This window comes from Thrips palmi, unplaced genomic scaffold, assembly GCF_012932325.1.
Source record: "Thrips palmi isolate BJ-2018 unplaced genomic scaffold, TpBJ-2018v1 HiC_scaffold_17, whole genome shotgun sequence".
Lineage (NCBI taxonomy): Eukaryota > Metazoa > Arthropoda > Insecta > Thysanoptera > Thripidae > Thrips > Thrips palmi.
The window spans coordinates 12,339,190-12,409,779 of NW_023144626.1; the positions used below are offsets into that span (position 1 = coordinate 12,339,190).

The 70,590-nt window shown below is 43.5% G+C and overlaps 5 protein-coding genes across 10 annotated transcripts; all 5 read right to left on the reverse strand.

Moving 5' to 3' along the window:
- Positions 1 to 429: 429 nt before the first annotated feature.
- LOC117643328 lies at positions 430 to 2,672 on the reverse strand. The gene is made up of 2 exons (XM_034382174.1): positions 1,448 to 2,672; positions 430 to 1,361 (listed from the first exon to the last, which is right to left on the reverse strand). Exons 1-2 carry the CDS (start codon positions 2,670 to 2,672, stop codon positions 430 to 432), a joined length of 2,157 nt encoding a protein of 718 aa, XP_034238065.1.
- A 1,213-nt stretch (positions 2,673 to 3,885) lies between these two features.
- Positions 3,886 to 11,674, reverse strand: LOC117643698. Of its 4 annotated transcripts, none has more exons than XM_034382748.1 (9): positions 11,611 to 11,674; positions 7,243 to 7,382; positions 7,100 to 7,164; positions 6,369 to 6,440; positions 6,023 to 6,250; positions 5,613 to 5,891; positions 4,688 to 4,817; positions 4,513 to 4,616; positions 3,886 to 4,409 (listed from the first exon to the last, which is right to left on the reverse strand). In XM_034382748.1, the coding sequence occupies exons 1-9, from the start codon at positions 11,655 to 11,657 to the stop codon at positions 4,092 to 4,094; spliced, it is 1,383 nt and encodes a 460-aa protein (XP_034238639.1). In that variant the 5' UTR covers positions 11,658 to 11,674; the 3' UTR covers positions 3,886 to 4,091. The 4 variants fall into 4 exon arrangements, with proteins under 4 accessions (XP_034238639.1, XP_034238638.1, XP_034238640.1 ...); XM_034382747.1 differs by lacking the exon at positions 11,611 to 11,674 and adding an exon at positions 10,699 to 10,858; XM_034382749.1 differs by lacking the exon at positions 11,611 to 11,674 and adding an exon at positions 7,463 to 7,616.
- A 65-nt stretch (positions 11,675 to 11,739) lies between these two features.
- Positions 11,740 to 14,220, reverse strand: LOC117643330 (the record flags this gene model as incomplete). The annotated part of the gene is made up of 10 exons (XM_034382175.1): positions 14,096 to 14,220; positions 13,657 to 13,775; positions 13,436 to 13,579; positions 13,201 to 13,337; positions 13,056 to 13,122; positions 12,814 to 12,976; positions 12,512 to 12,690; positions 12,266 to 12,431; positions 12,005 to 12,168; positions 11,740 to 11,919 (listed from the first exon to the last, which is right to left on the reverse strand). Coding segments are annotated over exons 1-10 (1,389 nt in total), but the record flags the coding sequence as incomplete, so codon positions are not given.
- Positions 14,221 to 17,327: 3,107 nt separating this feature from the next.
- LOC117643706 (lipase 1-like) lies at positions 17,328 to 28,921 on the reverse strand. 3 transcript variants are annotated; one of them, XM_034382758.1, is made up of 9 exons: positions 28,791 to 28,921; positions 27,096 to 27,237; positions 25,960 to 26,149; positions 24,721 to 24,835; positions 22,864 to 23,128; positions 21,280 to 21,438; positions 19,314 to 19,398; positions 18,167 to 18,312; positions 17,328 to 17,572 (listed from the first exon to the last, which is right to left on the reverse strand). In XM_034382758.1, the coding sequence occupies exons 2-9, from the start codon at positions 27,180 to 27,182 to the stop codon at positions 17,426 to 17,428; spliced, it is 1,194 nt and encodes a 397-aa protein (XP_034238649.1). In that variant the 5' UTR covers positions 27,183 to 27,237; positions 28,791 to 28,921; the 3' UTR covers positions 17,328 to 17,425. The 3 variants fall into 3 exon arrangements, with proteins under 3 accessions (XP_034238649.1, XP_034238650.1, XP_034238651.1); XM_034382759.1 differs by having other exon boundaries at positions 28,807 to 28,871; XM_034382760.1 differs by lacking the exon at positions 17,328 to 17,572 and adding an exon at positions 17,968 to 18,051.
- Positions 28,922 to 67,511: 38,590 nt separating this feature from the next.
- Positions 67,512 to 68,133, reverse strand: LOC117643331. Its single transcript, XM_034382176.1, has 3 exons — positions 68,012 to 68,133; positions 67,682 to 67,852; positions 67,512 to 67,587 (listed from the first exon to the last, which is right to left on the reverse strand). The coding sequence occupies exons 1-3, from the start codon at positions 68,119 to 68,121 to the stop codon at positions 67,512 to 67,514; spliced, it is 357 nt and encodes a 118-aa protein (XP_034238067.1). The 5' UTR covers positions 68,122 to 68,133.
- Positions 68,134 to 70,590: the final 2,457 nt, after the last annotated feature.

Sequence of the window (70,590 nt, forward strand, 5' to 3'; positions counted from 1 at the left end):
CTAATTTAACAAGCTCTACAGGCCCTGCAACTTTTTCAGCTGTATACCTAAATTAAATTAGCTGAAAGCTTTTATCACCAATTCTAATAGACTTTGCTGAGGTGAAGGCTATTTTCAGGTGTGCATCCATATATTTTCTAGCAACATTTCATTTGCAGTTATCTGCTTTTCTATATTTATATAGGTCAGCAGGCAAAAAAATGAAACAGCACAAGTAAAAATTTAGCTTCTTTGCTCATTGATTCCTGATGTATGGCTAGAGCAGTGACCTGCCCTGCTTTTGAATTTCCCTACTTCAGAATATTAGCTTGGGCTTATGCTGTGGTTTGTTTGATTTACCATGCAGATCAGAGGAAAACAAATAAACAGGGTTTGAAGTCATAACTTTTATTTATTTAACACTTGTAAGTCACAGTTATAGTGTATAAATCAAACAAAGTGCTTTGCAGTCAAGTACAAAGAGCCTTCGCTAAAGGTATCATTAAATACCTGAGGCTGTATTAACTCCTCCACTTTTACACACTTTAAGTCATATCTTGACTGATCAATAACAAATGCATGAAAATGATGACAAAAATATTTTGTATCAAAAGAACTAACAAGAAGTCTGAAATCTTCATGCTCATTGACAATAATGTAGCATATTTTTCCAAACAGTGGAAGGCCACCGTTATCTTTCATGTCAATATAAACATATGAGTTGAGCTTATACTCAGTACCCTTACATCTAACATATGAAGCACACATCCACTTAGTCAAACCATCAGGCAGATAAGGAACAAATTTCAAAAATTCTGAATCAGTACCTAACACATCGAGATGTTTTAATGGGCTGAATTCAACATCACAAATAGAAAGAGGATTTTTCTTAGTAGCTTGAGTGATTTGTTCCCGTATAGACAATGTCTTTGTTACATTTTTGCGAGAACGAGTAGCTTGCGCTGCAACAGTCTGTGCTCTGTTTTTAGATTCAAACCGCATGCACCAAGTGTGCACCAACGGTCCAACCATGGACATGATTCTTGAAAAATGCACCAGATTATGGTGCTTCGGTTTCAGTGTGTCTTTGAACAAGAAATAATACAGATGATTATGTTCTGCAACCACACTGTCCAAAAGATCACAAAGAAAGGGAGTAACATAGGGGCACAAAACAATATCCAAAATTTGTCGAAGCAGAGTGTAGAAGTACCATACAGGATCTCCTTTAGGAACTAAGTGACCTACCATCATAGAAAAATTCATTACAAAACTGAGCATTTCACTTGCAGACATTTTAAAGTGACCTTCTTTTAAGTTTTCATCACGAATATTTGAGGACGGCCTATTTTCACCTTTAGCACAGCCATAATTATGAGATCCTAAATGGAAATTAAGATCATTTAGTGAGAAAACCCTTTGCGAATGAAATAGGAGATAATATGCGCCATATCATAATGGCAGACACCCTGAAATAAGTCATGCATTATGTCAACACTTAGATTCTGGGTGACATGAAAATTAGGAAGGCTATTCCAAACTGAGTTTTCGATTACCCCTGTTAAAGAGGGGTCATTAGTTATAACGTCAGCAGAATAATTATCTTCATTTCTGAGCAACATAGGATCTTCCGTTGAGGCAAAGTGTAGTGCATCTCTGTGGATTTTACAAAATCTGCAGCAATGATTGGCAGTAAAGCTGGAGACAAAATCGAACATAGAGTTGACACCAAGGTTGTCCCCAATAATTAGACCTAAATGAAAATGTACAACATGAACAAGACCATCTATGTTAAGCACTATACCATTCACTTCAAGTTCCTTCAGTTCCTCGATCAGTTTACAAAATACAGGAGTATTAGAAAACATCTCTCGGTCACTAGACTTGAAGAGCAAAATAACAAAAATATTATCTACCAAAGATCTTATTTTGGGGGGTAGAACAGGTATACTACAATAAACTCCACCTAATTTACCAGTGTCTGAATGAGGGCCCAAGCTGTTGTTCACACAAAAGTCATCGTAGAAATAAAACAAGGGAATATGAATTCCCAATAAATCCTTAATTTTGGATTTCCACAATTTACTTTGGATAAAATTTGATACACTATTATCTATTTGAGAATTTAATTCATTCATATAATTCATAATATAGGCAAACATGCCCGGTAATTCCAAAAAACCCTTTAAAGACTTGGCAATTGGGATGTATGACATCTTAACTCCAATGGGGATAACTTTGCAAGCAGTCAAATCTTCACCATCACCAATAACAAGATCTTCAGGATCTACCCAGGTTGGTGCCTGTTTGAAATTCTTAAGTCTTAAATAGTCAGAGTCCAAACCTCGAAAGGGATTTTGAAGTACATCTAAATATTTGTTGACATTTGAAAGAGTCACAGGGGAAACACCAGTTCCATGCAGTTCCAACTGAATTGCTTTTTTCACAGAAGACACACTATTACCTATTAGTTCAGTAACTTCTGAGACTATAGTTTGAACAAAATTTCTAGGAATCCCTTTGTACGAGTAGAGCTTATTTAAAAACTGGTTTGAGGCTCCTTTCAAACTTTCTGTTACATTGGGAATTGCAGGACTAGAATTATTTGTTGCACTACTTTCTAATTCAATAAATTGATCTGCACCTTGACTAGACGTACTTGCATTTGAAATATCAATGCTATGATCATTCATACATTTTGACTTTGTACTTAACTTACTCAATTCACATTTCTTTGGTGGTTCTTTAGCAACGCTGTCATTGTGAATACACAGTAAATCCCAAACTCAGTTTCCGGGGCCCTTTGCCCCAGAAAGCAAGAAAAATCAAAACCGTTTCAGGGCCTTTCAATTACAGGGGCGCGCCCTGCCGCTCCGATTCACAGTCCGCCGGATTCGGGGTCCCGGCACCGATTTCTGGTAAAGGTGACCCGCTTGCTGGGAACCAGCATCCGCAATGCGTTGCTGTCGCCAGTTTCGCGTTCTGCCGTCGGGTCGTATTGTTTTTTTGCAGCACAAGTCAAGCGCTCATCACCGATTTATCGGGGTGAGTTAATTTTGTTTTGACAAAACTAACTGCATCTTGTTTTTTTAACTCTTACGTCACTATGTCTAACAAAGCATTTAGCTTGTCGATATCCCATCGCCGTCTTCATTCCGTTCTGCCTTATGTTTTATACTTCATAATGCTTATCACATAATGCTAATCACACTAATTTTGTTAGGCCAATTGAAGTGTACAGATGTTGTCTCTGTGCCTGACTTGACTTCTTGCCGCATCAATCCCTTCGTTTGAGGGATTCACAAGTGATTTTGTTCCCTTACCTTTGGTTACCATATTTTCAATTGTTGGGTTGTACAAATTGAAAATAGTGATCACTAGTTTTATCGAGACCTGAATGATCAAGTTCGCATCACTGGGCAAGAGTCAAATGTCGAACAAATTGACCTTGAAAAGTCTCAGGCGATTCCCCAATAATGGGATCACTTTTGTTCAATCGTTAAGATTCAGATTTAACGGAACACTTTGAATCAAATTATGGTGTTTGAACTAGTATATCTTTAACACGTTTACCATTGCTACTGCCTCTTTGTAATTTTTACGAAACCTGGTATCAAGCCTTTTATACCTATTATCAGATCAAATTTGATCACGTGTTCATTGTGCTTCAAGCTGTAAAAGACTGCACTTCTTAGAAACTTCCCTTTAAAGATACTAATGTTTTTTATGTTTTTTCAGGTACCATGGATTTTTCGAGTTGTCCGAGGCATCCAGGAGTCCACATTGTACTTTGAAAATTATTTGGTTTTGGGAAGAAAATAAAGTTGAATTGAATTCAAAATACATAATTATTATTAAATTTCAATCCTTGAAGACACAAGATTAATTATACATAATGTTCATTGACAAGTCCAGACAAAAGAAGTAGCATAATACTTGAAGAAAACTTGTTATAATTGAATAAAACTTGAGACATGAAATGCTTTCCACAATGGGATTCTTAGGTCTAAAAGCAGCTCTGCATCTATGTTCAAATAGATTCAGGTACTATTCCTACTGAACAACAGAAAGAATAAAAACAAAATTTCAATCAAAATGAATACAGGCATTGATCACTTCAATTTTAATACTTTTAACAAGTCAAGCAACTTGTTATTCTTGGCTATGTCTGAATTCAGATTGGCGGCTGATGCCCCCACTGTAGCACAGCACAGTACAATAAGTTGGAGCCTAGTATGAGGTGGGAACTTTATTCCCAGAACATAATAAGTAGCCAAAAGCAAGAGGAGGCCTTGCACTGAATCCTCAACACAAAAAATGGGCTCCGTGTCCAAGAAACAATGGAGAGAGCAATTTTCTTCTCGCCCTGCTGCTAAAAGACGAGGGGGATCTTTGGCTCTTGGAGTCATTTCTGCCGTTGGAGTTGTGACCTGCAGAAGATAGTTTTTCAAATTAGCTATTTAAATTAAAATGAAAAATAATTGAATTAGCCTTATTGCTGCACTCAGCAGTCATAAATAGGTTTAAATATACCTCAAATACTTCCATGACTTTTGCAGCACGGTTATCATCAAAGCTCTTCTTATACCATAACGGAATTTTATGGAAATATTCCAAAATTACTCGGGTCTTTTCATCTGAAACAAAGAACAAAATACCTGATTAAACCGTCACAGGAAATGTAGAGAGGTGAAAATATTTTTATTACCAAGAGTGCCTGACTGCACACAGATGTTCTTTTCTCTCATATAAGTCATGATCTGCAACGCTGACTTGGTCCAGTTAGCTTCCATCTGGTCTCTTGTTAACTTCATTTCAAACTCAAACTCTCCCAAGAGCTGCAATGAAAATAAAAACAATAAATTGTTTGTTTTCCTTACAATTCATTCTTGGCTACAGTCTTTGTGTAAAATTAAAGGTACTCCTACAATGGACACATGAAACTCATCGCTCACGAGCTTTTCACTCCTCTTGTAAGTGTTCCATTGGAGAGACCTGGTTGGCCAAACGGTTGCTCTCTGTGGTCAAAATGTGATGCAGTCTTGTAGAGAACAATGTAGCACGTGCCCTTATAGTAGTTTTAGTCTGCTCATTACTACACTCATAATTATGTAGCAAAAATAAAATTGCCTCATTCAAATAATTGATTCTAAAAATTTCACTTTTGCTATATAATCATGAGTGTGGCAATAAAAAGACTAAAACTGCTATTAGGGCATGTGCTTTATGGTTCTCTACGAGACTGCATCACATTTTATACACAGAGAGCAACCGTTTGGCCAACCAGGTCTCGCCAATGGAACACTTACAAGAGAAGTGAAAAGCTGGTGAGGAGCACCCTAAGAAAGGAACAACTCTGCTGCAGTTTTCCCGTAGTTTGTTTTCACAAACAATAAAAAGGCAATTGTTTATGGATTCTCCCCATTTATCTATTTTAGTTAAATACTAAAAAAGATGAAATATTTCTAGTCAATGCCTATAGATCACAAAAAGCAATAAGATTTCACCAAAGATCATTCTATGAGTAACATAATTTTTAAAGCTTTAAAGTGAACTGCAGAGGTATGTCTAGAGGGGGAACGTTCATCAACTTAGGTTTTCATCAATAGAATTAAATGATCACAGAAACTTACAATGTCAGGTAGATTTAATGCTGGGAACTCACGAAGTAGCTGAAGACCAGGAAGCTTTTTGGAAGAATCTTTTCTTAGCTCTCTACATACAGCCATTTTAGAGCGATAAATAGAAACATCTCTTTTTCCAAGAGACCAGTCTCCTTTCATTTCTTGTTTTACTGACTCAGGAGTCTGATCACCTGGCTCATCGCTTGATGTAGCAGCTTCTTTGCTGCGTTTCTTTGCTGACTCATTGAGTCGGTCTCTTCGCCTTCTGCACTTTTCATAAAGACCCAACTATCAGAGAAAGAAAAAGGAACAAATATTAAGATCAGTAAAGTAAAGAAAACACCCTTACAAACAATTATTGTTGCAAGGGACAAAACACTTAATGCAACACATGCTGTTAGGATCAGTTTTTTTCTTACATGTTTGGGATCTCCATCAACTTTCAAGGGAGACCATCGCTGTGCCATTTTCCGAGCTGCTTTCTCCAGACACTTGTTTGAAGCCAAATTTTTCCCGTACAGGTTGTCCACAACTTTCTGCACGATCACACTCTTGTGGTTGGCTTCAACCTTCCTTGACATCAGAGCATTAGAAACTTTTGTAGGCAGTCTCAGTGGAAACTCTTTTTCAATGTCCTCAGAAGTTGGCTACAACAAACAAACATATTTTATGGCTTTTATATTATGGATCAGGAAAGAGAAGTAGATTTAGATTAGGAGTAATTTGTATTATTCTAAACAGCAAAATAAATTTGAAGTTACTGACCTCATTGGAAGTTGACGAATCGAGAAGAACTTCCAAGAAATTTGAACCAGAAGCAGTTTCAATAATTATGGGCTGAAAATTAAATAAGAAGATAAGACCAAGGTGTGTCTGCAACCATCTCTCTTGAACTTCTCACTACTGCATAAGTTGCGGTTTTTTGTGTCTCTGAGTAATATTATTTGTAGGGACTTGTTTGCTCTGAAGGTGCGACTAAAACTAACTTATCATTCATCACCGATCATTTTTCAGTTTGACTTTCAAATATATTTGAATTAATTCTACTATGGAATGGTAAAATGAACTCTTCATTTCACACATATCTTGTCTTTTGAGTGATATCATTTGTAAGGACTTGTAAGCCATATGGCTTCTCTCTGTGATCAAAATAAGTTTTAGTCTTGTAGTAAACATTATTTCTTATGCTCTAGAACTATTTTTGGTCTTCTTATAAACATGCATATGAATATATCACACAAATAAAATGGTCTGATTTAATAAAATCAAATCAACAAAATTATATTTGCTTATTTTTGCTACATTATTCAATATATGATGAAAGAAAAGATTGAAATTAGTCTTAAAGCATAAGGAATAATGTTCTCTACAACACTGTATCACATTTTGATCACAGAGAGAAGCCATATGGCTCACAAGTCTTTACCAATGAAATCACCTAAAATACATGGTGAGTGGGAAGGAATGCTCAATTATAAAAAGAAAAAGAAACTCACAGAACCAAGACTACTGTTGGATGAAGAGAGCGATAAAGTTGAGTTGCTGCCAGACTCATCAAGATCTGTAAAATTGACAGTTGGATGAACTGGTACTCTTTCTTAAAATGTGATTTATAAAAGTAATATTTAGGAGAACTTACTTGTTATTTCCTCGTGCGCGGGAGCCGCGCACTCACAGTAGGAGCAGGTCGCCCTCGTAGCATTTGCCTCCAGTTCGTAAGCAGTGCAGGAGCACTTGGTGCACTTGCCTCTTTCTACCCCTCTGGGGTCTTTCATCGTGCTGTAAACAAAAACAAACAAAAGATGTTAATAGGGTACAATACAAACCAAAATTTAATGTTTGAGACAAATAGTTCTTACCAAAACAAGACTGGATACTAAAATAAAAATACCCCACAGAATAACTACACAAATGACACTTTTGTCCTACATTAAACATGGTTAACAATAAACATACCTAAAAATGAGACCAAAATTCTCTCCCTACATGACTTATACATACAGACACCCACAACAATATACTCTTACAGGATTGAACCACCAACACATTGCTTCATAGGGATATACAAAGCCCCCTTCACCAAATGGGCATGCAAAACATGATGGAGAGCTATGGTTTCAGGTTTGACAATCAATAAATTATCAGGAGACACCTTAATTTCATACGATGCCAAATAGATGCTCCGCCTTATGGTGGAAACCTTTTCACACACATACTGGACTGTTGGGTGGATGAGTACTTTGAACACTCGAACAAAGACTGGTAAATCATCTCGCACACCAACACACAAGTAACATGTCTGTGGTTTCAATGTAATTCCATCATATGTCAACCAGTTGGTCTCAACAAAGTTCCCAGCATACTGTGGGAACAATCTTCTATATGAACAGTCATTTACATTCACTAAGTGACAGGGCCCACACTTGCATGGTTTACGAAGAGATTTTGACAAAACTGAAGCGAAATGAAGTTGATGCTTGTAGCTTAAAGATGCTGGAATGTTTTTGAAGCATCCAATGACATACACTAATCTCTTAAAAAACTTATGTTTGGCTTCACACCTCATACACATGTAGTTCACAAGACTGCCATAGAGTCTCAAATACAAAGGGAAGTGGATCATGAAATGCTGCTTCGGAATCAAATTTGCCTTGTACAACAATTTGTAATCGGAAAGATAAATTTCAATCAGATCTCCCAGGTAAGGCACCATCCATTGCAAAATATCAGTTGAGAACACAATGCGGCAAATTTCAAGAAGGTCCAAATAATTCTCAAAATACTTGTCATCTTTATCAAGAAGGGGCCCTATGATCAAGGGCAGAATAGTTGCCAAAAGCCAGAATTGACTGGCTGATTGATGCAGTGATCCGTCATCCTTCAAGTGAGCCGCCTTTATTTCTGATGGTTTGCTGGAAGTCTCTGCGTAGCCATAATCAAACTCACGCACAGCTGAGTTGAGCCAATCTAAAGTGAATTTCTTCGCATGACCTGTTTCACCAAGGTAATGATTAAGAAGTCTCTTTATAGCCAACGGCACACATCCCTCTAGAAGATCATGCATGATATCTGGTGGAAGTCCCTCAACAACATGGTAACTTGCAAGAGAATTTAAAGCAGAGTCCCGATTCACTCCATATTCTGTACTAAGAGCTTCATTCTTTCCTCTTGCTGTTTGAATTTGAGCACATTGCTCGGCATGGGATTCTTTAGTCCTTAACAGCTCTGGTTTTTCTCTCACCATCTTCTTCATATCCTCATATGTTGCCATGCAGTGCCGACAGCATCGATGGGCTGTAAAACCTTCCTTGAAGCCACCCATACCATGGGAACCCAAGTTATCACCAATAGTTGCAATGAGAGTTCCGTGTACTTTTTTACCACATGGAAGTACAACACCCCGCTCAAACTTTTGCAGCTCAGCCACAATAATCTCTAAAGCAGAATCAATGCCATATTTCTTGTCCTTGATAAAGTTAGCATTCACCAAAGCAACCAAAAAAATGAGAGACACATTTGAACGATGATGAAGGGCAATATTATCCAGTTGTAAATAAAAAGCCCCTAACTTATGGGCACCTGCTTTGCTTTTCAATGGTGCACACACCTCTACATCATCATAGTAGAGTATAAAGCGATATGCACCTTTATCTATAGTAAGCACTGGATTACTTTTACACTTCTCACCTTTCAGATAAGTATCTAGAAATTCTGAGTTAATATCTTTTTGAGTGAGATGTTCAAAGTCAGGATGATTGATGAGTTTGTCCAATATTTCAGTTATTGGAATAAACATGACATCTTCTGACCTCAGCACAGTTTTATGCATACTTTTACCTTTTACTCGAACTTTTTTTAGCACCTTCCCTAAAGGTATAGCACGAGGCTCAATGACACCAAGAGATTTTTTAAAATACTTCTCCTGCTGTTTCACAGTTCTGAGATTGTCAAATATTTTAGATGATGAGTCAGCAACTGCCTTGACATCTACCAATTTATCTAATGACACATCACTTCCCGCCAACTTTTCATCTAGTTTGGAAACAAACGCCATCACAGAATCCTTTATAATTTTTTCAGTTTCTGCGATAACAAACTTGATGGAACTTGATGGAATGTTACACACTGAATTTAAATGAAGGAGGTAAGAGGCAGCACTTTCATTAACGGGAGACGTTTCCTGAGGGAGAACACACTTAACTGCATCTTCAAGCGGCATTCCTTTTTCAGCTTCATCATCAGCGTCACTCTCCAATCCTGAAAATTCACCATCGCTAGTGTTGTTTCCAAAACAAGAGTCAGCACCTAATCCTGAATCCTCCTCATCAGAGCTTTCTTCCTCCTCAGTGCTTTCATGTCCTTGTGCATCAACACTGCCCCAAGGAGAATCAAAAGCGACGTCAGCATTTTGGGAAACACTATCATGAAGAACGTCCACAGCTGGCACACTAATTTGAGATTCACTTTCAGGAAAAATTGGCACACTAATTTGAGATTCACTTTCTGGAACAATTCTTGCAACTGACTCATCATTTTGGGGGTCACAAACAGAGGCACTTTCTGAAGGCAGCACAACACTTTGTTCCTTGGTCTCTGCGCAAAGTACAACATCTTGAACCACTTCAACAGACACAGTCTCACGGCTGGGACCTTCTACAATTAACTTTTTTATCACAGAAGCACTGGTGACAGCAGGGTCGGATGATTTCCTCTTCGATGCATGATGTTTTGAGTACCAATGTGTACGGAGTGAAGCAAAGGTAGAATAAATGTGCTCACAACCTGGGCACTTAACCTGCAAATCCTTCTCCTGCTCGTGGTAGTCCTTGAGATGTTTTAAAAGAGCCGAGTCCTGCACCTCTTCTCCGCACTTGGTGCAAATCATAGTTGAATATCAACTGAAATAATGAGATGATGGTGGATGTTAGTATGAAACTACAAAGCTAGTGTGAGGGAGGCTACACATAAACTACACCAATTAGTTGCAACCATACTACAACTGGACGACACAAAACAAACCACACAAAGTATTTGGGCGAATCTCAAAATCCATTCGAACATTAAGAGGTTCTCTTGGCCATGATAAGTTACGTACAGACACCAGTTGCACGCACGCTCAACAGACCGCAAACAAAGGGAACATGAACAAGAAAGGACTTGAAACTCGAACGTTCTCGACCTCGACTCGCGCATCGAGACGCGCTGCGCTCTTTTTCTTCTTCTCTATTGATGGCTATGAAATGTGTGTGTGTAAATCCAGGGTATTTGAGGTGATCATATGATAATCTGACGTAAAATTAGTCCTAGAAATAGCCAAAAAGAACGGTTTTTATCCAAATAGGCATGAGAAGGTCGACTGCGGCTCCGCTGCCCCGAAAACCGGCGAGAGCGGCGCGGAAGACGAGGTGCGGCGCTCGTCGATCGGAGCGCACTGCCCGACAGTGTTCTGGCCCACCGGAAGACGGCCGGTAGCGGCCATTAATGGAGGGAAACCTGTTTGAATTCGATTCAAAAGTGCCCCAGAAATTTTCACTTCTCGATTTCAGGGGAAAATGGTACTTTTGCAGCCCCGGAAACTGAGTTTGGGATTTACTGTGTACTTTGAGGAATGTTATGATCTCGCACTAGATGATTTCTATACACTTTCCAAGTAGGAAAGTCTCTAGTGCAATTATTTTCAGCACACTGATAAACATGAAAACCTTGAGAGACCACAGTTAAATGATTCCATTCCAAATGATACACTAGTTGGTGGATGGACTGTGTCTCAGTTTTACACTCCGGACACAGAACCATTTTACACAAGAAAAAAATTATAAACAAAACAAATTTTAGAGAGTAACAATACATTATAAATTGTAAACCAAAAACACCTAATATCAATTAAATCATAAACCACAACCCACAAAAAGATTGATACTAATATCAAAAAATCAATGTGAAATAAATCACCTTCCTTAACTTAAATTTACTGCAAAGTTATGTCAAACATAGCAAGTAGACTGACAGCTGAATGAGTAGCACTGGCTTTGTCATTAGGGGTGAAAATTTCATACACAAGAGTTTGTAATAGCAACCATAATGGTCTGCTTTCAATAGAATATTTCATAGCAAGGGAAAACACAGTCTTGAAGCAAATGTCTAAGGCTTCCAAAGGTGAATTAAGAAGATAGAAAAAATCATTGATGCATACATAGCAGGCTGTTATTGAGTCAAGGTCTCTTCCCACAATCACAACAAACGGTTGTCTCGTTTGCTTTACCTCGAGCAACCTTTTGTCTCTTCTGTTGACAGTTTCCTGAAGCTTGGAAACATCCTATTGAAAAGAAATAGAGGATTTCAAATAAAGCAATGGTGCAACTGCCTTAACATAGAATAGCAAATAATGAGTGAGTACTTACATCTATGTGTGTGATAAATCCATTTTGAACTTCTATTCTGGTTGGCCTCCAGCCTCTAATTTCTTCAACAACACCATCAGTTTTCTTTTGTTTCTTCTTGGTGACTGTATAAACAGGCACTAGGTAGCACAAGTTCATCAGAATTGCATTAGTGGAAAGTTTACCTGGAAAAGAAATGAGATGAGTGCAAGTGTTCACAGACAATAACAAGTTTACAAAAAACAAGAAAGCTGAACAAAAGTAAAATCTGTAGAAACTTACCAGTCGCTTTCAATGTCACTTCCTGCTGTCTCAAAACTGATTTTAGTTCTCTAGGGCAAGGACGCACATTCTTTAGTTCTAAGTAAGCTTTCTCTATAAAAGACTCAATGTTATCGAATAATTTGTTGGCCTTGTCCTCAAACAATAGATCAAAGTCAGATTGGACCTGAAATTGTGAAAATAACAATTAACAAACTTGTCCATTTTAATAATATAATTGAAGGGAGAAAAGTCAAGGTGACCTACCAGCAGGTGACCAAGAGGCTGTCGAAGTACTTTATATTGTTCCAAGTATGCAGTAGGACAGTACCGCTTGTTACCTCTGGTTGCTTTTCTAGCTTCTGCGGTATTCCTCCACTTATCCTGCACTGTAGTCCAGGGCTCGAGATGTGAAGACAACCAATCGACATCTGTCAATACTGAGTCTGTAACATAAACAACAATTAAAATATTGAAGGGAAGACTGATCAGTGCAATATAAATACCTCAAAAGAAAATAGAGCATCAAATTAATGTACATCCAAAATAAAATGAAAGAAGAAACATACCTGGTAAAGGTTCGGTGACATCATCTTCATCACTATTATCGGAAGCAGACTCATCGTTAACTTCACCAACATCTCTCCTTGCACTATAATATGCTTGTAATATAGCACCATTTGCAACAACCTTCTTGTTTCCTACAGTCGTCCTTGGTTGGAACCAAAGGTGCTGAAACCAATAAATTTCATGGTTAGAATAAACTGCAGACAAAATGTAATGTCTACAGACAATAAAAAAGATAACTAACCTTTGGATCTTTAGGAAAAATTGCAGAAAGTAGCTCAGCCCATTCAGCAAACTGAGTGTGTGGAATCCTGCAAAACAAACAATTATAGAAGAGTACAAAACCACTAGAATTGGTAAAATTAAATCTAAAAAGCTGCAATGCATACTTTTGGTGAACGTCGTCCCTTGTGTGGTAAAGGACTATGTGTCTACAGAGTTCTCGCCTCTCTTTAGTGCGCAGTCTGCGCTTCAATAAGAGTAATGCACTTGCGTAGCCACTCAGCTTGATTATGCTGAGAAGTGCCTGTATAATCAGAGAACAGAATCATAATAAAAACAACAACAATTGGCATCAGTGCCGTGAACCAGTTCTAGATTTAAATGGAATAAAAAAATACTCACATCAACATCAACTTGAGAAGGTCTCGAAGAAGTACTAGGAGTAACAGTTTCTATTTCCAGAGGGACCGATGCCACAACAACACTGTTTCCATCCAGAACTATATCCTCACTTACCATGAGGCTATCAGCAATGATACTATTGTTCTGGAACAAAACCTTATAATAAGCACAGTGGATGACCACATAAAGAAAAACTGAAAAGAATATTTTTAAAAACTTACATTTGACTGGAACTGATGAAGGTAGTGTTTGAAAACAACTTGGTCACCAAACGCCGGCACTAACTGTTCGACATACTTGTCATTGAGGAAAGACAAAGCCGCTTGTCCGATTCCCTTTGCTGGAAACAAAGTAAAGAACAATTAATCCAAAGTAGAGTTCGTCCCCACGTACAAGCAGCATGGTCGATCAGAGGTTATGTTACGACATAGGCATAGGAGACAGGTTATTGACAAAACGAGGAGATAAATCAATGTACGTCCACATTATTTTCAATGGATTTTGAAATGTGGTAAATGGCCCAGTTCACACTGACACACTAAATTTCACCGTACATGCCGTCCGTGAGAACGCAGACTAGCCGCTGGGACGCAAGCACGAACGAATGATAAGAGAAACGGCAACTTGAACAAACAGGTTACAATCGAGAAATAAACTCACCTCTAAACTCTTCCGTATACTTCTCAAGGCCCCATTCCTTGAGTTTAGACACAACGAAGTCATCAGACATTGTGAAGCACTTCGCAGCACGAAGTAATGACGTGAAAGAACCGCATTTTGAAAACCTGTAGCTACACTGACATTTACTGAACTGAGACTGCAAATAACACTCCACGCACTGCAGCCAACAATTGAAAATGGGTATAAAGTATATTGTTCTTTCAGTAGTGACAACACTTGGACTTTCTCACACACGTTCCAATACGTGATGGCGTCTGACACTGACAGCACAGCCGAAGAGATACGGCCATAAAAATGAAATGGAGGAAAAGGCTCTATCTCGGCTCACGAATTATTTGCAGCATAACCAAACAATATTGGCAGCCGCTGATTAGGACTGGCAAAAGCGGAAGTTAGCTGAATCTGGGAAAATTTCAAGGTTTCAAGAAGCGGAAGTCGATCAGAGAATCAGTTAAACTCTTACCCCAACTCCGCAGATGTCGCCACCAGCGAAACTAGATTTTTAGCTGTGGTGCTAAATCCGCTGTACTAAAAAAAATTGCTGTGGTCTGATTTTGTTTTTTTTGCGTGCAGTTTGATATGTTTTCTCCCTTCACGACTTAACTGCCGAGATTAGTCGGAGTTCGAGCTACCACGTTGTGCACGACCGGTCGTGCCCTTCGTTGGGTATAAGAGGGCTTCCTTGGTGCGAGAGAGCAGACGAATAGACATGTCGCCGTAAACGATGGCCGCCTTTCTGGCCCTGGCCTTCCTCGTAAGTTTGAGAGACAATTGACTTTCGCAGTTTCGTTTTGCCGCGCCCACAATTTGGTTCAGCAAAGGAAGGGGTCAGCCTCGGTGGCCACAGAGTACTTTAAAATATCCGTGATTTGATGCAAATCTCCTTCTGCGGGGAACTGCTAAAACAGACGTCTGTTATAGCAGTTCCCCGCAGAAGGAGATTTACATCAAATCACGGATATTTACATGTAATCTGTGCCTCGCCGAATGAGCTTTCAAAAATGGGGAAACCTCCTTTTGATTTCACTTAAGGCTATAGCAGATAGTTTGTGAGAGGTTTGGTTTGGTTCGACATTAAGCAATTGAATTGGCTTTTTGACCCACGCCTTGCGCGTCTTTCTAAGGTGCAGCAGTTTTAAGACGCCTCTCACTGTGTTCCAGGTGGCCGTGGCACTGCCCTGCGCACACGCCGCCTACGCCAAGTCGTGCATGGCGTCGCCCCAGGCAGCGTACGACTGCACTGCGAAGGTGCGAGCCGCGGCCCTGGCCGTGAAGACCGTAGACGCTGCTAGGGCAGCCCAGCCCACATGCTACGCCGTCATGTGACCAGTGGCGCTCTCTCCACTCGAAGAGTGGAGAGTGTTCCTTCGGCAAATGATGGACGTTCCCTGCGCCATTGATTTAAAAGTCAACTATTTGAAAAAAAAAATAACTAACGAAATCCCGCACAGTAAAAAAAGATTCGCCGATTCGGTGACGTCTGGGCGCCAAAACGAGAATATTACAAGAACAGCAACACCCTCAAACTGTTCTGGCGGCCCTCTGTTCGTTCCGGCGACGCTCGGTCTAGTTTCGGTGGCGCTCGGTCCGTTCCGGAGCGGCCACCTCACCAGAACGGCACTGCAGTCACCCTCCCGCCAGCGACTTTTAATCGTCGTATTAATATGAAATAGGACACAAAACAAGTCAGGGGCTGTCAGTAATCATTCGCGTGACTCATCAAAGCGTAACGTTGCCGGCGGGCACGCACAAATATGCACAAACAGCTCAAAAACAGTTGTTGTGGTCATCCTAACCTCTCTGGCGGAACACCACCTGGTGACGCAGGTCACCGTTTTGGTGACAGACCGTCGCCGGGTTTGTAGGGGTACCCGTTTCGGTGAGATTGGATATAGAACGACCACCAAAACAGCGAATCTTTTTTTACTGTGCGGTATTTCACTGCAAGAAAAAGTGTGGATAGTACAACAAAAGTACAACAAAAACTGTTCAATAAAAGTACAACAGGGATTGTAGAGAGTACAACGAGAATTATAAAAAAAACACAACGAGCCCTGGACTGCACAGCACTCGTCATGCCGGTTCCGTTGTACTTTGTACAACAATTGTTGTACTTGAAAAGTTCACTAGATTCCTGATAAAAAAAATTGCCAGAAATTTGTGTACTTTTGTTGTGGTTATTTCCTGCAGTGTTGTGAAGTAAATAAATTTCTTTATTGTACTCTGGTTGTCTTCAGTCACCTTCAAACGGATTGGACGAATTCGTAGGATACTCACTGAATGCTTCTTTCCTCTTTTGAGTTGCGAATGTGGTTCCTTCATTTTCATTGCTACTTCAATACATGGTAATATGTGCACAGAAAAAACCATTCCGAGTTGGTGACTTCGCGCAGTGACTTCCTGAAGATTGCGAATGACTTTACACTACACAAAAGGTTGTCTGGCAAAGGTGCAATTTTGTTCTCGCCTAGGTGGCTCCTAGCTCCCGCCTCGCTCCGCACTGAAGACTGCATGCTAACCAAACCCCCACGGGCCACGCATATCGGGCTTCAATCGGTGAGCCGTAGCGCAGCCTCTTTAAGAGGTCCGAGCAAGTGGGTTCTGGTTCGTGTCTGGTTCATGGGTGTGGGGGTCCTCGACAGAGCTGTAAGTTGACTCTGACATTCTGTTTCAGCTATGTTTAAGTTCTTGTGAACTAAGAGGAGCACTAAGAATAAAAGAGTCATAATCAGGACTTAAATTTTCTGTATCGCCAATGTCTGGGTGGGGATCGTTTGTTTTAGCGTCCAAATTTCATGTTGAAGTATACCTCACCCCAGTAACACTCTTATTCCAGGAACGTGACATCACGTTCAAATGAACGTAACAAAATGTCACGTTCGTTTGAGCATTGTGTCACATTTGTTGGGATGTGAATAAGCTAATTTATGGCTGATTCACATCGAAAGGAATGTGACACAATGATCAAACGAACGTGACACTTTGTCACATTCGTTTGAACGTGATGTCACGTTCCTGGAATGTGAGTGAAGGTAGGCATTGATAGAGGCTCTTTCATTTTCAGTAAGACTCGTCTGCTTTGCTTTTGTAGTCTTTGGTAACATTTTATCGTGAAAAATGACATCTTGCTAAAATACTTATATTAAGAAGAAGAAAGAGGTGTATGGACTTTGTTGCAGGTGGACACTAAAGTAAGTCGGGAATGCATGTCTTGAGTGGGGTTGATTGGTTTTACTTAACATGTACTTTTGGACATTCCTTAGTGGACGGCTCTCAAAAAAGAGTTATGAAAGACTCCAATTGACAGTATCACAAGTAACTTAAAAAGTCGGCTATGACCTTCTTGTTCACCTTTTCTTGTAGGCCATTGCCAACAATGAAGTGAAAATGATTGTATCGTGGAACTTTGTGAACGGACACGATTGAAGGGATGGCCTTTGAGACAACGTCACAGTCCTGCAAATACGAGATAGGTCATGTTAAGGAAGGCAAGGAGCTGGGTAATTTTGGGGTACTGTTATAAAACGGGATAACTGTTTCCTGGGTATAGAACTCATGCCATTTCAAATGTTTAATTAACATTAAAAAAACATCACATCTAATAGAGCGTGTGTTCTTTCGTGTAAATCTTGTCAGGATGTCAGAAACCTGTCCGAAAACCTGATCAAAATTCGCACACTTCTGAAAGCCGAAAAGTTATTTTGACATTCTGTAGAACCCAGGCCATCAATATAAGAATAAGTTTTCAGAATTTCAGTTTTCAGGAGTCCGAGAATTTTCGAAGTCCGAGAAGTCTCTGACATTCAAACAAAATTTACAAGAGTGTTTCCAAAATGTCAAATATCTACCAGGAAAAAACTGGCCCATTTTTACGCCGTGTCCCAAAATTACCCAAACTGACCCTAGGTGAAGCTAAATTGTGGAAGGATAAGAATCTGGAAAGAATGTTTCAAAACAACATTGTGAATTTGGTAACCATGATGTAAAAGGAATGAACGAATAACGCGCATGTCAGTGCGGCAGCGCTTCTTTCCGAGAAATTGAACCTACCTTCACACTGACTGTGACGTCCTCGAGTCCACAGTAGATATGGATTGGTGATGTGATGGACGTCAGGTTGTAAGATGGAGGTTCAGATGATCCGTACAGCTCAAAGTTCCTGGCACTTCCGAAATCGTATTTCCGAAACTCACCATCTGCAATGCAGCAAGACATCCGCAGGGGAAAGGAATGATGTGGTCGCACAAGCACTGATATTGTTAATGTGACAAGGGCTAATTTGATTCCTTCAAATTCACTCTATGAATAAAAAATCGACAGTGAAAAAAATTTGGGTCATTTCATTTGGGCCTTTAAAACGGCCTTTAAATCGGCGAAACACCAGAGTACTTATCTCCCAAATTTGGTGATAGTTTGGAGGACTGACTGCCAGGATTTGGCAATAAACTTTGTTCAAATCAGAGGGACTAGTTCTTTGTTTATTGCCACATTTTGTCTATACTCAATAACGAAACCGGTTGAGGTTTACTTTTTGACACCCGAACATTTCAATTGAAACGAATATTTCGAAGTTTTACGTATGGTGCCAATTACTGGACAGTCTGGTTTACTTTTTGACACCCGAACATTTCAATTGAAACGAATGTTTCGAAGTTTTACGTATGGTGCCAATTACTGAACAGTCTGGTAAAATTTACCAGGATTATTAACTAGACACCTAGTAAATGCCACAACACCCGATCTAGTTACAGCAACTGATCATGTGGTGAGAGTTACAAGGATTCTCGTATGAGTAACCAGTACTCGTTTAACTAGGATTGGTCTGGTACTTTTAACGAGACTTTTTTTCAGTGCTCATCTACGAGGTTATGTTGCCGGCGTCAGTTTCGGTTTTGTTCTTCGATCGGCGACGACTAGAATGCTCTATTTAGACCGAGGGGGTATGCACTCGCGTAATAGTCGGTTCACTCTATCTGTAATAGCACGCGTAATAATACGCGTAATAGTCGCGTAATAGCCGAAATTGTCAAAATTTTATCAATTTTGGTGTGTTTTAGGCCGTTTCTAGCTAAATTCCGATTAATTTGTGGCGTAATAGAGCGTAATAGCGTAATAGTCGGTACACAGGTTCAGAGAGCGCATACCCCCTCGATTTAGACATCGTGAGGCGTGAGGCCAGGAGAGAAAAAATTAGTACCTTTTTGGATGCTTTGTGCATAATGCACACCTTGACGTATTGAAGCTCCTGATGGAAATCGGATGGTAAGTCCTCGTAACAGTTTCTGTAAAAAAGACATCATTTAGTAATCCACTCTCATTCCAGGAGCGTGGCATCACCGTGAGACAAGCGCGACAAAATGTGACGCGCCTTCGGGCATTGAGTCATGCTCCTTTCGATGTGTTTAGCACAGTAAAAAAAGATTCGCCGATTCGGTGACGTCTGGGCGCCAAAACGAGAATATTACAAGAACAGCAACACCCTCAAACTGTTCTGGCGGCCCTCTGTTCGTTCCGGCGACGCTCGGTCTAGTTTCGGTGGCGCTCGCGGTCCGTTCCGGAGCGGCCACCTCACCAGAACGGCACTGCAGTCACCCTCCCGCCAGCGACTTTTAATCGTCGTATTAATATGAAATAGGACACAAAACAAGTCAGGGGCTGTCAGTAATCATTCGCGTGACTCATCAAAGCGTAACGTTGCCGGCGGGCACGCACAAATATGCACAAACAGCTCAAAAACAGTTGTTGTGGTCATCCTAACCTCTCTGGCGGAACACCACCTGGTGACGCAGGTCACCGTTTTGGTGACAGACCGTCGCCGGGTTTGTAGGGGTACCCGTTTCGGTGAGATTGGATATAGAACGACCACCAAAACAGCGAATCTTTTTTTACTGTGAGGGCGCTTCGGAAGAGCTGAGACGGGAGTTGAGAAGAAATCAAAAAGAACAAAAGCCGGACTTGTCTGAGAAAATAGCTCTGCGGAAGCGTCAGAACGACGCACATTCTCAACAATTTCGCTTGCTTTGTTCATCTTGATTTCTTTTCTACTTCCATTCCAGCTTTTCTCTGAAGTACCCAACTCGGGTGCAGCAATGGATCAAAAATTGATTTTTTTTCATGAAATTGAGACTTTGAGGGACACAGTTTGGCCAGGGCCATCCCGTTCTTGTTCAACGGAGGCCTCCTAAAAGGGTTTACACTAAGAATCCAAACGCTATGAATATAGCGTCAATTGGTTCAATGCTTTTGCATTGCACATGAAGTTCAATGCCTCCTCATTCCCATGTATTAGGGCATTTTCGGGATGCATTGCACCTGAGGTGCAATATGGCTATGACATTGCAGGTTTGGTGCAATATCTCAGTGCATTGCACTATACTCATATTCAAAGCGTTTGGAATCTCAGTGAAAACGTCAAAAATGAAACATTTACGAGCACAGTAGCGGAACCAGGGACATTTTGGGTATGCCCTATCTGGCTTTTGGTGTGGAATATATTTCCGAATTCTGTGAATTCGCTGTCGAACAACGCCTTTGACCCGGGTGGCGTCCGGAAGTGGACACCTTTCGGTCCAAATAAGCGGTTTTTACGGCATGTTATTTATTTTGACCGAGACTTGTGACGGTCCCCAACAGCGCCCAATGCACCAAGGCGCATTGAAATGCACATAAAAGGTAACACATTTTAGGCGCATTTAATGCGATTGTGCGCATGAAATGCGCATTAATGCTCGTAAATGCACATTAAAGACGCCTAAAATGTGTTACCTTTAATGTGCATTTCAATGCGCATTCCCGCTTTAAATGCGCTTTGATGCACATTGGCGCTATTGGGGGTGTCAAACACTTTTTCCGCTGAACTATTGTCTCGAGCCAGGTAGGGACTCAGTGAGGCTCGACTGGGGAACGGCCCAAGGGCACGCCACAAAATGCGAGTCTAAGTTGGACAACAATTTCATTTTTATGATTTTTCTCTTCGATTTTGGATCCATCACTCCACTCTAATTATGTGAGTCAGCCACAAGTAAGCTTAGACACATGCAAACGACACAATGCTTTAAGGAGCGTGACATTTCGTCAGGCTGGTCCAGCGTGATGTCACGCTCTTGATATGATAGTGCAGACTTAACAGGGTTTGACAGCACTTGGGGATCAGGGGCACGTACGTCGCTGCCTAAGTAACTGCGCTTTCCCTCAAAGAAGTCAGAGAGCATCTTGCAGACTGGAGCGAAGACGGTGTTGCTCTTTGCCGCAGGACAAAGGGTAGTCAGGGACACGTCCGAAAAGGGAAGCTTGTCGTTTATCACGTATCCTCCAGTGGCATTCTGAAAAATAGTTCCGTTCAAGTGAAATAAATTGTTCAGTATTAATTGTTTACACACTAAATAACTTTTCGAATGTGACATTTTGTATACGGTTTTAGGCCCATTTGTCACATTGTGGGTGTAATGATGTGAATACACGCGTGCATGCACCGGGCGCGGTTTAAGGGGGGGTCTGTGATACTCCTTAAACGCCTGTTAGTAAGAAATAGGGTGTCGCGAAAAACACATTTTTTTTTCTTTTGCGAAATTGATATTGGCTCGGGAGGCAAAGTGTTCTCTCAGGGGCCAATATGAACTATTTTAAATATCACCCCGATCGGATAATATCTTCAACCCCCACAGCGGCCTTGAAAATAGGAAAAATGGTTAAAAAGCCTAGTGGGTTGGCGTTGGCAATTTGTTTGCACGCTTCCGGCCACTTCCAGGCATGTCCTTAGGCTTAAAAAGTCGAAAGGGGGCCCCTTAAGCCTAACATAAATTTGCGGATAACCTCACCCTATGATTAATACCAGTTTCTGCAAAGTTAACGCATGAAACTTGACAATTTTGTCAAGATTTGCCTGTAAATTCCCACGTATGTCAGTTTTGCCCATTTCGACCGTCTTTTTCTCCGATCTGAGTTACTTCCTGAGGTCAGAAGGATCGATTTAGGGGGAGAGGGTCAATTTGGGTCTAAAATCGCTAGGGCGCTTCGTTTGACGGGAAAATTGGGTCAGAATAACCGAAATTGCATAAAGATTGATTAATTTGACCCAATTTTCCCGCCAAACGATGCGTCCTACCGATTTTGGACCCAAAATGAACCCCCCTAAGTCGACCCTTCTGCCCTGAGGAGGTAAGCCAGATGGGAGAAAAAGACGGTCAAAATGTGCGAAACCGACTTACGTGGGAATTTACAGGCAAATCTTGACAAAATTGTCAAGTATCATTGCAGAAACTGGTATTAATCATAGGGTGAGGTTGTCCACAAATTTATTGTAGGCTTAAGGGGCCCCCTTTCGACTTTTTAAGCCTAAGGACCTACCTGGAAGTAGCCGGAAGCGTGCAAACAAATTGCCAACGCCAACCCACAAGGCTTTTTAACCATTTTTCCGATTTTCAAGGCCGTTGTGGGGCCTGAAGATACTATCCGGTCGGGGTGATATTTAAAATCGTTCATATTGGCCCCTGAGAGAGCACCTTGCTACCCGAGCCGATATCAGTTTCGGAAAAAAAGTGTCTTTCGCGGCACCCTAAGCAACCAGGTAGGCAAAATATACACCCTCTCTCGGAGGCCCCTTAAACCGCACCTGGAATGCACTACAACTTTTTATTGCACAACGCGATAACTTTCATATTGCAACTTGCATATTGCATTACAAGTTCAATATCACACCTCGAATAACAGTGTATCCAGCCCCAACCTGTCTGTCATGGCCTACGCACCCTTAGTCGACGCGCATAATCAGGAAACGTGTTCATGAGGGTCTTGGCCAAATGCCACCAGCCAGCCGGGTTCTTGAAGAAAGCCGCGGGAGCGAAGAAAACGTTGGCTATGATCTTCGCATTGTACTCTGGACGTTCGGACAGCAACACCATGGTGGCAGTACAGCTCATGGAGTACGACAAAGCAAAAAGGCGTGCGTGCCCTGTGGTGTTGAGTACGTAGTCTATCATGGCGGCTTGGTCCATGACGCCGTTCTCATGCCAACTGAAACAGGTCAATACACCGTTCGCGTCCCTCTCGAAGAGAAACTAGTGGTGCGGCAGAGTGCAGTGAACTACGTAAACGATCACAGTAAAAAGTTTGTTCAAGGTAAACGTGTTGAAGAATAGAGTGCGGTAAAAAGGGGAAATGTTCGGAACGTCCGTTTAAGGAAGTTCTTTGACCGTCGTTGGAATATAACATTTTAATAAAATTTCGTAAGGATGCAGTATGAGTACCCTAATGCCGAATTCCGAATGCCCCTTGCATTTTTACTGAATCAATTCTGCCCAAAACGGCAGTAAAAATGGGCCCTGGCGGACCCGTTTTACATGGGCTCTTATGGGAGGACGGGTGCAGTGCAACTGTTCCATTCACATTGCTCGCTCAGAATATGTACCATTAAGTCAAAAAACTGATATGTTGTTCACTAATGTCTACAGAACACGTAGTATTACGGCAATCCAGTTTTTACTAAAAGGAAAAGGAGCACTACGTTCTGAAAGTTGGAAAATCGCGTCCCGTGCCGAGCGCTTGGGCGGGAGGAGCAGCAGATGTGACAACGTCGGGTGGCCCGCGCTGGCCCGCGCGGGGCCGCGCAGCCCCGGACCCGGCAGGCTCCCTCGCCTACTCAGCAGGGCTGCCACTCCAACCGGCGTGTGGCGTTGCCGCTGTGCACTACCACAGCAAGGCTAGTTTTCTGAATATTTCGGAATAAAAAGAACTCGAGTAGACACGATCAGAAGGTGCAGTTGCACTATGAGCACTAATCTGCGCAAATCTATCATGGTTAGAAGTGCCAAAGAACACTGTTCCCTTCAAAACCTGTGCGGCGCGTTTCAATGACAGCGGTTGGTATGGCTAATGCTTCCTTATGGAGCCCCCCTCGCCCCGCAACACCCCCGCAGACGGTCAAAGAACTTCCTTAAGCTCTAAGAAGTAAATTTCTCATGTATTTCCAATGGTTCCTTTGCAAATTCACAACGAAACTTCGTGGATTTACGAAAATTCTTCGGAAATTCACGCAGGTTCCTTTAGCAAGTTTTTGGCCGTTTTTGCCGTAAGGTATCGGAACTTCCGGAAATTTGCTTTTACAGAATTGACACAAAATGTTAAGGAAGCAATACACTGAAAATGGCCCAAAAACTGACTTGTGCGATTGCTTTAATACTTACTCGTAGCTCTACGTAGTTCAAACTTTCATAACATTGAAAACTGAAACTTTCTGAGCATCAAGCAATCAAAAGGTCAAAATTTTATGGAAAAAAAAAAAACAGTTTTGATCGTTTTTGCACATTTCTCAAAGAATATTTGGGTTGAAATTTTGACCGTTTAGCTAACCTCTGTTCATAGTTATAGTTTATGCGATAGCCACTTTCATTACTTACTTTTTGACGCAAACGGAGAAAGCGATATCTTCATTTTAGCGCAGATCAATTTTCGGCCATTTTCAGTGTATTGCCTCCTTAAGTTGTATGATGACAGGGAAACGTCTGACTCGTTCTATTGATCCACCTTTTAACAAATGGTCCCAATATCATACATCAAGATGAACACTTGGTCGGAAACCAAATCACGAATTTCGTAAGACAACTGACCTAAAGTCCCAGAACTCGTGAGACTTCGGACTGAGAGTTCTGTGCCTTACTCCGTAAGGAGTTCCTCTGAAGTTAGCCAGCCAAACATCGAATCCATGGTCAACAAGCTGCAACGCTGTAACACAACCAACGCCACAGAAGACTTAGTTTAAGAGATACTGGAAAGAGATGATGGAATGTTTAAGTGTGATAGAAAGTTCAACCGTTCATGTATGGTTCTGGGTAAAAATCACAGGTTTTTACAGGACCTGAATTTCACCATCTTGGATCCGCAGTAGTCACTTCTTGGATTGTCCGGTGAATCCAAGACGTGACTACTACGGGTCACCGGGTCTCTACGAGATCTGTGACTTAAATCGGCAATCAAAATTGATGCAAATAAGGCTGTCTACTGGTTTGCAAACACCTTGTCGCCGAAAAACGTAAGTCGTCAGTAAACGACTTAAGTCACTTGTAAACGGCTTTGATCATTCAGAAAGAGCAACTTTATTGCTTAATTACAGCACTACTTTTAACAGTGTATGATTCAAAGTAATATTTCTTAGAAACTTATGCTGACATTCTGTAGAACTCCTGGACGAGTTACTAGCCGGGACTGGACCAAACTTAAACTTGGTTTCCCCTCAGCCCAACCTTCAAATCAAAAGTCCCGGACACGAAATAGGTTCGTGGCCAGAGTTCCTTTGGCATCGAAAAACATCACCACTTCCTCCGCCTGGACGCCGACCTCAGTATCTCTGAAAGAAGTACGAGACAAAACAAAACGGCCTTCGGGCGTTGGGCGCCTAGCGACGCCCGGATGCCTCAACGCCACCAGGTTCATCGTGGACGCTCCGGAAGGATCATCATCGGGGACCTCAGCCACTGACGACGTCACCCAAAGTTGGGAGACGTGACGCTTGTTACCAAAATTCACGTGCAACTGAGTTGCATCACCCATTTGAAGGGCGATGTGACATTAATTCTCAGTAAAGCCTCATTTTGTCTCCCAGTGTGCGTTGAGCTCGTTTCCTGCTCTAGTTTCGCAGCGCATACGCTGCGTGCGGAACCAATTAGGGACAAGGAATTTAGCACTAACCGAACGCGTCCTCCGCCTCTCCTCGCAGCGAAAGTGCGATTTTCCCACCTTAAGGTGCAAACTTCACACTTCCAAGTTAGCATAAGAAACTTCCTCGTCAGACCTTTTTAGTGCATTTAAACATGCAGAAATGCATTTGAAGTGTGGTTAACGATACCTACCTAGGTTTTCGTCCTCTCGGAAGATCCACAGCTCACTGCTTGCCATGAGCGCGTGGCCCACCAGGACCGGGCTGCGATGCCTGCTGGAGTTGTGTGCGTGTGGCTTCGACAGGCGTTGGATGGTCAAAATGTAGCCGTCAGGTGTCACCACGTCGTGTGAGTCGGCGTGGTAGCCATACATCTCCGCCAGCTGATCGTTGTAGACAAAGGTTCATTCGATGGGGGCTCGACATATAGTTTTGCAAGTGACCTCTCCGCTTTCGACGAAATTTTGTCAGATTATTGGCTACAGTCTGAAACCACTTAAAATTCTCTTTAGCAAAAAAACTAAACAAAAAAAAAAAAAACAATTTTTGAGAAAGTTCTGGCCTGCGTTAGAATTGAATCTTGTTGCTTTGCCTTACATGCAAAAGGTAGGGCAGCAGTGTGCTTGGAGATACACGCCACCTGCCGGGGGGAACCCGAGAAAAATGTCCACCGTAAAAAAAATTTAATATATTTGCAGTAATTTTAGACTGAAATTTTTAAACGGACAAGTGGCTTGAAAATTCAGAGTTATCATTCAGACCACTCGGTCTAAATTTTCAGACTACTTGTCTGAAAAAAAAAGTTTCAGACTTCAAGTCTGAAACAGTAAATAAAAGTGCTGTCCAGAATTTCAAGAGGAAGACAAAACGAGATACATTGGAATTGCTGACGTACTTAGTTGTCGCTTTTTTCTGAATTCCTCCTGCCGGTTTCGAACCGGAGCTTTTCGATTACGAGCCAAGCTCAATATCACTGCGCAATGCCCTGGGGAAGTGCGTAAATAGTCTACGACTCTTTGAGCGAAATTTTTTTGTCATTTCAAAGGCATTTACGATTCACACCTGTCCAGAGGGCCGTAAATCGTTTACACCCTTTCAGGGCATAGTTTTAATGCCTTTCACCAGTGCTGTTGCCACATTCTGAGAAGTGCTCCACGAGTGCACCATGCCTGGGGGATCCGTGAGCTACTCCACACTTTAGGTGTGAGAGCGCAAACAAAGCACTGTCACACGTTCAGTGTGGAGGATTATACTACACCAGGAATTAAGGAGTTCTCCGTAGTGTGTACTGCGCAAACCGCGAGTTTTCACTTGCCCACTATAGCTTACCTTTTCGACTGCAGACGATTGGTAAGAAGCCAATACATTGCAGCAGTACAATGCCGTGATTGTGAGTGTCAAAAACTGGGGCAACATTTCAGGCCGGCGAGAAAGGCGACAGTCAACGATTTACTCGGGATGAGGCCGTGTCCTGTACAGCACAAGAGGGTAAATTTGCAGTGACAGGAAGGAGTACACTCTAAGTGTTTTGGAATGAAATTTGAGCTATGTTACAGTGAACTCGGCCAGTGCTGTTAAAGTTAATTTAACGATTAACGAAGTTATTTAACGCCGTTAACGTTAATTAACGAATTAACGTTAACTCGTTAAAGTAGTCAGAAAGTCTTAACGTTAACGAGTTAAGTTAAGTAGGAATGTTAACTTCTTAACGCCGTTAACGTTTACTTTGTTCATCTGTGTATGCATATTTTGCCGACATTTGGGTCATACAATATGTAGAATTTATGTCTTGGGTGAAAGAAAATGAACAAAACTTCAATTTTTGTGAAAGGTTTCGAAAGTTAGTCATTTTTTGGCATCTTGAGGACTGAAAATCTGTCAAAAATCAAGAAATCACACAACGTCTTCGGTTCATCAAGAAGTAAAACTAACTTTAACTTCGTTAATGCGTTAATTTAACGTTAACTCGTTAACTAATGCTGAAGAGCCTTAACTTTAACGAGTACGTTAATTCGGTTAGGTTAACGGCTTAACTTTAACTCGTTAACAAAAAAAATTAACTTTAACAGCACTGAACTCGGCACGAGCATAATACGAAGCAACACTCCTTCGTAAAAAAAAATGTTTCGAGTATTTGCCCTCCTAAATTCATAAGTCAGAAATAAACTGAAACTAGTCGAAGACAAGCTGCGTTTCGTCACTTTTTGGCCCGTCCCGTTTATTTTTTGTAAAAAAATGACGGAGGGACGGGCATATAGTATGATGCATGCTGTGCGTCCGTTCGTCCGTTCGTTCGTTCGTCCGAGGACTTCCCTGGTCCGATCTTGCCCAATTTGGTATGCAAGCCTCCTGGGTGACCCAAGACGCCCGAGATGGCAGCAAATCCGATCGAGCCCCGGTGGCGCTGCTGAGCCAGGGTGCAGTGCAGGTCTTAATGGTTGGTCTAGAAGGACTCGGCAACGGATGCAGCAGGAGCCTGCAATAAGTGTATTTTTGGACACTCGGCTTTACGAGAGAAACTCAATGGTACACTATTTCAGCAACTCGGAGAAGTTCGGACCTCTTAGGGTCTCAAATCCCAGCGGACGTGTATCTCTTGGAACATTCTATTTGTACCGAGTCTTTAGCAACTTGGTGCAGTTCTGACTAAGTCCTTTTGAGGTCTTCGACGCAAACGACATCGTTATGTTTGAACACTCCTTAGATCGCTTTATTCACCGTGCAGGGTCGACACATAGGAGAGGAATGCGACATTTGGCACCTAAAAGTGGGGCGGGCGACAAAGGCGCCATTTGGCCCATATGAGTGTAGTCGAAGACAGCTGCGTTTCGTCACTTTTTTAAGGTTCTAAAAGCCTTACGAGGCCCCGGAAAACCTCCAAATCACCCGTACGTATTATATGAACGTTGCCAAGGCTTAAGGCATTTTACTTCTTGCCAAACAGTGTGAGACTGCCTCTGTCTCACTCTTGGACATGCACGAATGAAGTTACTTTTTCATTACACTTAAGCTGAATCAACTTACAGGACGGACGAACTACCTGCCACTCATGCGAGTCTCGTCGCTGATCGCGGAGGCGGTGCTAAGAGGCGAGCGGCTCTGTGGACACGACAGAAATGAGGAGCCGAAATCTTTTTTAAAATCGAAGATCGCTTCTTGCTCGAACTCACGGTTGACCTTCAGTCGTCTAGACTGAAACCGGGGGAGAAGGGGGGAGGAGGAGGAAAGGACTCGTACCAGTGCCCCTGCGAGCTTTACAAACCTGGCCTGCTGGTCTTCGGGCGAGTCTGCTCAGCTCCAGCGACTGGAAAAGAGAAATGGTAAAGGGGGAGAGGGGAGGGGGGACACCAGTTCTGTGGCCCCGCGCACGGCAGAGCCGGGCAGTAGACGGGCGGCAGCGCCCATTTCTTCCCAAAGCGACCTGCTAGTCGCTCAGTCGCAGTCGGGCCGGCCTTCTCCGCCTCTCTGCCACGATAGCAAAAAGCTACGGAAAATTCTGCTAACAGCTTGTGGTAGTTCTCCGTAATCCTCTTGTCAATTTTCTCCGTAGGACCGTGCAGGTTTCTGCGTAGGACCTTACAGTGTTCTCCGTAGTCTTCCAGAAAACTGCACTGGGAGAAAAAATGATGGTTGAGGCTGTTAATTCTGATGACACTCTCCACTGTTCATCGAAAGGTATTTACCGTACCATGGGATACAGTAGACACTGTAACCTGGGAACCCGTAGCCACTGTGCCTTGGGAACTGTCGGTATAACTGTAAATTTTCAAAATCAAAATTTCAAAATCGCGATAGGAACGATTCGACGACGGAAATAAATTCATCTCAACAAGACGAACAAAAACTGATAAGCATGTTATGGGCTCAAACTCGTAATTCAACGGAAATCGGGGTCAGAAATCTTTAAAAAGTAGGATTTTTGGACTCCAATACATCGGACTCATGAAATTACGGTCCAAAATCCTACTTTTTTATACTTCTGATGCCGATTGCTGTTGAATTTCGAGTTTGAGTCCATAAAATGCTTGTCATTTTCTGTTCGTCTTGTTGAGATGAATTCATTTCCGCCATCGAATCATTTTTTACCTACTAGGGCAATGTGTGACTTTTAGCCTACACTGTGGGAAAAAATCACAGTAAATCCTGTAGTGATTAGTACAGCTGTCACTGTAGTTCAGAGTACAGGATTTACTGTACTTTTTTAACAGGATCTACTGTACTTTGTACGGGATTTACTGTACCACAGGAGTGGAGTACGGAATATCCTGTACCAGGTACAGTAGATACTGTAGCCAGGCACGGTAAATCCTGTGTTCTGAACTACAGTAAATCCCGGCAAAAAAAAATAACGGGATTCACTGTGGTTTTTTCGCACAGTGTACCTTTCAGGCGGCTACGCCCTCCTGAATCCGCGCCTGCCCTACGGAAAATACTGTAAGATCTTCCGGAGAATATTGATATGAGAGCTACGGAAAATCTTGGCACAATGTTATGAGAATTATCTGTACCCTTTTGCCACAGTGTGCTCGCCTCTGACGCACGCGGGCGCTTCCGCCCGGGTGACCCTGGACTAAGTCGGGCGATTCAGAAGAGTCGCTCTTTCTCTGTGGCACTCGCACGGTAAAAACGGTCCCTACCTTGCCCAGGTACACACTTAAGGAGAGTTAGTACGTGTAACTTGGATGATTTTGTGCGTTGAATTTCCATTGGCTGAGCGATAGCGAAGCCCATTACTCGGGTGGGGTTGGAAAGTTTTGTCTGTCTGTCCGTGCGTGTGTCTGTTCGCACTACTCCTCCAGAACGGCTCGGCCGATTCGGCTGAGATTTTTGAGGAACATTAGGTTTATCCTTGGCTCGCCACACTCCAAAATTCAGCTTTTTCTCTCAATTCCTGCGCCTGCGGTTAAAAACGCTAAAATACATTTAAAACACTGTTAAAAAATTTGGATTGAAATTTCATAACATGTTAATGTAATTATTATCACTTTTCTGTTCTGAAATTTCATGGCGATTTTCTGCAATGAAATAAATTTCATTGCAGAAAATCGCCATGAAATTTCATAGCAATGTGTTGTAAAACTTCATTAATTTGTTCATGAAAATTCATATGTAAGTTTTGACATTTTATTTCCGATTGAGGTATTGTACATCTTAAGTGGGTAATGAAATCTCGACCGGTATCTTGGCTCTGAGTTCCACACCACTTCTAAAAATTGAAAGCGGGCCAAGTCCACCTCAGACTCCGATCTTACCCCGGAGCGATACTCAGCGAGATGAGTTGGTAGCATGTTGTACCACAACCACGAGGAGGCTCTCGCTGGACCTAACCGTATGGCCGACGGTAGGCGCCAGCAAGTCGCAACATGGTTCTGCGTTTTTCTCGACTTCAGAGTAATATTTTGTTTAACACTTTTAGCATACGTCTAGAATAGATATTCACTGAGGTAACCAAGGATAAACTTTTGAAAAAAAATATTAATTTTACTTAAATGAATAGGCAAAACTTATTAGTGAACGAACACGGCGCTCCGAGCGCCACCTAGCGGCAGCTTCTTGAAACCTGACTTTGAGCCCAGGTGGCTGGCAGGCCGCACCATGTGAGCAGTGGATTGACCACGGTTTGCGTTTAATGATACTAAAATTCTTTTTTGGTGCGACATTTGATTTACTACTCATATCATCACGCTACATTACTCAGGGAAGAGCATAGAAATATTCCGAATCACGATGAGGTTCAAACTCAGTCAAACCTGAAGTTCCTTCCACCCGGGCAATGTAAGAGCCATCAAAACCTGCCTATCACAAGTCAGAGACCGACATGAAAGTTTATATCTTGGTAATAAATTTTCAGAATCACACTTAATTTGTAGTTTCACGTTATGACTTTTCATCAAATCTCTTGACGTTTCATTGCAGACTTGATTTTTCAAGGAGATATTATGACGTGTCATGGAATGTGTTATGACATTTCATTATATTTATGAAATTTTATGGCCGCTATGAAATTTAATGGCGTTCATGAATTTTCAATGCATATTTGTAATGAAAATTCATAGCATTTTTAACAGTGAAACGGCCATTGGTGCTTGCACGGCATGTAGGGGTGCTTTAGGAATCGGGGTGACCAGGCGGGTTCGGTGGACCCGGTTCCGACAACATCGGCCGCTTCCAGCCGACTGAAGAATTTTGTCAGGGTTTTCGGTAGGTCTCGCCTAGACGTTTTCAACGAGTGGTCGGGGTCTTGAAAAACATACATTTCTGTGACAGCTTGTCGAAGGCAAGCACTTAGCGCCGCAGTCCAAGGTAGGTGTAAACGCTCGGCATGGATGTCGTGATTGGCGCAGCAACGCAAAGCCCGTTACGACAAGTCACGGTGTGGCGTACACCTGCCTTGTTTGGCTGAGCGATAGCGAAGCCCTTGCCGTGTTTGGGCGCTCCGAAAAGTGACTGGTCGTGCGTCTGTCTGTCTGTCTGTCTGTCTGTCTGTATGTATGTAATCACTCACGTTTCTCAGCAACTACTGAATGAATAGTATCCAACTTTCACACCTGATGTCTCCTAAACGTCCTACAGGGGGAGTTTATCTCAGATTAACAATTATCATCGTTTGAAATATTCAAAACATCATTTTGAACTAGGTAATTAGCGTGTTTAGGTTGGTAGCAGTGTGTGGCTGACCAATTTCTCATACCGGCTGCCGCGCTTGCAAGCCGTCTGCAAGACGGGACGGCACTTATGCAAATAAACAAACTAAAGAGCAAAGGGGTTCTCAAATAGGTACTGAGATAGTTTTTTGACATTCTAGAATGATTGAAACCATTCCAGGGTGTCAACAGAGGAAAATACGGAAACTAAATGTGAGAATGGTTTACGTGTTTCGTTCCCCTCTTCCCCCTCCCCCGTCACAGGGGAACAGGTCAGTGCACTGAGTGTAGTTGTGGATTGTAAATAGAATGTTTTCTTTGCCTTTGTGTGCATCTACTGATTTTATTCTCTCTGATACTATCCTAATTTTTAAAATTCATAGTAAATAAAATCAGGTAAATGCATGAATAACTTCTGTTGAAATTAGAAGACATGTTAATTGTCTTGGTTTGTCTCGGGGAAATGACACTCTATTGCAATGCTGCAAGCTAACATAAATATTCTAGTACTTACATCTATTGATTAAAAGAATCCATAAATAGATGTATTTTGTGCAATAAATGATCCATATATTTAGTGCTAACAGATTTTGAACTGATATTGGGTTCAATGAGACGATTCAGGTTTTGAGCGGTGGGTGACTTGGTAATTGCTTTTAATGGGACGATTCCTTTCACTTCACCAAAGCTTGTGTCCGACAACTGGAACCAAGTATTGGTAATGATTTGAAAGCTGGCTTTCTGAATGTAAGCCCAATGTTGATACTATACTGTATTCTTTTACTCTAAAGATAAAATATCACGAGGCATGAATAAGGTAAATTAAGGTGGCGTATTGAGCAACAAGTGGCCTCTGCATTTGACTTCATGAGACGACAAAACTTGTTCTCTGTCGAATGCTTCAGATCAGCCTGCCCTAAACTGAGTCACTTAATAAAAACTATGATTACATATTCCAGTCTATATTGTTCAATTCACTGGTTTTAAATGAAAGAATGACAAAAGGCTTCTCAAATATAACTAATAAATTTGTGAATTCATTAGTTTGAAGAAAAAGATGTATCGAATAGTGAGTCAAGCAGACGAGTAGCTAATTAAGCGATTCAATGCTGGCAATGGAATGTTACTCGACTGAAGGAATCGCATTGGTGTGGCATTTGAGTATTGGTGACGACAAAGGGTGATCCATGAAGACCAACCCAGACCCATTCTTTACCCATTATTGATCAATTTGATATCAATATTTTTCAATCGAATCTCATATTGATTCTTGGAGTTTTTGGAGTGCTGATTATGACAACCACTTCCATCTCTACTCCAGACTTATATTTTCATCTCAAATTAGGTCATTTCGGACCAAAATTTTCAGGTCGAGTTTTATATTGTTTCCTGCAGTGTTTGATGCGCTGAACTCAAAAATAACTTCCAAATTTTTCCCAGACTCAAGCTTTACCCAATTTTGACCAAATTTGGACCAAAATTTTTGAATTGAGTTTGATGTTGATCCCAACAGTTTTTTGTGAGCTGATAACGAAAATCACCTCCATTTCGACTCCAAACTTAAATTTTGATCCCAAATTAGGTCATTTTGGACCAAAATTTTCAAATCAAGTTTTTTATCGTTTCCTGCAGTTTTTGGTGCGCTGAGCTCAAAAATGACTTCCAAATTTTTCCCAGACTCACGCATTACCAAATTTTTGACCAATTTTGGACCAAAATTTTGGAATCGAGTTTGACGTTGATCCCAACAGTTTTTTGTGTGCTGATAACAAAAATCACTCCCATTTATACCCCAGGCCTACATTTCACTCAATATGAGCCCACAAGCTGCAGTCCGAAGTGCACAAATTCGCATCGCTCAGCCACACTACGCGCCCACTCAAAACGGCGCGTACCCCTAGTAATAAAATGCGTAGAATTGCATAAATCTATGCAAATTTGAGCCCAAATTTATGCGAAACGTCAGACAGGACACGTCACTCCGAAAACAGTGCTCTTGTAAAAACATCACATAAACTAAACGGAAAGACCTAACAAAACCAACCAGGGATCCTTAACTTACCTCTCAAGGGCATCATAACGTTATCGTACGAGTTAAAGTTATAACCCTTAACTTCTAAATTCTTTTCAAAAGGATCAGTTATTTTTCTTGTGTCTCGAATTTGTGTGGAGATACTTTTGGAAGTACTTACAAAAGTCCGTACACTTTACCTTCAGCGAACATTGTCTTATGTTGCGTCATGAAAGCAGTGTTAGTTACATGTTAAGTTAAGGATCCCTCAACAAAACTTGTAATCCGCCCGGAGGATAGGCAGCCCAACGCACGCCTCATGGCGATACTCCTCGCGGCAGCGCCTCGCCGACGGTCCCTCCGCGGCCCGTGGCTTGGGAGTGGGGCCAGCGAAGTGGGGACTGCGGCACACGACTAGGAATCTCTCTGGACGGGAAACGGGTCCAATTTTAGAGAAGCAAGCTTCGGCGAGCGACCGTCATAAAACCCTCATTAAACCAATTCACTGTTAAAAAAAATTACTGAAAACTCATAATTTTTTGTAAGAAGTCGATTTACTTACATTCAGTCTGAATTTTCATACCAAATCTTTCATACTTCGCGGTCTGAAAGTTTCAGACGACGTTATTCTAAATTTTCAGATCAACATGTTGTATGAAAAATGTTACCAGTCGGTCTATTTTATCAGACCAAGTTGTACGAAGACATTGAACAGTCGCACTAAAAAATGCCACTCTGTAGAGTAGAACACTAATCGGCGAACGTTTGCCATCGGTTTATTGTAGACGCTCAGCGGATCGTCTCGGTCCAAAAATTAGGTACACGGCAGTAGATACCTACTTGCAAAGGTAGAGAAGAGGCTAGAGGTGACTGCTGAATTGCGAGGGAGAGCGGCCTTAGCCCAACCACGCGCCGACCCGTGGCCATGCGCGAGAGTGAAATTGTATTCTTTGTTATTTAGCTTATACTGCACTTATTAACCTGAATCTTGCTTTGGTGCGCTCATGCCCTTTCAGACAATCACTTGGAATAAGTTTGTAACAAAATATTCGCAATTTCGCCTTCAAGTGGCAATTTTAGCTCCAAAAGATCATCCATGCGACACTAGCGCCACCTAGCGGATAGAGCAATAAGTGTCCATTTCGGAGCTCTGAAACATTCTCTATGCTTTTACGACACTAAACGTAAATATTATTTGAAATACAACAGTAGTATTGATAAAAGTTCTGAGAAAATCGAAAAATGTACAAAGGGGACGGGGTTTTTTCACTCGTTTTCCGATTTCACAAGTATGAATTTAATTTTCGGACGACAATGTACAAAACTTGATAGCCATCGCTTTATTTATTCAGACTTGCTAGTCTAAATTCGAATTTCAGACAACAGGTCAAACTTTTCAGACAGTTGGTCTTAATATTCGTACCATTTTATGAATTTACGATTCAGACCACCAAGTAAGACGAAATCAGTCTGAATTTTCAAATTTTTAGGGGTTCCCAAGAACCCCTATTGTCCGAGGTTCGTGGATTCCTTCCCCCCCCCTCTTCGATTTTCAAATAAACAACGCTAAAGTATTTCAACCATGAAAAAAACGAAAATTCCAAATTTTTTCGAAAATTCATCGTGGAAATTTTCCGTAAACGCGAAAAAATTTCATAAAGCGGTGTTCACAAACAAATTTCATACAATTAAGAAGATTTCTGTGATGAATAATCCATAAATCGGCCTTTACAAACAAATTTCATAAAATAACGAAATGTTATTGTTACTTTACAAGGAATTTGTAAAATAAAATTTCGTAAATTCACAATAATTTTTTACAGTGATTAAGGTACAAATTATTTGCATTCTTCTTACAAAGTCGGACTTCTTTGAGCCGTTAGCAGGCGGTGACTTCGAATCAAAGCCCAAGTTTTGCCTCTCTAGAGCTTAACAAGGCTGAAAATGAGCCCACAAAGCAGCTCTGCATTTAGAGCCTACCTCAGACCTCTACTCCGACTAGCACGCTTAAATTAAATACAATACCTGTTTAAATTCAGGCCAAACCACAATTTCTACACATTTGTTTATATCTCACTTTTAAACCAGTTATGAAAACGGGAACACCGTGCAATGCGATTAGCATTGGAATTTTTTTAACAATGAACAAAATGCGCGCGCCACGCGTTGGCACGCCATGGCACACCTTGCCACGCCATGCCTCCGTCCGCCCGCACCCGACTCCAACTTCGCGGCCGACTTTTTCGGCCTTCGGGAGTCGTTCGGGTCTCGTCAGCACCGACCGCGGTGGAGGGGACCGCTGCATGCTGCAGCTGGCTGCAGCGGGCCAGCACCCGAGTGCGGTCGTCGACGAGCCCCGAAGACGCTTTCGGGAGTCGTCCGCGAAGTCTCGGCAGGCAGGAGTGTGGCTGGAGACGGCAGGCACGGCAGGCCGTGGCAGGGCGTGGCAGGGCTGCGTGCCCTGCGTGCCTTTTGTTGCGTTTATGAGGGTTTTATGACGGTCGCTCGCCAAAGCTTGCTTCTCTAAGATTGGACCAAGGCATACGGCGCTTCCCGTCCAGAGAGATCTCTAGTCGTCTACTGCGGCAGGCGCACGCGGGATGAGGAAAAATAAATATACCTCTTCTCCGAGGAATATATTAAATACGACCGGGAAGGGAAGGGGAAGAGCGGCTAGCAAGAAGAAGAAGTACGAGGAAGAACTGACAGGGGAGCAATTGTGATACACGCGACCAAAAATTGAAGTTCAATTTTGGTTTTATTAAGGATTTCAGTCAATTATGTTAGATACTTTCCCATAGTGTGAAAGGTTTTGTTTTTCCTTCACTTGCAAACTGAACACCTACAACCAAAACTTCTATCACCAGGGTTGTTGAATGAAGAGATAAAGTTCTAAAAACAAATGAACAAAAATACAATTCTGGAATATTTTAAACTGTACTTTCAAAGAAACCAACTTCTTTTCAAACACGTACTTTATTCTTTTAGGAACTCTCAAACGACTGTCTCCTCCTCTCACCTGATTCTGCTTCCTCAAATCCAACAACCTTCTTCACAAAACTATCTATTTAAAGAAAACACTGTTCAAAAATATTTTTCATGTACGAAATATTTTGGGATAAAATATTTTGGGAGGTAACCAGTTTTTCTTCATCTGTCCTGGAAAAGTTGGTGAAAGATACTAGCTGCTTCGTAAACTTACGAGCTGCATCCTGAAACTATCAACTGACGTTGAATATTTACGGAATATTTCGCCACTAAATGACAAAAACGTTATGAAATGTTTCATTACGAGCGTTTTACGAAATAAATTGTGAATTAACACTGAAATCGCTGAAAATTTTTATAAACGAAACGTTTGTTGAGCACAAGGTACGACACAACTCATCTCCAAGCAGGTCCGCCATGTCCGCGGCAGGTCCGGAGGGCTGTCTGTCCGGTCTGTTCCTCGATGTCATCCCGAGTCCCACTTCTGACACGTTGTTGTGGTTCGGGATTGCGGAAATGAGATACTCAGGATCAGCTGGATTATGGAGGCTTCACCAACTAGTTCGATATTTAATGGCAAAGCTGATGCAAGATCTCTTAAGATGTCTTGCTTCTGCTGAAGCGATGCTTCAAGACTGCTATCTAATTGAGAGGCTCTAGCCTATCCTCCGCCTTTTGAAGAGAGTCCTTGCCAGCCCTCTCAATTTTGTCTTCAACATTGAATTTATTGTACAGTTTTTGTTGTACTATTCACACTTTTTCTTGCAGTGCATGCACGGTGTCTCTTAAGGGAGGGTGGGGCACAGTGACACTTTTTGGATTTTGGCTCTCACTCCGATACTGTGCGAGAAATGAATCTGCTTACACTTCAGAAGGTTGCTTTGATCCTTCCTTGATCTTAAAAACATGTTGTGGCGTTTTGACAACACCTTTTTCTATTTATTATTACATAGCTTCCCGCAGACCTCTGCACTTGTCATTTGGTGCCCCAGCCCGGGGCACCTAGTGACAGGTCATATAACTCACATTACCAGCATAGAGCGACGCTCCAGCTAATTGAAAATTATCCGTTTTAGGCTCTTTAAGCTTTTTTCAGTGGCGCCAACAGAAATTTTAACAGGGGGCGCGAGTGTTCACAGGGACCCACCCACCCCTCGAGACCCCCCCCCCCTTTTCTTTTTTTCGCAAGCGTATTTTCCGTAAGAGATACTTCAGACGGCCTTTTACAGTTAAGTCTACTTTTGCGAGCGAAGCGAGCTAAGAGCCAACGCTTTCACAATGCTCCGTGCAAATCTTTTTGTAATTACTTCAACTAACGCAACACCTTCTACTAAAAGTTAAGAGCTAAGTTAGCATGATGCCAACGTCTTCAAAAGCTCTTTTTTATGTCCGTCATTGGGTCGTTTTTATCGAAGCCGCAGTTAGGAGCCTCCCTGTGCTAGGGAAGCTAGCTTCTATACACTTCAAAGTCCTGCATGTTCTTCGAAGTGTGGAACAGACTTTAGAAATTGTGCGGGAGGCCCTAAGATGCGGTTACCCGAATTGACCACACGTGGAAATGCGGCCAATACCACATTAAAATCTTGGTAAATACCACAGCAAGTGGTCAGACCCTCCCACCTCAAGAAAAAAAGATGGTCTTGACCACGCAATACGCGTCTTATTATCCGAAGAAGCGCCCAGCTTGACGCGCTGTCCAGGCCAACGCCGCGTGTTGCCAGCACACGGGACCACGACCACAAGCAGCTATGAGGGAAATTGGTTTAAAATTTTTAAACTATCCAACCAAAATTACCTTTTAAAATCATCAGATCCATCCCCTCACGGCAAAATCAATGTTCTCAAATTTCAAAAAATTGAATACAAACTGAGATTTTGTTTTAAATTTCAAGAAAAAGGGCTCAAATGATATATCTTTTCTTATCCAGGATCAACACTTATTGTGGGTCGACCAAGATCTCTTATGGTTTCACTCCACGATGTGAGAGGTTATTTTGTTCACTAGTTACATCAAAATCAAGTTCACAAGTATCTTTGTAATTTTCGGCGATCCTTAACTTAACATTTAACTAACACTGCTACGTATGCTCGTTAAAGGTTAAGGGTACGGACTTTTGCATGTACTTCCAAAAGTATCTCCGCAGAAATTCGAGACACAAGAAATATAACTTATCCTTTTGAAAAGAATTCAGAAGTGAAGGCTAATAACTTTAACTCGTACGGTAACGTTATGATGGACTTTTGAGGTGAGTTAGGGGTCCATGGTAATTTTACAAAAAAGAAATGAAGACATGATTATAATGGAACAAAATTACATAATTTGAAATTACGATTTTATCTGTAAATTTACAGTGAACTTCTGTCATTTTACTAAGTTATTCGTGAGGATTACAGTCATCATTGCACAACATCTGTTAACCGTGCACAGAATATTGACAAGAGGGCAACGAAGAATGGCCACACGCAAACAGAATTTTCCGGAGCGTTTTTGCACATTGAATGCTTACGATAACGTTTTTATGCCCTTCAGAAATAAATTATGGATCCCAATCGCAAGCGTCGACCGAGTTGTGTCCGACGCATTGTAAGTGTAGATCACACAGTGTCAGACGGCTGGAAGGTGGAAGGTGCTTCCACAGGAAACAATTTGTGATTTGCCGAAGAGCAGTTGACACTTCAGTTTCGAACACAACTGGTCGACACTTGCAAGCGTAGGCCAGATTGGTCTACGTCTACAAGGGTCTACTTCTCCTGCACTTGGATTGGCAGTGGAGAATAAGGTGACCACATTTTAGGTCTCAATTTAGTGAACTCACCTCACGTTCGATTTCAGTGCACAAGTAGAGTTGAAGGGAACTTTGGTGTCAAGGTTCACGGCTGAGGGTGACCAACTCCAGATTCTAACGAACGAATCCATATTATTTCAAAACTTGAATGGGACGAGAATCTGAAGGACCGTACCCAGCAGGCACCCTCATTCACCCCTTAACCTATTGCCGCTTAGGACGACGCACATGGAATACTCCTCTCCCCCTTTCTCCTTTTCTTCTTTTTTTTTTTTCCCCTCTTTCCCCTTTGCCTTTCCCCCCCCCTCACCCACCACGCGACCACCCACCCACCCCAATTAGAATTTTGTGCAGCAAGACAGCTGAGGAACAGCCGCCCAAAGTCGCTGGATTGTGCTTCGTGATGTGCATATGTGGCAAGTTCGGGGCTAGCCACACAGAATTTCTTGCTGCACAAAACTCGGGGCTGGTAAAATTTCATTACTCAGGGTTCTAAACTACTCGTTGGCGTTCAATTTAGAATTTTGTGCAGCGAGACGGCTGAGGAATAGCCGCCCAAAGTCGCTGCATCGCGCTGCGTGATGTGCATATGTCGCACGTTTGGGGCTAGCCAAACAGAATTTCTTGCTGCACAAAACTCGGGGCTAGTAAAATTTCATCAATTTGGGGGCTAAAACTACTCGTTGGCGTTCAATTTGGAATTTTGTGCAGCAAAACAGCTAAGGAATAGCCGCCCAAAGTCGCTGGATTGTGCTTCGTGATGTGCATATGTGGCAAGTTCGGGGCTAGCCACACAGAATTTCTTGCTGCACAAAACTCGGGGCTGGTAAAATTTCATTAATCAGGGTTCTTAACTACTCGTGAGCGTTTAATTTAGAATTTTGTGCAGCAAGACAGCTGAGGAATAGCCGCACAAAGTCGCTGCATCGCGCTGCGTGACGTGCGTGTGAATGTCGCAAGTTCGGGGCTAGCCACACAGAATTTCTTGCTGCACAAAACTCGGGGATGGTGAAATTTCATCAATTTGGGTGGTAAAGTACTCATTGGCGTTCAATTCGGAAATTTGTGCAGCAAGACGGCTGAGGAATAGCCGCCCAAAATCGCTGGATCGTGCTGCAAAATAAGTGAATGTCGCTGGATCGTGCTTCGTGATGTGCAAATGTCGCAAGTTCGGGGCCAGCCACACAGAATTTTTTGCTGCACAAAACTCGGAGCAGGTAATATTTCATCAATTTGGGTGGCATAGCACTCGGTATCGTTTAATTCGGAATTTTGTGCAGCAAGACAGCTGAGAAATAGCCGCACAAATTCGCTGGATCGTGCTGCAACTGCAAAATAAATAAATGTCGCTGGATAATGCTTCGTGATGTGCATATGTCGCAAGTTCGGGGCTAGCCACACAGAATTTCTTGCTGCACAAAACTCGGGGTTGGTAAATTTTTATCAATTTGGGTACTTAATTACTCGTTGGCGTTCAATTCGGAATTTTGTGCAGCAAGACAGCTGAGGAATAGCCGCCCAAAGTCGCTGCATCGCACTGCGTGATGTGCATATGTCGCAAGTTCGGGGCTAGCCACTCAGAATTTCTTGCTGCACAAAACTCGGGGCAGGTAATATTTCATCAATTTGGGTGCTAAACTACTCGTTGGCATTCAATTCGGAATTTTGTGCAGCTAGACGGCTGAGGAATAGGCGCCCAAAGTCGCTGGATCGTGCTGCAAAATAAGTGAATGTCGCTGGATCGTGCTTCGTGATGTGCAAATGTCGCAAGTTTGTGGCCAGCCACACAGAATTTCTTGCTGCACAAAACTCGGGGATGGTAATATTTCATCAATTTGGGTGCTAAACTTCTCGTTAGCGTTCAATTTGGAATTTTGTGCAGCAAGACAGCTGAGGAATAGCCGCTTAATGTCGCTGCATCGCGCTGCGTGATGTGCATATGTCGCAAGTTTGGGGCTAGCCACTCAGAATTTCTTGCTGCACAAAACTCGGGGATGGTAAAATTTCATCAATTTGGGTGCTAAACTACTTGTTAGCGTTCAATTTGGAATTTTGTGCAGCAAGACAGCTGAGGAATAGCCGCCCAAAGTCGCTGCATCGCGCTGCGTGACGTGCGTATGTCGCAAGTTTGGGGCCAGCCACACCGAATTTCTTGCTGCACAAAACTCGGGGATGGTAAAATTTCGTCAATTTGGGTGCTAAAGTACTCATTGGCATTGAATTCGGAATTTTGTGCAGCTAGACGGCTGAGGAATAGCCGCTCAAACTCGCTGGATCGTGCTGCAAATAAGTGAATGTCGCTGGATCGTGCTTTGTGATTTGCAAATGTCGCAAGTTCGGGGCCAGCCACACGGAATTTCTTGCTGCACAAAACTCGGGGCTTGTAAAATTTCATCAATTTGGGTACTAAATTACTCGTTGGCGTTCAATTCGGAATTTTGTGCTGCAAGACAGCCGAGGAATAGCCGCCCAAAGTCGTCCGATCGCTTTGGTTCGCATCCCGATGCTCTGGAGACTTCAACGCATGTGAGCAACAGGTCTTTTTTTCGGTCTTCTTAATGGTTTGTTTTTCTCTCCTTTGGGCCTCTTTACTAGACTTTTTGGACTGTAGGCACTTCCCCTTTTCCCTCTTTTCACTTTGGGTCAGCGCGGAGCTCATAATTTTAATATTTTGCCCATTTTTTAGAACTTTTTGTTTTCTATAGCTCGTTCATTTAAGATGACCCTTTTGTGGCCAAAATTTTGTGGCCAACAACATACCCGTTTCTCACATGCTAAAGACATAGGAAAACCGGAAGGGTCCTGGAAGATCCAGGACCGAGTCGTAAGTACCGTGAAGGGAATGTCAGAGTATTCGTATTCAGTTGTATAGGGTACTTTCGTAGATCCCTGAACCGGAAGCACACAGACGCCAAGTTGGCGGAAGTAGATTCAAACTTGACATGGGACAGAGACGTTCGTTAAACGTATCGGCCACACTTGAACTTAAACAGTCGTTTCATACTTGTTTGCAGTGCATATGTGTTTCGCGAGCAATATTTGTACAGCTCGGCTATAGTTTTGGATCCGAAGAGAGGTTAGTTTCCGGCCAATTTGGCGTCTGCTGATCTACTTGCTTCCGGTTCAGGATCTACGAAAGTACCCTATTGCCGCTTACTGGTCCGTTGAGTTCTCATGAGAGGCTAAAATGAGAATGATAAATGCTCCATTACGAGAGAAGCGATGAAAAAGAAAAAAAAGCTTACCCAGTGAGGTGATGAAAAACGAACGCAATATTAAACACTCAATCGATATATTGAAAGTTTTCTTAATCAACGCTCGGCTTGGCCACAGGACGACTTCCACACCGTAATATCGTCAAAGTTAATGAACACCTAAGAGAAGACAAGACACCCCAACCAACAACTTTACATTGGTTTGTATCTCTAAGACAAAATAGGGTACTTTCACGAATCCTTAAAGCGGAAGTCAAAGAACAATAAACAAGGTAGGTGTACGCCAGACCGTGTCTTGTCGTAACAGGCTTCGCGATGCTGCGCCAGTTTCGACAATCCACGCCTGGCGTATACACCTACCTTGCCCTGCGGCGCTAGCCTGCCTTCGGCACGCTGCTTGTAGACAGACCGTAAAAAGGGCGTGATACCCTCAAAAATAAGCATTTGGTCATCAAAATCTACACTAATGGGACTTAACTTAGGGCCGGGGGTCCGAATAAGTCCTATTTCCGTCATCAGCAGCCTCAAAAACATAGGAAACGACATGAAACTTGACAAAAAGTTGAAAGTGCCTGAAAAGTTATCTTTTTTCTGCCGCTTTTTAAGTGTTGTTTGGCGGAACTGACCAAACAGGTTGAGATAGAAAGCTGAATTTTGGTGTGTGGCGAGCAAAGGACATATCTAATGACCCTGCAAAATCTCAGCCAGATCGGCCGAGTCGTTCAGGAGGAGTAGTGCACACACTCACGCGCACACACGCACGCAGACAGAAAAAGGTTTTTCACCCCACTGGAGTAACGGGCTTCGCTATCGCTCAGCCAATTAAAAAATGAAACCACTTTAGCGCATGCACAGGTGTCTCAGAGACCAGCCTCACGACGCAGAATCAAAGAGTTCTTGCTTGAGCTCACATCGGCAGAAATCGGTGAAATAGACCATTACCCACAAAGGCGTTTGACCACGTCTTGATACCAAATAGACTACACGGTGGCAAAAAGGTACGGAAAATTCTGTTAATTTTTTTGCCAGGATTCTCCGTAGCCCTCTTATCAATATTCCCCGTAGACTCTTACAGTTTTTTCTGTAGGGCCACACAGTATTCTCCGCAGGACCGCACAGTCTTCTCCGTAGGACCTGGAAGACTGTATAGTCCTACGCAGATCACTGCACGGTCCCACGGAGAATACTGTGCGGTCCTACGGAAAATACTGACAAGGGGGCTACGGAGAATTACCACAAGCTGTTGACATTATTTTCCGTAGCTTTTTGCCACAGTGTAGTACTCAAGATTAACTACAGTTTCGGAAAGAGGTGACTTAAAAGTCCGTTTTGGGATGTCGCGGCGAGACATAAAACCATAGATGATGAAGAAGCACTGACCTAAACATGAGATTCCAACACCGAACGTTATTACATGTCCCTGGAGCCAATGTAGCAGCACCAGCCAGCTTTGAGATGGTAAAAACTTAATGCGCAACTGAAAATAGATGTGAAAGCGAAGAACGGCTCTCGTCAGTACACTTTCCATCTTAGAAGTATACGGCGAACATGAAAATTTGTCGCATATCTGTACTTTGAGCCTCATAGAAACTAGGCCAATTCTTAAATTACAATCGAAGGACACCGTTGGAAAGGAGAGACTCTGACGGTCGTTTTGAGATAGCGTGGGTGAAAACCGGTTTATAACTGCCGAAGACAGTTGCACAAATTTGCAACTAGGGCCTTAAAATGTTAACTTAGTGTATAAGAAAAATCTTCAATGAGAATGCAACAGGACTTGTTCAGAAAATGTCACTCGTTACTCAAGGATCAACTTCGAAAGTGGCTCGACTACAAGATGTAAGTTTGCAAAGGATAGAAGGGAGAAGTATGAACACAGTTTAGGAGCACCTCAATTTAATAATCATTCACACAACACTTACATACAAGCCAAAAGAAATTTGAAACATCACACAAATTCACTTAGCATAAACATAAGGGAGTATGGGGCGATTTGTAACAGGGGCGATTCGTAACAAATGCGTTTATTAATTTAAGTGGAGGGAGCAGAGGAAAATCTGAGTATGGCCCCTCTTTCGCTTCAAGTAAAGGGTCCTTGAACAATCGAAGCGGATGTGATCGGTGCTCAGGTATAGTTTTGGAGGGCGTCTGAAATATACAGTACACCGAAATTTCGGCAAACAGGCCTTTTTTTTTTAATTTTGATTTCTATGAAGTTTCTGTCTGAGGCTCCCCAGGTATGAATCACCATCGAAGTACCGTCGGGGCCTTGAAGCGTGAACCCCTTTACAATGTAAACACGTGGCAAAAGTTGCTTTTACTTTGTCCAGTTATAGTTAGGGACGGAATTCTTGCGTAACAGGCATTTGGGGTGATTGGTAACAGACCGTATAAAAACAAGAATTTAAGTAGTTTTTGCTGTTGAATGCTTGAATTATTTCTCGAATCATCTGCTGCTTTATTCCAATACATTTACACAGCTCGAAATGCACTTAAAAGCGAGTTATTTCTAGTTCCTCTAAAATTGAAAAAGTGAGGTTAGGATGACATAGCCTATCAGTTAAGCTGAGGCGGTCAACGGCAGCTTGTAATGTAGATTTTTAGACGTCTGCAGGACCCCCCGAAGAACAACTGGTGGGAGGAGATAACATTCCTGACGATGTTTTATTTTATGTGTAAGATGTTATGAAAAGCCCATGGTTGTTACAAATCACCCCATGCTGGGGCGATTCGTAACAGCGTGCAAGGGTTTGGAAAGCGTCTTAGATTCAAAGATTACGGACTCCAGATTGATCCAACGGAGCTGCACATTCTAGATGAAGGGCCAGACTGCTCAACTGGCACAAGTTTGACACCGATATGCAGAATGTTTCTTATTTTTGTATAGAGAATTCCGAATCTGTTACAAATCGCCCCATACTCCCTTACAAGTCAAAAGTCACTGACTCACACGCAGTCACACACGCTCACTTAAATTTGAAAAGACAAACATACAAGCGAAAATGAATTTGAAATAACATCACCACACACACACACACCTCACATACACAAAATCACAGCGCGGTGAAAAAAAGAGTCTAACAAACCCTCCAGCAGGTGGAGGAGGGTGCAGACACCGGGCGTGCATGACGACGAAGGCATGACGAAACGCCCCTAGGCGTAGCGGCGCTCAATGGCATGAGGGTCGGGGGGTGGGCCATGCATTGGATGACCACTCATGAGAGAGCTGAGCACGGCGGCAGGGGGCGGATGTGGGGGCAGAAGGGGGGTAGATGTGGGGGCAGATACAGGGGCAAATGCTACCAGTACGGGGGAGGCTGGCAGTTCCCCCTCCTCCAGCTGGAGCCACTGCTGCTGTCGTCATCGCTGGAGTCCTGGAACAAACAAACCAATACTGTCAGACACACACTACATGACGAAACCACTGCCAAGACCAGGACGAAGACATGCAAAGAGATAGGACTTACAGTGCATGTGCAGTCACTGTTGCAGCTGGGCAGAGGGATGGCGGGAGCACGGGGCTAGCAGGGGCAGGAGCTGGTGTGACGTCCCTGAGCGGCTCCCTTCGCTCCAGCCAATGGGCGGCGGTGGAGGAAGGGCAGATGCTGGGAGTGGACGTTTTCCTTGTCAGGATCCTGAAACAACAAAAAAAAGGGGTAAGTGACCAAGTTCACACATTTCGCCATAACATGCCATGACTAGCAGTTTTGATGAAAGTCAAAAGTGCTGTTCGTTGACACACTAGCAGGCAAAAGACAGAGAGGTGAGAAAAAGAAGTGCATAGTGTACTTACTTCCACGGCCTCCTCAAAAGGTGTGCCGGCGGGGCGGCAGTGGTGGGGCACTCCACAATGATGACTTCCGGCTCTCAGGGCTCTCTGGCGTTGTCATCAGGCTAACCATTAAGGGTACAGTGAGATTAGTTTCTTGTCAAAACACGAAAGAAAAATCGCGTCACCAATACCGTTCGTTCGCAGTGAAAACAGCATTGGTAAGCAAGATCAAGGTGAACGCTTCAACCTGTATTCACATTTTTAGCACAGAAAGTGGGCACCATTTTTATGGAGCCACAGGAGGGTGAAGATGCCGTAATACATTGGCGAGCCAATAACACCCTGACTGTTCCACACACCAAAAAAAGGTTTCTAACTACCTAAGAGATGCAGTTGGTACTGACTTGCAGGGCCAATCATCCGCTGGCTATCACTGTGGCAAAAAGCTACGGAATATTCTGTTAACAGCTTGTGGTAATTCTCCGTAGCCCCTTATCAATATTCTCCGTAGGCTCTTACAGTATTTTCTGTAGGACCGCACAGTATTCTCCGTACGACCTTACAGTGATCTCCGTAGGACTATACAGTCTTCCATGTCCTACGGAGAAGACTGTGCGGACTTACAGAGAATACTGTGCGGCCCTACGGAGAGCCTACGGAGAATATTGATAAGAGGGCTACGGAGAATTCTGGCAAAAAAATAACAGAATTTTCCGTACCTTTTTGCCACAGTGTACAGGAACAGACCCCTGTCGACTTTCCGGGGAAAAAAGTACCGGGCCTTCAATGGGCCCATAGGGCCAACAATCCCTGAAAATACTGCTGGGTTCGGCCGACATGTCCCTCAAAACCGTGACGACTTGGCGTGGAATGACCCCAAGGTGACCTGGAACCCCCTGATTTGTTTTCAACTGATGTTCTGAGGAAAGCAAAACAGAACACCAATGACAAGGAACTACAACTTTCTGGTGCTGGCTCAGACCCTCTGAAGAGTCTTCAGAAAATGAGGCACACCCAACCGTATGCAGGTAGCATACATCAGATTGGGCAGGTCTCGTTTTTGTTTATTACCATGCACTCTCAGCCTTTTACTGACTTTTTCTCATTAGCTTACGCATTTCTGTAAGCAACCATAATACTTAGTATTTTTGGTCAGTATTACTTAGCAATTGCTAATTACTGTACTGATATTACCGTTTTCTTAGTAAATTACAAAGAAATTTTTAAGTATTTAAGAACTAAATACTAAGTATAATGGTTGCTTACAGAAATACGTCTGCTAATGAGAAATAGTCAGTAAACGGCTGAGAGTGTGCGCCTTCTCAAATCCACATCTACAGGAAACTGTGTGGTCAGGAGTATGTGGTCCTGGCCATCGATGCCACAGGTGGTGTTGTGCAAAGATTACTCACACCAATAGGCCGCACATGCCACATTTTTCTTTATGAAGGTGTCGTCAAAGCTGGAAAAGTTCAAATGCCTGTTAAGGGAGAGTGGGGTAATTCCGGACACGGGGTAATTCCGGACACTTCGATTTTCACTGGGTTTGAGGGAAGACAACTCAAAAGCCCGCCTAACAAAGGAAGATAATCAGATAAAAATGATAATTCCAAAATCGCCAAGGTAAGAGGTCAAACCGTTTGGCTGTGGTCGCTTCACGAAATTTAAGTACCATCAAAAATAGGCAAAAGCTGCACCTTTCCCTCGTATTTCCATGTACTTATCGTACCTTACCGTCAAGTTCAGTCCCATGACTAAAATTTTATCATATTATATGGTCATTGGACTTTACTTTGGCGTTTCGGGAGTGCTCGTATGGCTCGCCGTTTTCTTACAATTGAACATCAAAGGTTTTCACTACCTGTGGGGTAAATCCGGACAAGAGGGGTTATTTTCTTCAATTTCCAGGATAATGTTAAGGTAGTGGGTTCAAAATTGTGCAAATGCATGCCCACCGTTCAGAAGGATAAAGAAAGAACGAAAAATAGCATTGCAGCTATGTTGAAGAGCTTTACTCAAGACACTGTTGTCAATTTAGGGGTTTGCATAGAAACTGTTCCTTATAATATGCTCTGAGTAATGATCAAACACTTCAGTTCGCAGCAAATGTCCTTGAACGCCTTCTAAAAGCATGCCTCACATCAAAACAAGCGAAAGTAAGATCAAGTAGTGTCAAATTTTAAGGTCGTCCGGAATTGCCCCATAGGTCGTCCGGAATTACCCCAGCCTGGGGTAATTCCGGACACGTGCAGGGCTTTGGTTAGGCGCCTATATCTCCCTAACCGGTGCTGAGATTTGGCTTTCATGTATATCATTTTGAAGGTAAAGGTCCATACTTTACTCTCCTGCAATAACATTTGACCCAAGAAGCATATTCAAGCTCAAAGACCAAAAAGAAAAAAAGCGTCCGGAATTACCCCACTCTCCCTTATCCTAGCTCAACTGGATCAGATTTTATAGCCAAAAAACACAAAAAACGGCGAAAAATCGAGTTTTCTGCAGGCAGATCAATTCTGTCTTGAAGAAAGGGGGATCTGGGGGCGGAGCCCCCCAGCCTGGACAAGTGAAAAAGTTACAAGGGTCAAGGTCGAGTTATCTGTTGATGAAGCAACTCTATCTAGAATAAAGGGGGTCTGGGGGGCGGAGCCCCCCAGCACGCAACAAATTAGACGTAACCCGACGAAGGAGAAGCCATTGCCTGCCGATGGCAGGCTAGCGCCGCAGGCCGAGGTAGGTACGCCAGGCGCGGATTGGAGGAACAGGCAGCGAGACATCGCGAAGCCTGTTAAGACAAGACGCGGTCTGGCGTAAACCTACCTTGTTATTTACACGCAGGAAAAGTTTTGCTGCGTGCAAATAATATTTTGGCTTTTATTTAAACGCTGCGTGTCTCCAAGACACCAAAAAATTATTGGCACGCAGGATTGTAAAAAGTCTTCCGACCAGCGACTGAGTCCGGCATGGCGGCTTGGTGGATGAGTGGGTCCGTGCTTGTACGGGGATTTTTTGGCCCGGGTTCGAGACTTCTTCTTTTTCTCAAAAAAATTCTGCGTGTCAATAATGAAAACCGGTGTTGTTTCAACGCTGCGTGTTTATAATAAATTCACATGTAATTTACACGCAGCGTGTCTGCAAGACCCAGTTTTATTATTTACACGCAGAAATTTTTTGAGAAAAAGGCGAAGTCTCGAACCCGGGCCAAAAAATTCCCGTACAAGCACGGACCCACTCATCCACCAAGCCGCCATGCCGGACTCAGTCGCTGGTCGGAAGACTTTTTACAATCCTGCGTGCCAATAATTTTTTGGTGTCTTGGAGACACGCAGCGTTTAAATAAAAGCCAAAATATTATTTGCACGCAGCAAAACTTTTCCTGCGTGTAAATAATAAAACTGGAATTGCAGACACGCTGCGTGTAGTTCCAATGTAGTTCCCGAGAGCGAGGGGGTTGGTCATGGTGCCCCAGTGGTCATGGTGCCCCACCTTCCCTTACGACCATCTATCTCCGGCTGGATAGAAGATATAAAAGTCTTTCAGAGGCTGTGGAGTACGGTAGAAAAGTTGGGATTCAAATATCTAAATTTGAGACAGTTAAACCAAGACTTTCTTGAACATTTTTTTCCACTATAAGACAAAATAATGGATGTAATAAGAATCCCACGTGTCAGCAATGCCAGTCGGCTTGCAGGACAGCCATTGCTAATAAGCTCACTTCATCAGGATCTAGGCACAAAAACTGCCTTGATGATGAGGCATTTCTGTTACCAGAGACAGGAGAGCCAGAAGCTGAGCCAACTGTGGTGGATATTGAGCCGCCATCAGATCCCATTCTGGTAAGGGGGGAAGACAACAGTTTCCCTGAATACAAAATTATAGGCTGCAAGACCAAACGTCAAGCACCTGCTTATATTTGTGATTACTTTGCTAGAAAAATTTTGGGAAAGAAAGAGTGCAAAAATTGCAGACTGTGTGAAAATTACTTGACAACAGATGAGAAAAATAGTGACCATGTACTCACCTCAGCAAGAGAGTTCAAGAAGTATCGCAGATCAAACAATAACAAAAGAGAAGAATTTAGAGAAGCCCTCTTGCCATGTATAGCAATGATGATGGTTCCAAAGCTTTAAAGTATGCATCTCCACAGTTGGTCAAAACATTTTTAAACATTCAGAGACAATTTGTGCATGGGATAAACAAGCAAATACATCTGGACCCTTATAAATAGACTGAAGAAATCTGCAATCAAACCATTCAAAGTGAAAAATTATGTCCAATTCATGATTTTAAAAAAGAATTAGTGACTATAATAGCAACATTTTTGATGAAGACTCACTGCTTGAGGATTAACCAACTTTTAAGAGACAAGAGACGACAAAAGGCGTTCCTCAACAGAAGGCGTCACCAGGAGAAACAGCAAAAAAAGGGGAAGAGGAACTGGTCAGTTAATGTCTCTGTTGTCTTTGATAATGTTACTGCTGAGGAATAAGGGAGAGTGGGGTAATTCCGGACACGGGGTAGTTCCGGACCCTTCGATTTTCACTGGGTTTGAGTGAAGATAACTCAAAAGCCCGCCTAACAGAGGAAGATAATCAGTTAAAAATGATAATTCCAAATCGCCAAGGTAGGAGGTCAAACCGTTTGGCTGTGGTCGCTTCACGAATTTTGAGTACCATCAAAAATAGGCAAAAGCTGCATCTTTCCCCCGTATTTCTCTGTACTTATCGTACCTTGCCATCAAGTTCAGCCCCATGACTAAAATTTTATCATATTAAATTGTCATTGGACTTTACTTTGGCGTTTCGGGAGTGCTCGTATGGCTCGCCGTTTTCTTACAGTTGAACATCAAAGGTTTACACTACCTGTGGGGTAAATCCGGACAATAACGATTATTTTCTTCAATTTCCCGCATAATGTTAAGGTAGTGGGTTCAAAATTGTGGACGTGCATCCCCACCGTTAAGAAGGATAAAGAAAGAACGAAAAATAGTATTGCAGCTATGTTTAAGAGCTTTACTCAAAACAGTGTTGTCAATTTAGGGGTTTTGATAGAAACTATTCCTTATAATATGCTTTGAGTAATAATCAAACACTTCAGTTCGCAGCAAATGTCCTTGTACGCCTTCTAAAAGCATGCCTGACATCAAAACAAGCGAAAGTAAGCTCGGGTGGTGTCAAATTTTAAGGTCGTCCGGAATTGCCCCATAGGTCGTCCGGAATTGCCCCATAGGTCGTCCGGAATTGCCCCATAGGTCGTCCGGAATTACCCCAGGCTGGGGTAATTCAAGTGCATGGGAATGCTAGCTCAAGAAACAACTGCGAATGGCTTCAGAAAGTTCTTTGAAGATGTGTGCATTGTAGCAAGTGCACCATGTGTTGGTGACCCTGATGTGGAATTCTCAACCTTGCTTCAACAACTGAAAGAACGAATTAGAGGTGTGGAGGTTGATGTGGATGAACAGCAACGGCTAAGGAATAGCCGCCCAAAGTCGCTGGATTGTGCTGCGTGATGTGCATATGTTGCAAGTTTGTGGCCAGCCACACAGAATTTCTTGCTGCACAAAACTCGGGGCTAGTAAAATTTCATCAATTTGGGTGCTAAATTGCTCGTTGCCGTACAATTTGGAATTTTGTGCAGCAAGACGGCTGAGAAATAGCCGCACAAATTCGCTGGGTCGTGCTGCAAAATAAATGAATGTCGCTGGATAATGCTTCGTGATGTGCATATGCCGCAAGTTCGGGGCTAGCCACACAGAATTTCTTGCTGCACAAAACTCGGGGTTGGTAAAATTTTATCAATTTGAGTACTAAATTACTCGTTGGCGTTCAATTCGGAATTTTGTGCAGCAAGACAGCTGAAGAATAGCCGCCCAAAGTCGCTGCATCGCGCTGCGTGATGTGCAAATGTCGCAAGTTTGGGGCTAGCCACTCAGAATTTCTTGCTGCACAAAACTCGGGGATGGTAAAATTTCATCAATTTGTTTGCTAAACTACTTGTTAGCGTTCAATTTGGAATTTTGTGCAGCAAGACAGCTGAGGAATAGCCGCCCAAAGTCGCTGCATCGCGCTGCGTGATGTGCATATGTCGCAAGTTTGGGGCTAGCCACACAGAATTTCTTGCTGCACAAAACTCGGGGCTAGTAATATTTCATCAATTTGGGTGCTAAACTACTCGTTGGCGTTCAATTTGGAATTTTGTGCAGCAAAACAGCTAAGAAATAGCCGCCCAAAGTCGCTGGATTGTGCTTCGTGATGTGCATATGTGGCAAGTTCGGGGCCAGCCACACAGAATTTCTTGCTGCACAAAACTCGGGGCTGGTAAAATTTCATTAATCAGGGTTCTAAACTACTCGTTGGCGTTCAATTTAGAATTTTGTGCAGCAAGACAGCTGAGGAATAGCCGCCCAAAGTCGCTGGATTGTGCTTCGTGATGTGCATATGTGGCAAGTTCGGGGCTAGCCACACAGAATTTCTTGCTGCACAAAACTCGGGGCTGGTAAAATTTCATTACTCAGGGTTCTAAACTACTCGTTGGCGTTCAATTTAGAATTTGTGCAGCAAGACGGCTGAGGAATAGCCGCCCAAAGTCGCTGCATCGCGCTGCGTGATGTGCATATGTCGCAAGTTTGGGGCTAGCCAAACAGAATTTCTTGCTGCACAAAACTCGGGGCTAGTAAAATTTCATCAATTTGGGGGCTAAACTACTCGTTGGCGTTCAATTTGGAATTTTGTGCAGCAAAACAGCTAAGGAATAGCCGCCCAAAGTCGCTGGATTGTGCTTCGTGATGTGCATATGTGGCAAGTTCGGGGCTAGCCACACAGAATTTCTTGCTGCACAAAACTCGGGGCTGGTAAAATTTCATTAATGAGGGTTCTTAACTACTCGTTGGCGTTCAATTTAGAATTTTGTGCAGCAAGACAGCTGAGGAATAGCCGCACAAAGTCGCTGCATCGCGCTGCGTGATGTGCGTGCGAATGTCGCAAGTTCGGGGCTAGCCACACAGAATTTCTTGCTGCACAAAACTCGGGGCAGGTAATATTTCATCAATTTGGGTGCTAAACTACTCGTTGGCGTTCAATTTGGAATTTTGTGCAGCAAGACGGCTGAGGAATAGCCGCCCAAAGTCGCTAGATTGTGCTGCAAAGTAAGTGAATGTCGCTGGATCGTGCTTCGTGATGTGCAAATGTCGCAAGTTCGGGGCCAGCCACACAGAATTTCTTGCTGCACAAAACTTGGGGATGGTAAAATTTCATCAATTTTTGTGGTAAAGTACTCATTGGCGTTCAATTCGGAAATTTGTGCAGCAAGACGGCTGAGGAAGAGCCGCCCAAAATCGCTGGATCGTGCTGCAAAATAAGTGAATGTCGCTGGATCGTGCTTCGTGATGTGCAAATGTCGCAAGTTCGGGGCCAGCCACACAGAATTTCTTGCTGCACAAAACTCGGAGCAGGTAATATTTCATCAATTTGGGTGGCATAGCACTCGGTATCGTGCAATTCGGAATTTTGTGCAGCAAGACAGCAGAGAAATAGCCGCACAAATTCGCTGGATCGTGCTGCAACTGCAAAATAAATGAATGTCGCTGGATAATGCTTCGTGATGTGCTTATGGCGCAAGTTCGGGGCTAGCCACACAGAATTTCTTGCTGCACAAAACTCGGGGTTGGTAAATTTTTATCAATTTGGGTACTTAATTACTCGTTGGCGTTCAATTCGGAATTTTGTGCAGCAAGACAGCTGAGGAATAGCCGCCCAAAGTCGCTGCATCGCACTGCGTGATGTGCATATGTCGCAAGTTCGGGGCTAGCCACTCAGAATTTCTTGCTGCACAAAACGGGGCGGTAATATTCATCAATTTGAGTACTAAATTACTCGTTGGCGTTCAATTCGGAATTTTGTGCAGCAAGACAGCTGAGGAATAGCCGCCCAAAGTCGCTGCATCGCGCTGCGTGATGTGCATATGTCGCAAGTTTGGGGCTAGCCAAACAGAATTTCTTGCTCCACAAAACTCGGGGCTACTAAAATTTCATCTATTTGGGGGCTAAACTACTTGTTGGCGTTCAATTTGGAATTTTGTGCAGCAAAACAGCTAAGGAATAGCCGCTCAAAGTCGCTGGATTGTGCTTCGTGATGTGCATATGTGGCAAGTTCGGGGCTAGCCACACAGAATTTCTTGCTGCACAAAACTCGGGGCTGGTTAAATTTCATTAATCAGGGTTCTTAACTACTCGTTGGCGTTCAATTTAGAATTTTGTGCAGCAAGACAGCTGAGGAATAGCCGCACAAAGTCGCTGCATCGCGCTGCGTGATGTGCGTGCGAATGTCGCAAGTTCGGGGCTAGCCACACAGAATTTCTTGCTGCACAAAACTCGGGGCAGGTAATATTTCATTAATTTGGGTGCAAAACTACTCGTTGGCGTTCAATTTGGAATTTTGTGCAGCAAGACGGCTGAGGAATAGCCGCCCAAAGTCGCTAGATTGTGCTGCAAAGTAAGTGAATGTCGCTGGATCGTGCTTCGTGATGTGCAAATGTCGCAAGTTCGGGGCCAGCCACACAGAATTTCTTGCTGCACAAAACTCGGGGATGGTAAAATTTCATCAATTTGGGTGGTAAAGTACTCATTGGCGTTCAATTCGGAAATTTGTGCAGCAAGACGGCTGAGGAATAGCCGCCCAAAATCGCTGGATCGTGCTGCAAAATAAGTGAATGTCGCTGGATCGTGCTTCGTGATGTGCAAATGTCGCAAGTTCGGGGCCAGCCACACAGAATTTTTTGCTGCACAAAACTCGGAGCAGGTAATATTTCATCAATTTGGGTGGCATAGCACTCGGTATCGTTCAATTCGGAATTTTGTGCAGCAAGACAGCTGAGAAATAGCCGCACAAATTCGCTGGATCGTGCTGCAACTGCAAAATAAATGAATGTCGCTGGATAATGCTTCGTGATGTGCATATGTCGCAAGTTCGGGGCTAGCCACACAGAATTTTTTGCTGCACAAAACTCGGAGCAGGTAATATTTCATCAATTTGGGTGGCATAGCACTCGGTATCGTTCAATTCGGAATTTTGTGCAGCAAGACAGCTGAGGAATAGCCGCCCAAAGTCGCTGCATCGCACTGCGTGATGTGCATATGTCGCAAGTTCGGGGCTAGCCACTCAGAATTTCTTGCTGCACAAAACTCGGGGCAGGTAATATTTCATCAATTTGAGTACTAAATTACTCGTTGGCGTTCAATTCGGAATTTTGTGCAGCAAGACAGCTGAGGAATAGCCGCCCAAAGTCGCTGCATCGCGCTGCGTGATGTGCATATGTCGCAAGTTTGGGGCTAGCCACTCAGAATTTCTTGCTGCACAAAACTCGGGGATGGTAAAATTTCATCAATTTGGGTGCTAAACTACTTGTTAGCGTTCAATTTGGAATTTTGTGCAGCAAGACAGCTGAGGAATAGCCGCTCAAAGTCGCTGCATCGCGCTGCGTGATGTGCATATGTCGCAAGTTTGGGGCTAGCCACACAGAATTTCTTGCTGCACAAAACTCGGGGCTGGTAATATTTCATCAATTTGGATGCTAAACTACTCGTTGGCGTTCAATTTGGAATTTTGTGCAGCAAAACAGCTAAGGAATAGCCGCCCAAAGTCGCTGGATTGTGCTTCGTGATGTGCATATGTGGCAAGTTCGGGGCTAGCCACACAGAATTTTTGCTGCACAAAACTCGGGGCTGGTAAAATTTCATTAATCAGGGTTCTAAACTACTCGTTGGCGTTCAATTTAGAATTTTGTGCAGCAAGACAGCTGAGGAACAGCCGCCCAAAGTCGCTGGATTGTGCTTCGTGATGTGCATATGTGGCAAGTTCGGGGCTAGCCACACAGAATTTCTTGCTGCACAAAACTCGGGGCTGGTAAAATTTCATTACTCAGGGTTCTAAACTACTCGTTGGCGTTCAATTTAGAATTTTGTGCAGCGAGACGGCTGAGGAATAGCCGCCCAAAGTCGCTGCATCGCGCTGCGTGATGTGCATATGTCGCACGTTTGGGGCTAGCCAAACAGAATTTCTTGCTGCACAAAACTCGGGGCTAGTAAAATTTCATCAATTTGGGGGCTAAAACTACTCGTTGGCGTTCAATTTGGAATTTTGTGCAGCAAAACAGCTAAGGAATAGCCGCCCAAAGTCGCTGGATTGTGCTTCGTGATGTGCATATGTGGCAAGTTCGGGGCTAGCCACACAGAATTTCTTGCTGCACAAAACTCGGGGCTGGTAAAATTTCATTAATCAGGGTTCTTAACTACTCGTGAGCGTTTAATTTAGAATTTTGTGCAGCAAGACAGCTGAGGAATAGCCGCACAAAGTCGCTGCATCGCGCTGCGTGACGTGCGTGTGAATGTCGCAAGTTCGGGGCTAGCCACACAGAATTTCTTGCTGCACAAAACTCGGGGATGGTGAAATTTCATCAATTTGGGTGGTAAAGTACTCATTGGCGTTCAATTCGGAAATTTGTGCAGCAAGACGGCTGAGGAATAGCCGCCCAAAATCGCTGGATCGTGCTGCAAAATAAGTGAATGTCGCTGGATCGTGCTTCGTGATGTGCAAATGTCGCAAGTTCGGGGCCAGCCACACAGAATTTTTTGCTGCACAAAACTCGGAGCAGGTAATATTTCATCAATTTGGGTGGCATAGCACTCGGTATCGTTTAATTCGGAATTTTGTGCAGCAAGACAGCTGAGAAATAGCCGCACAAATTCGCTGGATCGTGCTGCAACTGCAAAATAAATAAATGTCGCTGGATAATGCTTCGTGATGTGCATATGTCGCAAGTTCGGGGCTAGCCACACAGAATTTCTTGCTGCACAAAACTCGGGGTTGGTAAATTTTTATCAATTTGGGTACTTAATTACTCGTTGGCGTTCAATTCGGAATTTTGTGCAGCAAGACAGCTGAGGAATAGCCGCCCAAAGTCGCTGCATCGCACTGCGTGATGTGCATATGTCGCAAGTTCGGGGCTAGCCACTCAGAATTTCTTGCTGCACAAAACTCGGGGCAGGTAATATTTCATCAATTTGGGTGCTAAACTACTCGTTGGCATTCAATTCGGAATTTTGTGCAGCTAGACGGCTGAGGAATAGGCGCCCAAAGTCGCTGGATCGTGCTGCAAAATAAGTGAATGTCGCTGGATCGTGCTTCGTGATGTGCAAATGTCGCAAGTTTGTGGCCAGCCACACAGAATTTCTTGCTGCACAAAACTCGGGGATGGTAATATTTCATCAATTTGGGTGCTAAACTTCTCGTTAGCGTTCAATTTGGAATTTTGTGCAGCAAGACAGCTGAGGAATAGCCGCTTAATGTCGCTGCATCGCGCTGCGTGATGTGCATATGTCGCAAGTTTGGGGCTAGCCACTCAGAATTTCTTGCTGCACAAAACTCGGGGATGGTAAAATTTCATCAATTTGGGTGCTAAACTACTTGTTAGCGTTCAATTTGGAATTTTGTGCAGCAAGACAGCTGAGGAATAGCCGCCCAAAGTCGCTGCATCGCGCTGCGTGACGTGCGTATGTCGCAAGTTTGGGGCCAGCCACACCGAATTTCTTGCTGCACAAAACTCGGGGATGGTAAAATTTCGTCAATTTGGGTGCTAAAGTACTCATTGGCATTGAATTCGGAATTTTGTGCAGCTAGACGGCTGAGGAATAGCCGCTCAAACTCGCTGGATCGTGCTGCAAATAAGTGAATGTCGCTGGATCGTGCTTTGTGATTTGCAAATGTCGCAAGTTCGGGGCCAGCCACACGGAATTTCTTGCTGCACAAAACTCGGGGCTTGTAAAATTTCATCAATTTGGGTACTAAATTACTCGTTGGCGTTCAATTCGGAATTTTGTGCTGCAAGACAGCCGAGGAATAGCCGCCCAAAGTCGTCCGATCGCTTTGGTTCGCATCCCGATGCTCTGGAGACTTCAACGCATGTGAGCAACAGGTCTTTTTTTCGGTCTTCTTAATGGTTTGTTTTTCTCTCCTTTGGGCCTCTTTACTAGACTTTTTGGACTGTAGGCACTTCCCTTTTCCCTCTTTTCACTTTGGGTCAGCGCGGAGCTCATAATTTTAATATTTTGCCCATTTTTTAGAACTTTTTGTTTTCTATAGCTCGTTCATTTAAGATGACCCTTTTGTGGCCAAAATTTTGTGGCCAACAACATACCCGTTTCTCACATGCTAAAGACATAGGAAAACCGGAAGGGTCCTGGAAGATCCAGGACCGAGTCGTAAGTACCGTGAAGGGAATGTCAGAGTATTCGTATTCAGTTGTATAGGGTACTTTCGTAGATCCCTGAACCGGAAGCACACAGACGCCAAGTTGGCGGAAAGTCAAACTTGACATGGGACAGAGACGTTCGTTAAACGTATCGCCACACTTGAACTTAAACAGTCGTTTCATACTTGTTTGCAGTGCATATGTGTTTCGCGAGCAATATTTGTACAGCTCGGCTATAGTTTTGGATCCGAAGAGAGGTTAGTTTCCGGCCAATTTGGCGTCTGCTGATCTACTTGCTTCCGGTTCAGGATCTACGAAAGTACCCTATTGCCGCTTACTGGTCCGTTGAGTTCTCATGAGAGGCTAAAATGAGAATGATAAATGCTCCATTACGAGAGAAGCGATGAAAAAGAAAAAAAAGCTTACCCAGTGAGGTGATGAAAAACGAACGCAATATTAAACACTCAATCGATATATTGAAAGTTTTCTTAATCAACGCTCGGCTTGGCCACAGGACGACTTCCACACCGTAATATCGTCAAAGTTAATGAACACCTAAGAGAAGACAAGACACCCCAACCAACAACTTTACATTGGTTTGTATCTCTAAGACAAAATAGGGTACTTTCACGAATCCTTAAAGCGGAAGTCAAAGAACAATAAACAAGGTAGGTGTACGCCAGACCGTGTCTTGTCGTAACAGGCTTCGCGATGCTGCGCCAGTTTCGACAATCCACGCCTGGCGTATACACCTACCTTGCCCTGCGGCGCTAGCCTGCCTTCGGCACGCTGCTTGTAGACAGACCGTAAAAAGGGCGTGATACCCTCAAAAATAAGCATTTGGTCATCAAAATCTACACTAATGGGACTTAACTTAGGGCCGGGGGTCCGAATAAGTCCTATTTCCGTCATCAGCAGCCTCAAAAACATAGGAAACGACATGAAACTTGACAAAAAGTTGAAAGTGCCTGAAAAGTTATCTTTTTTCTGCCGCTTTTTAAGTGTTGTTTGGCGGAACTGACCAAACAGGTTGAGATAGAAAGCTGAATTTTGGTGTGTGGCGAGCAAAGGACATATCTAATGACCCTGCAAAATCTCAGCCAGATCGGCCGAGTCGTTCAGGAGGAGTAGTGCACACACTCACGCGCACACACGCACGCAGACAGAAAAAGGTTTTTCACCCCACTGGAGTAACGGGCTTCGCTATCGCTCAGCCAATTAAAAAATGAAACCACTTTAGCGCATGCACAGGTGTCTCAGAGACCAGCCTCACGACGCAGAATCAAAGAGTTCTTGCTTGAGCTCACATCGGCAGAAATCGGTGAAATAGACCATTACCCACAAAGGCGTTTGACCACGTCTTGATACCAAATAGACTACACGGTGGCAAAAAGGTACGGAAAATTCTGTTAATTTTTTTGCCAGGATTCTCCGTAGCCCTCTTATCAATATTCCCCGTAGACTCTTACAGTTTTTTCTGTAGGGCCACACAGTATTCTCCGCAGGACCGCACAGTCTTCTCCGTAGGACCTGGAAGACTGTATAGTCCTACGCAGATCACTGCACGGTCCCACGGAGAATACTGTGCGGTCCTACGGAAAATACTGACAAGGGGGCTACGGAGAATTACCACAAGCTGTTGACATTATTTTCCGTAGCTTTTTGCCACAGTGTAGTACTCAAGATTAACTACAGTTTCGGAAAGAGGTGACTTAAAAGTCCGTTTTGGGATGTCGCGGCGAGACATAAAACCATAGATGATGAAGAAGCACTGACCTAAACATGAGATTCCAACACCGAACGTTATTACATGTCCCTGGAGCCAATGTAGCAGCACCAGCCAGCTTTGAGATGGTAAAAACTTAATGCGCAACTGAAAATAGATGTGAAAGCGAAGAACGGCTCTCGTCAGTACACTTTCCATCTTAGAAGTATACGGCGAACATGAAAATTTGTCGCATATCTGTACTTTGAGCCTCATAGAAACTAGGCCAATTCTTAAATTACAATCGAAGGACACCGTTGGAAAGGAGAGACTCTGACGGTCGTTTTGAGATAGCGTGGGTGAAAACCGGTTTATAACTGCCGAAGACAGTTGCACAAATTTGCAACTAGGGCCTTAAAATGTTAACTTAGTGTATAAGAAAAATCTTCAATGAGAATGCAACAGGACTTGTTCAGAAAATGTCACTCGTTACTCAAGGATCAACTTCGAAAGTGGCTCGACTACAAGATGTAAGTTTGCAAAGGATAGAAGGGAGAAGTATGAACACAGTTTAGGAGCACCTCAATTTAATAATCATTCACACAACACTTACATACAAGCCAAAAGAAATTTGAAACATCACACAAATTCACTTAGCATAAACATAAGGGAGTATGGGGCGATTTGTAACAGGGGCGATTCGTAACAAATGCGTTTATTAATTTAAGTGGAGGGAGCAGAGGAAAATCTGAGTATGGCCCCTCTTTCGCTTCAAGTAAAGGGTCCTTGAACAATCGAAGCGGATGTGATCGGTGCTCAGGTATAGTTTTGGAGGGCGTCTGAAATATACAGTACACCGAAATTTCGGCAAACAGGCCTTTTTTTTTTAATTTTGATTTCTATGAAGTTTCTGTCTGAGGCTCCCCAGGTATGAATCACCATCGAAGTACCGTCGGGGCCTTGAAGCGTGAACCCCTTTACAATGTAAACACGTGGCAAAAGTTGCTTTTACTTTGTCCAGTTATAGTTAGGGACGGAATTCTTGCGTAACAGGCATTTGGGGTGATTGGTAACAGACCGTATAAAAACAAGAATTTAAGTAGTTTTTGCTGTTGAATGCTTGAATTATTTCTCGAATCATCTGCTGCTTTATTCCAATACATTTACACAGCTCGAAATGCACTTAAAAGCGAGTTATTTCTAGTTCCTCTAAAATTGAAAAAGTGAGGTTAGGATGACATAGCCTATCAGTTAAGCTGAGGCGGTCAACGGCAGCTTGTAATGTAGATTTTTAGACGTCTGCAGGACCCCCCGAAGAACAACTGGTGGGAGGAGATAACATTCCTGACGATGTTTTATTTTATGTGTAAGATGTTATGAAAAGCCCATGGTTGTTACAAATCACCCCATGCTGGGGCGATTCGTAACAGCGTGCAAGGGTTTGGAAAGCGTCTTAGATTCAAAGATTACGGACTCCAGATTGATCCAACGGAGCTGCACATTCTAGATGAAGGGCCAGACTGCTCAACTGGCACAAGTTTGACACCGATATGCAGAATGTTTCTTATTTTTGTATAGAGAATTCCGAATCTGTTACAAATCGCCCCATACTCCCTTACAAGTCAAAAGTCACTGACTCACACGCAGTCACACACGCTCACTTAAATTTGAAAAGACAAACATACAAGCGAAAATGAATTTGAAATAACATCACCACACACACACACACCTCACATACACAAAATCACAGCGCGGTGAAAAAAAGAGTCTAACAAACCCTCCAGCAGGTGGAGGAGGGTGCAGACACCGGGCGTGCATGACGACGAAGGCATGACGAAACGCCCCTAGGCGTAGCGGCGCTCAATGGCATGAGGGTCGGGGGGTGGGCCATGCATTGGATGACCACTCATGAGAGAGCTGAGCACGGCGGCAGGGGGCGGATGTGGGGGCAGAAGGGGGGTAGATGTGGGGGCAGATACAGGGGCAAATGCTACCAGTACGGGGGAGGCTGGCAGTTCCCCCTCCTCCAGCTGGAGCCACTGCTGCTGTCGTCATCGCTGGAGTCCTGGAACAAACAAACCAATACTGTCAGACACACACTACATGACGAAACCACTGCCAAGACCAGGACGAAGACATGCAAAGAGATAGGACTTACAGTGCATGTGCAGTCACTGTTGCAGCTGGGCAGAGGGATGGCGGGAGCACGGGGCTAGCAGGGGCAGGAGCTGGTGTGACGTCCCTGAGCGGCTCCCTTCGCTCCAGCCAATGGGCGGCGGTGGAGGAAGGGCAGATGCTGGGAGTGGACGTTTTCCTTGTCAGGATCCTGAAACAACAAAAAAAAGGGGTAAGTGACCAAGTTCACACATTTCGCCATAACATGCCATGACTAGCAGTTTTGATGAAAGTCAAAAGTGCTGTTCGTTGACACACTAGCAGGCAAAAGACAGAGAGGTGAGAAAAAGAAGTGCATAGTGTACTTACTTCCACGGCCTCCTCAAAAGGTGTGCCGGCGGGGCGGCAGTGGTGGGGCACTCCACAATGATGACTTCCGGCTCTCAGGGCTCTCTGGCGTTGTCATCAGGCTAACCATTAAGGGTACAGTGAGATTAGTTTCTTGTCAAAACACGAAAGAAAAATCGCGTCACCAATACCGTTCGTTCGCAGTGAAAACAGCATTGGTAAGCAAGATCAAGGTGAACGCTTCAACCTGTATTCACATTTTTAGCACAGAAAGATCCCTGAACCGGAAGCACACAGACGCCAAGTTGGCGGAAGTAGATTCAAACTTGACATGGGACAGAGACGTTCGTTAAACGTATCGGCCACACTTGAACTTAAACAGTCGTTTCATACTTGTTTGCAGTGCATATGTGTTTCGCGAGCAATATTTGTACAGCTCGGCTATAGTTTTGGATCCGAAGAGAGGTTAGTTTCCGGCCAATTTGGCGTCTGCTGATCTACTTGCTTCCGGTTCAGGATCTACGAAAGTACCCTATTGCCGCTTACTGGTCCGTTGAGTTCTCATGAGAGGCTAAAATGAGAATGATAAATGCTCCATTACGAGAGAAGCGATGAAAAAGAAAAAAAAGCTTACCCAGTGAGGTGATGAAAAACGAACGCAATATTAAACACTCAATCGATATATTGAAAGTTTTCTTAATCAACGCTCGGCTTGGCCACAGGACGACTTCCACACCGTAATATCGTCAAAGTTCAATGAACACCTAAGAGAAGACAAGACACCCCAACCAACAACTTTACATTGGTTTGTATCTCTAAGACAAAATAGGGTACTTTCACGAATCCTTAAAGCGGAAGTCAAAGAACAATAAACAAGGTAGGTGTACGCCAGACCGTGTCTTGTCGTAACAGGCTTCGCGATGCTGCGCCAGTTTCGACAATCCACGCCTGGCGTATACACCTACCTTGCCCTGCGGCGCTAGCCTGCCTTCGGCACGCTGCTTGTAGACAGACCGTAAAAAGGGCGTGATACCCTCAAAAATAAGCATTTGGTCATCAAAATCTACACTAATGGGACTTAACTTAGGGCCGGGGGTCCGAATAAGTCCTATTTCCGTCATCAGCAGCCTCAAAAACATAGGAAACGACATGAAACTTGACAAAAAGTTGAAAGTGCCTGAAAAGTTATCTTTTTTCTGCCGCTTTTTAAGTGTTGTTTGGCGGAACTGACCAAACAGGTTGAGATAGAAAGCTGAATTTTGGTGTGTGGCGAGCAAAGGACATATCTAATGACCCTGCAAAATCTCAGCCAGATCGGCCGAGTCGTTCAGGAGGAGTAGTGCACACACTCACGCGCACACACGCACGCAGACAGAAAAAGGTTTTTCACCCCACTGGAGTAACGGGCTTCGCTATCGCTCAGCCAATTAAAAAATGAAACCACTTTAGCGCATGCACAGGTGTCTCAGAGACCAGCCTCACGACGCAGAATCAAAGAGTTCTTGCTTGAGCTCACATCGGCAGAAATCGGTGAAATAGACCATTACCCACAAAGGCGTTTGACCACGTCTTGATACCAAATAGACTACACGGTGGCAAAAAGGTACGGAAAATTCTGTTAATTTTTTTGCCAGGATTCTCCGTAGCCCTCTTATCAATATTCCCCGTAGACTCTTACAGTTTTTTCTGTAGGGCCACACAGTATTCTCCGCAGGACCGCACAGTCTTCTCCGTAGGACCTGGAAGACTGTATAGTCCTACGCAGATCACTGCACGGTCCCACGGAGAATACTGTGCGGTCCTACGGAAAATACTGACAAGGGGGCTACGGAGAATTACCACAAGCTGTTGACATTATTTTCCGTAGCTTTTTGCCACAGTGTAGTACTCAAGATTAACTACAGTTTCGGAAAGAGGTGACTTAAAAGTCCGTTTTGGGATGTCGCGGCGAGACATAAAACCATAGATGATGAAGAAGCACTGACCTAAACATGAGATTCCAACACCGAACGTTATTTACATGTCCCTGGAGCCAATGTAGCAGCACCAGCCAGCTTTGAGATGGTAAAAACTTAATGCGCAACTGAAAATAGATGTGAAAGCGAAGAACGGCTCTCGTCAGTACACTTTCCATCTTAGAAGTATACGGCGAACATGAAAATTTGTCGCATATCTGTACTTTGAGCCTCATAGAAACTAGGCCAATTCTTTAAATTACAATCGAAGGACACCGTTGGAAAGGAGAGACTCTGACGGTCGTTTTGAGATAGCGTGGGTGAAAACCGGTTTATAACTGCCGAAGATACAGTTGCACAAATTTGCAACTAGGGCCTTAAAATGTTAACTTAGTGTATAAGAAAAATCTTCAATGAGAATGCAACAGGACTTGTTCAGAAAATGTCACTCGTTACTCAAGGATCAACTTCGAAAGTGGCTCGACTACAAGATGTAAGTTTGCAAAGGATAGAAGGGAGAAGTATGAACACAAGTTTAGGAGCAACCTCAATTTAATAATCATTCACACAACACTTACATACAAGCCAAAAAAGAATTTGAAACATCACACACATTCACTTAGCATAAACATAAGGGAGTATGGGGCGATTTGTAACAGGGGCGATTCGTAACAAATGCGTTTATTAATTTAAGTGGAGGGAGCAGAGGAAAATCTGAGTATGGCCCCTCTTTCGCTTCAAGTAAAGGGTCCTTGAACAATCGAAGCGGATGTGATCGGTGCTCAGGTATAGTTTTGGAGGGCGTCTGAAATATACAGTACACCGAAATTTCGGCAAACAGGCCTTTTTTTTTTAATTTTGATTTCTATGAAGTTTCTGTCTGAGGCTCCCCAGGTATGAATCACCATCGAAGTACCGTCGGGGCCTTGAAGCGTGACCCCTTTACAATGTAAACACGTGGCAAAAGTTGCTTTTACTTTGTCCAGTTATAGTTAGGGACGGAATTCTTGCGTAACAGGCATTTGGGGTGATTGGTAACAGACCCGTATAAAAACAAGAATTTAAGTAGTTTTTGCTGTTGAATGCTTGAATTATTTCTCGAATCATCTGCTGCTTTATTCCAATACATTTACACAGCTCGAAATGCACTTAAAAGCGAGTTATTCTATGCTTTCCTCTAAAATTGAAAAAAGTGAGGTTAGGATTGACATAGCCTATCAGTTAATGCTGAGGCGGTCAACGGCAGCTTGTAATGTAGATTTTTAGACGTCTGCAGGACACCCGAAGAACAACTGGTGGAGGAGATAACATTCCTGACGATGTTTTATTTTATGTGTAAGATGTTATGAAAAGCCCCATGGTTGTTACAAATCACCCCATGCTGGGGCGATTCGTAACAGCGTGCAAGGGTTTGGAAAGCGTCTTAGATTTCAAAGATTACGGACTCCAGATTGATCCAACGGAGCTGCACATTCTAGATGAAGGGCCAGACTGCTCAACTGGCACAAGTTTGACACCGATATGCAGAATGTTCTTATTTTTGTATAGAGAATTCCGAAATCTGTTACAAATCGCCCCATACTCCCTTACAAGTCAAAAGTCACTGACTCACACGCAGTCACACACGCTCACTTAAATTTTGAAAAGACAAACATACAAGCCGAAAATGAATTTGAAATAACATCACACACACACACACACCCTCACATACACAAAATCACAGCGCGGTGAAAAAAAGAGTCTAACAAACCCCTCCAGCAGGTGGAGGAGGGTGCAGACCACCGGGCGTGCATGACGACGAAGGCATGACGAAACGCCCCTAGGCGTAGCGGCGCTCAATGGCATGAGGGTCGGGGGGTGGGCCATGCATTGGATGACCACTCATGAGAGAGCTGAGCAACGGCGGCAGGGGCGGATGTGGGGGCAGAAGGGGGGGTAGATGTGGGGGCAGATACAGGGGCAAATGCTACCAGTACGGGGGAGGCTGGCAGTTCCCCCTCCTCCAGACTGGAGCCACTGCTGCTGTCGTCATCGCTGGAGTCCTGGGAACAAACAAACCAATACTGTCAGACACACACCTACATGACGAAACCACTGCCAAGACCAGGACGAAGACATGCAAAGAGATAGACTTACAGTGCATGTGCAGTCACTGTTGCAGCTGGGCAGAGGGGATGGCGGGAGCACGGGGCTAGCAGGGGCAGGAGCTGGTGTGACGTCCCTGAGCGGCTCCCTTCGCTCCAGCCAATGGGGCGGCGGTGGAGGAAGGGCAGATGCTGGGAGTGGGACGTTTTCCTTGTCAGGATCCTGAAACAACAAAAAAGGGGTAAGTGACCAAGTTCACACATTTCGCCATAACATGCCATGACTAGCAGTTTTGATGAAAGTCAAAAGTGCTGTTCGTTGACACACTAGCAGGCAAAAGACAGAGAGGTGAGAAAAAAATGAAGTGCATAGTGTACTTACTTCCACGGCCTCCTCACAAGGTGTGCCCGGGCGGGGCGGCAGTGGTGGGCCCTCCACAATGATGACTTCCGGCTCTCAGGGCTCTCTGGCGTTGTCATCAGGCTAACCATTAAGGGTACAGTGAGATTAGTTTCTTGTCAAAACACGAAAGAAAATCGCGTACCAATACCGTTCGTTCGCAGTGAAACAGCATTGGTAAGCAAGATCAAGGTGAACGCTTCAACCTGTATTCACATTTTTTAGCACAGAAAATGGAATGCGCTTTGAAGCGTTTATCTCGAGAGGAAAGCTTCAAAAACTTCAAGAAAGAAAAACACATGCTTTGGCGAGAATTTCAGAAGCAAGCACTGTTCCCGCGTGGGAGAATCTGCAGTCTGCATTCGTTCAACGCCTGTATGTCCTTAACAAAAGGTCGTAGAGCATTTCCCGATAAAGCATTCGAAAGCTCAGACCTTTCTCCATAAAATGACGTTGAGGAGACGGTTTGTTTGGTGCGGGCATCAAACAGCAACAAAATTCCAAACTTTGAAAACGCTCCAAAAAGGATTTTTTCCATGAAAACGACGTTACCAATTTTCCCAAACATGTCCGATCCGACCCCACGAGGTCCAAAAGGAAACAAATTAAAATTGTTATGTGAGCAACATACAGTCACTATTTCAAAATGCAGAGAAACCAACACTGATAACTTACTCATAGATGTCAGAAATTGATGCTTCCAAAACCCTTCTGTGCCGTCTCAGCCTATCTATGTCTGCAATTTTTTTTTGAGGGGGGGGGGGTTCAAGGCTTTTCATATCTCAGATATGGACACATACATATGTATTTTCAGTCTTAATTTAAACATAACATAACAAAATTACGTATTTTCAGTCGTAACACACAAAAAAAAAAATGTAAAATCCAAGCTATAGAGTCACAGTGCCACTCCGCGGCGTTGAGCCCTCCGTACCTTCCCACGTACTCCCGCCGTTGCCGCCGGTGGCCGGTGGACAGGCGAGGTGCCTTCTCGGGGACGCTGCCGTGGATGCCTCCTTCGCGGAGCCGCCGCTCCACCGTGGACGCGGAGATCACCTGGTGCGTGGTCTGCTGGTGCTGCTCTACGATCTGCCGCGCCGACACGCAGCGGTCCTAGTGGGCTGTCCGCACCATCCGCCTGTCCTCTAGTGGCGTGGTGCACCGCGGGCGGCCGTCTTCCCTGAAGCGCTGCACCGCGCGGCTGACGACCTTGTGGTCGACGCCGAGCCGACGACCCACCTCGCGCATGGACACGCCCTCGTCGACCAGCGCCACGGCCTGGCCGGCCTCCACCTCAGTCAACTCACGTCGCGGCGGCATCTGCTGAAACAAAACCAATTTAGAGCTGCGTTCGAAACTTTGAAACGAGACCCGGCAAACGTTTGTTTGTGGTCCGCAAGCAGACGAAGTCGAGTGTGAAGCACTCGCGAGCCACGGAGGGGTGTCATTCCGAGAGCGCATGACAGACCACAGACCTCTAGTCATGTCAAAAACACATTAAATTTTAATTTGAAAAAAAGTGTACATATTAATGTTCCTCATACGCAGGATTTGCGTAAAAAATATAAAAGAACAAAGCACTGGCTTGGCCAGTCATGAGCAACACAGGAGTTGCTTCATTTCTTCAGTCGGCTCCGTCACTGTTGTTTCCTCAACTTTGAGCGAGGACAAGAGGGGATCCGATGTCAGCATGAGCCTGTTGAGAAGGTCAGATATGGCAGCAATTCTATTCGACAAAACGCAAAAGGGCACACAATGGAAAGGTCATCATAAGAATGAGTGAAATGTCTCTCTGGCAAAGAAAACTATTTTAGTTAATAATACTACGTCACGGGCCAAAAATTGAGTGCTTGCCTCGAACATTTGCGCCTGTGGTTCTCCCGGAATCTTCGCAGGTCCTTGTTTCTGCTCTCTTGTGCCTCTTCGCTGAAGGAACCAACTGGGAGAGGCAACTTAGCCACAATGTCAGATCCATGTATGAGCAGCTTATGCACAGACTGCACTCTAAAAAAAATCAGTACAGAATTTTGTAACATGGTTACGCAGCTTTTTCAATAACATGTGTTACAGAAATTTGTATCACGATGGATACAATTTTTTTCTTTGTAACTTGGTTACAGAATTTCGTAACGGTTACAAAATTTGTAAACAGTCGTTATTCTTCCAAATCAAGCTTCAAAATGAGAATTTTGTTCGAACGTAGTCTCCGTGGGACTGATTGAAGGTCCTTATGCCATCCTTCGAGTCACAACTTTCCCAGATGTACTCTGAGAAGTCGGGAATCGAACCCCAAACTCTGGGTTGGCGGCCCGCCACGCTACCAACTGCGCTGTGCGGACGCCGTGGAGGGAGCGGCGCAGGTAGCCGGTGACCTGAGGCGCGCGTGGTAAGGGACGGAGGCCTTGCCAGCCAAGCATACACGAGACTGAATCTCTTATTCAGAGTCGGGAAAAATAAAAGCACATGAAAACTCTAAGTTTAACTTGTCTCTATGGGCACTGCTGTTCAATTTTGCCGTTAAAACATTATGTTTTAATCTCTGATACAGAATTTAGTATCCA

What these genes read in the sequence shown, in the direction of transcription:
- LOC117643328 (XM_034382174.1), bottom strand. Translation starts at nt 2,672, where the DNA reads ATGAATGATCATAGCATTGATATTTCAAATGCAAGTACGTCTAGTCAA. An exon ending in AATGCATGACTTATTTCAGG is followed by an intron (nt 1,362 to 1,447) that starts GTGTCTGCCATT and finishes ATTTCCATTTAG; the next exon opens with GATCTCATAATTATGGCTGT.
- LOC117643698 (XM_034382746.1), bottom strand. Translation starts at nt 10,488, where the DNA reads ATGATTTGCACCAAGTGCGGAGAAGAGGTGCAGGACTCGGCTCTTTTA.
- LOC117643706 (XM_034382758.1), bottom strand. Translation starts at nt 27,182, where the DNA reads ATGTTGCCCCAGTTTTTGACACTCACAATCACGGCATTGTACTGCTGC. An exon ending in TGCACAAAGCATCCAAAAAG is followed by an intron (nt 18,313 to 19,313) that starts GTACTAATTTTT and finishes GCTGCATTGCAG; the next exon opens with ATGGTGAGTTTCGGAAATAC. An exon ending in ACGTCACAGTCAGTGTGAAG is followed by an intron (nt 17,573 to 18,166) that starts GTAGGTTCAATT and finishes TCGTATTTGCAG; the next exon opens with GACTGTGACGTTGTCTCAAA.
- LOC117643331 (XM_034382176.1), bottom strand. Translation starts at nt 68,121, where the DNA reads ATGGTTAGCCTGATGACAACGCCAGAGAGCCCTGAGAGCCGGAAGTCA. An exon ending in CTTGTGAGGAGGCCGTGGAA is followed by an intron (nt 67,853 to 68,011) that starts GTAAGTACACTA and finishes TTGTTGTTTCAG; the next exon opens with GATCCTGACAAGGAAAACGT. An exon ending in ACAGTGACTGCACATGCACT is followed by an intron (nt 67,588 to 67,681) that starts GTAAGTCTATCT and finishes GTTTGTTCCCAG; the next exon opens with GACTCCAGCGATGACGACAG.